Source organism: Tursiops truncatus, chromosome 11 (assembly GCF_011762595.2).
Source record: "Tursiops truncatus isolate mTurTru1 chromosome 11, mTurTru1.mat.Y, whole genome shotgun sequence".
Taxonomy (NCBI): Eukaryota; Metazoa; Chordata; class Mammalia; order Artiodactyla; family Delphinidae; genus Tursiops; species Tursiops truncatus.
In genome coordinates, this window is record NC_047044.1 from 100,773,144 (window position 1) to 100,844,466 (window position 71,323).

The following is a 71,323-nucleotide window of genomic DNA, read 5'->3' on the forward strand; positions in this document are numbered from 1 at the left end:
ATGCGGTGTTGCTGGGAATCTGGGCCATCTGTGGACCCCTAAACAACTCCCCCCCTGGAAACTGACGAGAAGGACCTTTAGAGATCATTTCCCTTCGAAGGCCCAATGGATGTTTACAAAGGAAAGGTTTACTTTGTCTGGAAGAGGCTGGCGAGGCGCGTCAGTGGTCACGGGCTGACAACGCCACCTGGCGGTCGGCACGTTCTCCGAGTTCCAGAAATAACCGGGGCTGCTAATAAGAAAGAAACCACGTTCCCAGAACACCCCTTCCCACAGAGAGAGAGCTCATCTAGAAACGGCCCAGTACATGTAAGAAAAAATCATTTAAGCTGGGTATTTACCGTGTGATATGAGCAAAGGACTTTTCCTACCCACGCAATTCTTGGTACCAGGTGCATTGAAGAATGTAATGAAAAAACTGCATGACTGAAAAAAGCCTGAAGCATTTTATTTCATATAAGACATACTTTAAAAAAAAGGCAGAAACATTTAGGGAAACAGCATGTGACCTGAAAGGACCTCGAGCCGAAGGCCCTGGAGATCAGTCTTGAAATGTTTTGCTTTCACAGAGTCTTTTTCACGGCCGCTTGTGTCATGCTGAAGAGATAAGCTTCGTAGATTATATTTAAGAAGTTGTCGTCATTCTGGAAAACACAAATCAAAAGCCCCAGGGGAGGTGACTTGGCCGGCAGAAACAGAGGCCTTCTGTCTTGGGGCTGAACGGGCACCTTGATCCTAAGATGCTCCTCCCCACCTGTGTGGCCCACGGAGGCTAGTTTTTAAGCTGAACAGTCAGTGGGGCTGCAGGCCAGGCCAGAAGGGTCAGCTGCCGGTCCTCGGTGGCCAGCCCGGGACACGGCAGGTGCTCGTGGCCTGCAGCTCAGGCGGGCACCAGCCTCGGGGCAGCGCGGAGCGGGCCGGCTCCCGAGAAGCCTGGCCTCCTGTGTGGAGAGACCTGGGGCCCCTGGGAGGCTGCACGGGGAGGACGTAACCCAGCTCAGTCCTCTGAGCCTGGCTGGGAGGTCCCTGATGGCTCTGAGAGGCCCCCGAGTCGCCCACAAGGGGTGCCTTCGTTGTTGGGTGGAAGTTAAGACTTCCCTGGCAACGTGCTTGGCTGGTACCCTGCCAGAGCCAGTGCATCTCCACCCCCCTGCACCACCCCCGTTAGCTACGGAGAGCTCTGGCCTTGGCAAGCCGGCAGCGGTGAGACTGCAGGCTCTGGGCCCCTCCTGCCACTCTCGGGCCGAGGGAACCACGGTTCCATCGGCGGTTTTCTCTGTCTCTGATGTTGGAGACGCGGCTCCCTCCCACCCCGTCCTTTATCGCCCTGGCGCGTTTCACACTCCCGCTTGGCCTGGAGCCAGGCTACCCCGGCTTTCCTGCAAAGTCTCCGAGCACGAGCCTGTGTCCTAACAGCAGGCAGAGAGCAAAGCCGCATGCCTAAGTGGTTCCCAGCAGCTCGTGGGGAAGATGCCGAAAGCACGGGGAACGTGAAGCGCAGGCCGCGTGGAGGGAACGGACGTCTGGTCTCTAACGGGCGAGGTCCAGGGGCTGCTCCGGACTTTAGGGGTCCCCACGACTGCACAGAGATCTTTGGAACAGTGTTATTAAGTGGAAGAAGCCAGAAAAATGTGGAACTTTTTACATTCAAGTTTTTTGTTTATTGCTCACAGAACAGGAGCTTACAGATGCCCTACCTAAGTCCTCAAGAACTTCTCATGAATGGCTTCTAGAAAAGGTGGAAAAGACCCTTCTTTATGAATTAGTCAGGTGTGGTCACTTCTCGTCTGTGTTTAGCAGATTGCTACCCTGCTTTCACACTCAGATGCTGATTTCTGTCCCCATTCCATTCCTTCTCTCTAAAATACGTTACCTTTAAAGAAACATTCTTACCAACGGCGACTACTGTCTTTTTGAGTAGGATGAGACAGAGCAAAAGTGCTGGCCGCTCTCAAGGTCGCCTGACACTCAAGCAAAAACCTTACGGACTGTCTGCGAAAAAGATACCTGAGTACGTGAGCTGGGGTGTCTGCGGTCCGTCTGGGTGGGCGCGCTGCACTGTGCAAGGCCTGTCTCGCGTTCGGGGTGGGCTCTGCCACCTCCCGGCCCCGTCGTGCAGTGGGAAGGGGCACGGCAGCCAGGCTGCAGCCCCAGCTCTGCTCTTTACTGGCTGGTGACCTCAGGCCAGTCCCTCAGCCTCGGCGTCCTGGTGTCTAACACCATGCCCGGCCCAGAGCTCTGTACAAGCGTCATCGCCCTTATTACTTCATAGGGGCACGAGGAAGCCATCCCAGCCTGTCCTCACTGGCAGGCTTCAAGGTCATCTATAAAACATGCTGTGGTCGTCACAGCCATTCCTGCCGCCCCAGCTGCATCCTCCCCGAGTAGCGGCCTGGGCGCTGCCGCGGGCTCAGGGCAGCCCTCCCCTCCACTCCCCTCTGGCTCCCGACGGCCCCACAGACCCGGGACCCTCCCAGGGGCGGCTTCACCTCCTCCTCTTCTGCCGGGTGGCACTTGAAGTCACAACGCCCAGAGTCACGCTGAGTGTCTGAAACGCACCCAGAAGCGCAGGTCTCGGGGTGAGCTGCTGACCTTGGGGAGCAGGAGGCGGGCACAGGCACCAGCAGGGCAGCAGGCCTCTGGGAAAGGCCTACGAGGAGGGAGGCGGCGCCCTCCTACCTGGATGAGGTGCAGCAGGGCCTCCTGGAGCTGCGGCTTGGTCAGGGCACTGCCCGGCGTCCTGGGGGGCTCCGGCGTCCACAGGGGCAGGAGGGGGCCGCTGGGGGTGGCCGCCGGGTCCTGGCTTCCCGGGGGCAAGAGCCCGCTGCCCCTCTCTGGCGGTGGGGCCCAGGGGGGCTGCGCGAACACCAGTGGCGACATGAGCGGAGATGGGCCTGAGGCGGGCGGGGCGCGCCGGGGCGAGAGGACCTGCAGGTGGGAAACGGGCCGACGGGCAGGTGGGTGAGGGCGGCTCGCGCACGGGGCGGGTGCAGAGAACGCAGAGGACACAGCGGGTTCAGTGTTAACCATCCAGGGCCGAGGGCGACGGGAGGCCAGCCTCCATCTGCACGCTCCTCCCTCCTGGGCACCGGCGGCCGGCGCCTGCTGTCCTGACTAAGCTCCCCACGGCAGGCAAAGCTCGCGCTCTGAGCAGCACCTCCTTTCTCCGGCTTCCTGTCATCGCCTGGGGATGCACGCCAGGACCCCAGCTTTTCCACCGGGGCTGTCCGTCTGCGTCCCTCCCGGCTGTGGCCCCGAGTTTCCGCCGTAAGGGACCCACCGGTGGCCGCCTGCCCCCTCGCCTGGTGCGGCGGGGCGTGCAGGCGGTGGGGTCACCGTCCACCCCACCTCCTGACTCTCCGTGCTCGGGTCTCGGGGGCAGCCCTGGGGCCACTCCTGCAGGCGTGCAGGTGGCCCGTCTGTCTGGGCGGGTCTGTCCGCCTCTCTTGGCCAGCAGGCCTAAAACCAGGGGTCCCAATAGTGTTTCCAGTTGTGCAGGTGACATCTGACCCACCTGACGCTTACAGCCACCTCCCACTTGTCCCCAGCTCAGGTGAGAGGGAAGAGCGCTACTGTTAGCCTCCCGAAGCCCAGGGGCTCATGAGAACCGGCACAGGGCCAGCCACGAGGAGCTGCTGTGGTTTCAGAAGCTCCCTGGGCGTCGTCTCGGGCACAGAGTAGCCTGGAGGAAGGCGGGCAGTCTGCTTAACTGTCCCTGTGCGCTGTCGCGAGGGGCAGTGGCTTCGTGGGCAGTCAGAGGAGCACCGCGGCCCTGCAGCCCGCGAGCACTGGAAGGGGACCTGCCTGCAGAGGCGGATGGCCAATGACTAGCCCCGATTTCCTAGGGTCCCATCTAAATCCTCAGGGGCAAAAGCAGAAGAAGGGGGGCACTGTGACAGTGAAGTGAGGATGAGGGCGGGGAACAGCCATGTCTCCAGAGCGGCAGGAACTCAGATCTGAGATTTTCATCAGTAACAGGCAAGAACACTCGGACGCACCGTCTTACATACATGAAGACTGTGCTCCACACCGATGGTCTCTGTTCCAGAAAGGGAGCGATTTCTGAGGCACTGTCGTAAGCTACTTGCCAAAACACGACAGAAGGACAACGTCATAAATAGGGAGAACTTCCTAATTTTTAAACCCAATGCATTTTCAGTGAATTTGTACCAATCCAAATGGAAAAAAAAAATCTGTCAGATCTCCGGATGTTACCCACAGGCAGTGAAAAAATGGAAAAGCTTTCGGTTTTCTCACGGTTCTAAGTTATTAGTGACTATAGAGAACCATCTTCCCTGGGGGGACAGAACATTTCTAAGAATTACAACACTTCCCCTCTCTGGCAACCGGTGTGTATGTCGCGGGCCGGGAGAGAGCCTTCTGCCTCTCCGGACCCTCATTAAGCTACACCTGCTCGGACAGACAAGGAGGCTGCACCTTCCGGGGTCGGTGGCCAGCTTTTCTGCGGGCCTCAAGCGCCCACGGGCTGCGGCGTCCGCAGGGGCGGGGCACGCAGTCAGCGCTTGTAAGCCCGGCCTGGATAATGAACGCACAACGACTTACTGTGGACCGAAATCACCAGACGAGGTCAGGTGTCTGGCATCCCCGGAATGATTTCCAATGATTTCAGACCCTAGGTTTCCGAGGTCAAACATGTGGGTTTTTCCCACGGCCACGTCAAACCTCGTCGCACGAAGGTTTAACTGTAGGAATGAAGCCTCTGAAGGGAGGAGCTCCCAGATTGCTGGGCCGAGGCCAGACTCCCTTCCAGGCAGGAGGCGAAGGCGGGACGCGATGCGCAGACCGGACGGGGCTGAGGCCCGCGTCCCCGCGCCCTGGCAGCACCTCCCGGCCGGCAGCCGCCTACCTGAAGGAGGGGAGCCTGCTGCTCCGCGCTGGGGGTCTGGTCCCTCCAGGACTCCAGGGGGTTCCGTGCTCCAGCGCTCGGGGTGGCCACGGGGAACTTGGCCGCCAGGGCTGGGCGGCCGGGCGCCGGCAGCTGCCGCTCCTGTTGCACCGCCTGGAGCTTCCACAGCAGCTCCCGCGGGGAGACCTCGCTGAGCCCCAGGGGCTGACGGCCGGGCCCAGGGCCGGGGGGCGCTGGCCTCGGGAGTGCCCGGGGCCCCGGCGTCTCGGCCGAGGCGTCTGATGCCGGCGCCCCAGGGATGCTCTGGAGCTGGTCCGGCGGGTTCTGAGTCCTGGGGGCACCGTGCACGCGGCGGGAGACCTCGGGGCCGCGGGGAGACCCCGGCCGGGCGGCGTCTCTACAGGGCCGGCTCTCGGGCAGCTCTGCCAGCGGCTGCAGGTCCGCGATCCCGACCAGGAGCTTCTGAATGGCGGGACAGAGCTGCTTCTCGACCGGGGACGAGCATCTTCGGGGTTCCTCGTAGGACAGGGAGCGGACGACCCCCTGCCGAAGCGGAAGCTTCTCTTGCTGCTGCTGGTGGAGGGTCTTTGGCGGCCCCGTGGCTTCGTGACACGTAGCTTTGTCCAGCTTCCTGAAGAGGGCCGTCAAGGACAGGTGTTGGGGTTCAGGGTCTAAGGTCTGGAACAAATAACCACGTGTGAAAGTGGGGCCACGTGTAATTTGGTTATATGGGGGCAGTGATGATGTCTTACCTACCCGATGATGTCTTCTATTTACAGAGTCAATTAGAAAGGATGAAGAAGCTTAGTGATGACAAACTCTACACACGTGGGACCTGCTTTTTAATGTCAAAAATTTTCACTGCCTTCTCCCTCCCACCCCCAGGACGGCTGTTATATGATCAGTATCTGCTGATTGATACACAGACACATGGTCCCTGCTGGGTCTGGGGTTCACAGGCTGGGGACCCCTGTGGCACAAGCTACAGACACTGAAAGGCAAACGGTCTCCTCCACAGGAAGTCCATCCATCCCTGCAAAGTACAGGCAGACACTGAGGATTCGCAGAAACGTGAGCATTTCGGAACTCCTGGTAGTATTCCACAGAATTGTAGAAATTGAGGGCTGGAAAGAAACCTACGTCATTTAGTCTAACTTGATCCTTCCAACTACGTAACGGTAGCGATAACAACCGTCAGATGCGTGACACCCCAATCCCTGCCCCCCCTGCGCCGCCCTGGCTGGTAACCAACCCGCTTCCTTCCCGCCCTGTGTCATCCAGCATTTCCCTGCCGCTTTCTGTCTTGCTGGGCTAAGCAAACATCAGATTCTCCTAAAGTCAACATATTCCGGTTTCTCTCTTAAAATAAAAAATGTCCATGAAAAGCAAACTTATAACAGAAGCTAAAAGATAATTAGAAAAGACTTATTTTTTACAAAATTCAATATGACTTGCATTAGCCAGTCTTTATGTTTTTGGTGTCCATGTTCATTTTTTTTTTTTTTTTTTTGCGGTACACGGGCCTCTCACTGTTGTGGCCTCTCCCGCTGCGGAACACAGGCTCCGGACGCGCAGGCTCAGCGGCCATGGCTCACGGGCCCAGCCGCTCCGCGGCATGTGGGATCTTCCCGGACCGGGGCACGAACCCGTGTCCCCTGCATCGGCAGGCGGACTCTCAACCACTGCGCCACCAGGGAAGCCCCATGTTCATTTTTTTTGCAATTGATTTAAACCAATTCCCTTTAAAAAAAAAACCTTTAGTGAGGAATAACTTTAAGAACTGGAAGCAGCCACACTCAGTGATGGGACTTGCAGCTCAGCAATTCTGCTGATGCTGGACTCTTCTGAAAAATATATACGCTCACACAGAAACTGCTGTCATGCTTAGATGCAAAAACAATGACAAGCCATGAGGTCTAAAAGGGGATTTGACACCAGTCCTTAGACCAGGAATCCCATATACACACAGCGCCTGGCCCTGGACCTGGCACCGTGGGGGCGCGTGGGCTGTGGCTCCCTCAGGGGCCGTGGGACACCAGCTTTCCACCCCGGAAGAATACAGCCCAATGTGTAATGGTCCCGTCAGCTCTGACATGATATTAGGTTGCTGTCTTTTTAGAATACATTATCCTCTAAGGAGTTCAAGTCCACAAGGGATTAGCACAGAGTCAGGGAAATGCCAAAAGGAAAACCTGCAACCCCTTTCTAGGAAGAGTAAGGTATTAACCATGACAAAATCTCTACTTTGGAATCTCTCTTTCCTGGATTGACCTTAGGGCACCTGCAGAGCATCGGCCCCGCCCTTACTGTACTCCGGGCCACGTCCCGCAGGAGCCCCACAGAGGCCCGGGCGGAGAGCAGAGGGCTGTGCACCTGGCCGGGCCGAGGGCCCTGCTGCTGCCGGCTCCCACTGGGCTTCACTGGAATCGGCTTGATGAGATTGGGGTTGTCGTAGATGGCGGACGAGCTGCTGATCTGTTTGGGCTCAGGACAGGCTTTACACTGAAATGGAAAAAAGAACGTCATTTTTGGTGTAGAAGAAGCTTTAATCTTTTAAAAAGAACGCATCTTCTTGCTCTTTATTTTATCTAGTTGGTACTTAAAAAAAAATAGATCTCCATGTACAAAGGAAAATCCCTTACTCTCCTCTGATATAAGCTACGTTGGAGTATAAGTCAAATTCAGGTCGAATTTTTCTTAGTTTGTGCAATTCCGTGCCTCGGCCTGCAGGACCTGGAGGCCCTGAGACGCGTGGATGCCTGAAAGGGGGCGCGTCGCCGGGAAGCAGCCGCAGTCTCCCGCTTGCCGTCCCGGGATAAACGGTGGAGGAAGCGCCCACTCGGTGCCTCGTCTGGGCCGCGGGAGGGGTCTGCGCGCGCCTGGCAGTTGACTGAAGGCTGCAGCACTGCGTCCTCACGGCAACCAGCCCTTTTTAGTCGACAAACCAGAACGTCAAGCCGACCCAAACCGCTGATTTAAAAATCACTAACATCATCTCTATTTAACAAATGGCTTTTTGCACAAACAGAGCAATTCAAATCCCAGTGTTCGGAGCCGCTTGCTACAAATTAGAATCTCTAGAGACGAGAGACAAGCCTCATCGTTCCAAACCCTGCGTCATTATCACACATTAATCTAACCAACATGCGATCGCTCACACAGTGGCATTCGTAACAGAGAGGGCACAGCAGTGATGTCTGGGTTTCCCTTGTTGAAACACCAAATAAAACTCACCGTAAAACACGGCCTTCTACACTGTGGACTCCGCGGCATTGTTAGTTTCAGCTGCACAGTTGCGCCCTCGGGCCAGGACACACCTCACCGTCCAGAGGTGGAGTGGCTGCGAATGCAACCTTGTCCCTGGGGTCCCACGGTTCCCGGTGTGCTTTATGGCTATTGGCTGTATTTTCTACTCAAGGATGTAGGCGCCTGGGGCCGTTTACCACCACGCTCACTTAGGCTTGTAAAGTTAACTGCACAAAGGACTAATTATTTTCTGCCAATAATTTGTATATTTGGCACGAGTATTGAATGGCACGTGAAATCACTTTACGAGTCATAAAATATCATTTCTAATTCTTAGGTGAGTGATGGCTGCAGGACCCACTGGCCTGGATTCTAAGATGTGGATCACCAGCGCAAGACAAGCGTGTAGCCTCGTACAGTCACTGATAAAATGTTGGCGTGAAAAGCCTTTACCGCCGGCTGGCCACGCAGAGAAGTGGCCGCTTGGCTCACTTCCGCGAGTGGCCCCGCCTGTGTGCAGGGACCCTGGGTTGCAGACTGCTTCACTGCGCACCCGCTCGTGTGGGCCGCAGACAGCTACCCCCGAGGAAGATGGCCGGAAGCTGCTTTCCGTGTCACTAGGACGGGCGGCCTACCAATGAGGCTTCACTGTCATGTAGAAGGTGCCCAGAACGAGACACCACTGCTCTCGACAGTCTGCAGCTCATTTTCCACTTGTCCAAGTTTCTATGCCTCTCTCGACCCAAACACTTTAAACTACTTGGAAAAACATGCAGGGTTGGAGAAAGTATAACGGGTTCTTGAGAGTACCCGGGCCTTAACAACAACGTCACATGAGCCCGTGTTATCACACAAACACGTGGCCATGAGGGGAGAAGAGTCGGGGGGAAAGTACACTAGAAGTGCTAAGAGCAGACATCTTTGAGTGGTAGGATTATGGGTAGTTCTGTTTTCTTTCTTATAGGCTTGAATTTTCTCAGTGAACATCAAAAGACACAGTCATTTCTTTAATTTCGTAAGTCAGAACCATAGCTAGAGGACAACTATTCATTCTTGCCTCAGGCCACAAAACACAAAATCATCTTAAATACAAAACAGTCCACTTGTTCTTTTCTTTTCTTTTTCTGCAGTATCGTTGACTTGCAATGTTGCGTTAGCTTTAGGTGTACAGCAGTGATTCAGTTACACACGTATAAACGTATTCTTCAAAACAGTCCACTTCTGAAGGCTCAGCACGTAGCCCCGCGGCCCAGGGCCGCTCTGGCCCGGCTGCTGCCCCTGCTCACCTGCACCCCAGCCCCGAGCCTAACCGGGAGGAGGAAGCCCCAAGTCACAGCACTGCTACTTCACAGCAGAGCCACAGGAAGTTGTTTCTTCGGGGAGAAAACATAAAATACCGGCCAAAACAAGGTTTTTAAATTACTTTATTAACTTTGCGTAAAAAGTTGTGTCACCAGGCTTCACTTTATCCGTATCATCTTCCTCCAGCTCCAAATGCTTCCTCCTCTTACTTTTTGGGATTTTCACACATTTATGCGGTTTAGAGTTGGAGAGGCCCTCAGAGGTCATTCAGGTTAACACGCATCCAGACCAGTGAGGTTCTTCTGTAACATGCCTGCTAGTCATCATTCTGTCTCTTCTTGAAAACCTCCGCTAGCAGGAAATCCACTTCCTCGCGGCAAGAATCCTAAGGAAAGACTGTGTTTCCATGTCCCCTTCCTGCACCTGGGGCCCGGCCCACTCCTGTTCCCCACACTGTCTGGCGTGTCCGTGTGTGTTGGGAGAGCAGATGACACTGCATAAGGCAAAGATAAAGCAGGGCTTCCTCGCACAAGGGGACTCCTCGGGGGCAAATACACCCGGTGGGCAGATCAGAAACCACACGAGGGACAAGGAACACGGGAAGTAGGCCTTCAGAGACGTCACCTGTCGCCAGGTACGTAAGGGAGGAGAGGGCCTGCCTGCGGAGAGGCGGGAAGGCACTTTCGGGAAGCAACACTGTCACTCTGTTTGGGAGGAGTTCCCAGCGTCTGCAGGGGCAGTGGGAGCCCAAGGCAGTGAGGCTGGAAGGGTCACCCGAGACCGCGTGGCAGGGCGCTCGGAGGGGCCCGGGGCTTACACTCTGGGCAGTGAGAAACCGAGAAGGATGTGGACCAGGGCTCACAGGACCGTGCAGCCACTTCTGGATGTGATGTGGCGTCACCTGGCCTGTGACGGCGGAAGGAAGAGCTTCTTCTGTTATCTATCGCACAGTTGGAGCAATGAACATTATGCATATGACATGTATTTGAACTTATAGAAAAGCAGAGTCTGCACACTGATTAGACCTCTGTCTTCCCTTCATGTCAACACTGTCACAACCGGATAGAACGTTCTTTCGACCTCAACAAGTTTATGCACAGCGGGAGAGGCTGCCGTGAGTGTAACAAATGAGGAAGAACAAAATACATTCTAAAGGGTGACACACTGGTGAGTGCAGTGGAAGGGACATCAATCTGAGTGAAGAGATCTGGGAAAACTCCCTGTAAGAAGCGGCATTCTTCCTGGGCCTCGAAGGAGATGTAGATTCTGAAGGGCAAACAGAATAGAGAAACACCGCGAGCTGTGGGTACAGTACAAAGTGATGGCCAGAGGTCAGTCCCCGGGACCGGGCACCGGTACTCCTGAGTGTGCGTGAGCTCTGCGTTCAGAGGCTCAGGGAGCAGTGCATCACCCGCTCCCATCCCCGGGCCTGGAGACAGGCTCAGCAGCCCCGCAGGGCCCCCTGTTGCAGAGGGTGCCTCGTGACGGGCGGGCGGGAAGCAGAAGCGAGGGCAGAGCTAAGGCTGCAGCCTTTGCCGGGGTCTCTGCACTTTAGGACGGGTGTGTTTGAATCATTTCAGGGGCTCCAGATGACAGGAGTGGCCCTGATACGACAGGGGCGGAGGACTCTCGCCCCGGGGTAGGCGGGCAGACAGGGCTGGGTCTCCCGGTCACAGGCACCCTCCTGGCTAGGCCTCTGGTATCTCGGAGAATTGGCTGGTTGGGGAGGGACAGTCTCTCCCCAGCTAGACTTTCAACAAGTCAAAACATCATAAAATAGAAACAATACAGTATGTGTGTTTGCGTCTGTGTCTTTGTGTTGGGAGGAGGGAGGGAGAAGAAAGAAAATAATTTTTCTTCAGCGTTTGCATTTCTTATCTATACTGGCCACTGTTATTGCCGTCGTCACAGAACCTAAGTTCCTCGAGGGCAAAAATGGCGCCTTTAAGATGAATCTTCACTGCGCCTGACATAGTACAGTTAGTAAAGTGTAATTAAGTCACTGGGACGTTTTTCCACGGCTGTTGAAGAATCAAACAAAATAAAAAGCGGATCCAGAGCTTGCTGTTACTGGCCGAAGCTGGGGAGAAAGCAACTGGGTCGGGGCCGTGACAGGGCGGGCAGGCGACACCGCGCTTTGTTCACATTCGTTCAACAAGCCCTCGGGCGGGCAGCGCTGACCACCTTCGGGACTCGCCCAGAGACGCCCGCGGGGGTGTCTGTGTCCAGTAGTGCGGCCTCTGGCCCCGCCTCCAAGGCATGCGCAGAAGCCTGGCGGCTGTCCCCGAGGAGCCCACGCCGCACGCGGCCTTTCTGACTGCTTCCTCGTGTCATTTAACTTGTTTTCTACCTGCCCTGTTCCCCTCCCCTGTCATTTTCTGTTAGCGCTCAAGACTTAGGTTCAGGATCATCTCTTCTGGCAGGAGCACTTCCAGGCGTGCCGCGTACTTGACGTTCGGCCACTGTGCGCGGCTGCCCGACCCGCCCGTGGTCAGGTTTCCGTCCGCCTTTCTCACAGCACGAACGTTACTGATGGTCCGCGCCTGACTCAGTTACTCCACCAGGGCTTTAGGCTCTGTCATTCCGTCCACATTTAACAGCTGGAGCTCCGTGGTGGAGAAGGCCTTTCCCGCATCAACCTGGATTATCCGGTGCCCCTGGCCAGGCAGGAAAAATGCTTAATTCTTTCCACCGACGGCCGATTTTCAGAGGAAGGGGGTTGGATGTCCTTCCTACTGCTAGTGCCCTAGTACCACCAAGGATAGCCATGATTATTCCACACAGGTTGTGCTCATTTCTTGTTAATTTTATCCCGAAGAATTTTATATTAATTTGTTGCTGCTGTCAATGGGGTCTTCTTATTGGAGGCTATTTGTATATACGAAGGTTACTGATTTCCTGGGCTGCCTTTGAATCCACTTAAAAGCAAACAGTGTTCAGCCTACTAAAAGCCGATACAGATTGTATTTCTCCTGCACTTTTGTTTGACGGGAGGAACGGCGCCAAGTCCGTCTCAGGGCGCAGGTCCCCACCGTGGAGTTTAAGCACACATCGCAGGGAGACGAGACTCACCTTTGCGTATTCGTCTCTGGCCTTGGTGAGCATCCGCAGGATGTCCACCTCCTTGCGATCTCCCGAGCCGAGGCCCACGGGGGACGCTCCCACTGCCGCCCCCGCTCCGTGGTGCGCTTTCAGCTGTTCGTACTGAGTGAGGCTAGAAAAAAGGAAGGGAAAGCCACACCAGAAAAGCCAACTCAACACAACCGGTGTTTGAAACAATCCAGTTCTCACCCAGTTGTTTTTATCTTGTCATAATCACATTAGAAATAAGACTGCTGGAACTGAAAGAAGAAACATGGGAGTTGAGGTCCCGAGTACACTGCCCACACGGACGCCTCCGGAGTGGGGAGGGCCACCCCCGCCCGGGCCTGCTTTGTACAGAAAGTTAATGACGCGTGGCCTGTGGCAGCTGTCACACAGCCAGGGCAGGGCTGAGCAGCTGGGATGGAGACCGGTCGGCCTTGCAAGGCCGAAAGTATTCACTACTGGTCTTTCTCAGAAGAAGTTTGCCAACTCCTCACTGAGAGCAGTAGAAAGGACTCGTGTGTTGCTGAGGAAACCCAATTTAGGGTTCTCAAGCCCTGGGCAAACCGCACGGCAAATCGGGCGTCTGCCCCTGGTTCCAAAGGGCCTTGAAGGCAAAGCGCGGCTGATTCCAGCCCCTCGAATCCTGTGGTTTAGAAACACAGCGAAGGTTCCACCCCGGGAGAAGGTACGAAAACATAGCAGTGAGCAGCGCCTTCTGCTTTCCTGAAAACAACACAGACGGAGGCCAGGTCGCTCCTCCGTGCTACAGCGCGGCTGAGGGGAACACTGCCTGCTGCGTGGACTCTGACCGCAGCCCACGCTCCTTCATAATCGCCGCGACGTTTACGGGGAAGGAGACCTGAGGGCTCGGTGGGAGGTTCAGTTCTAAGGGAGGACGGGCAGGGAATCCACACACGTCGGCGGCTTGTTGCTCACCCACGACCAGTTCCCAGCCCCGGCTGTGAAGGAATCACCGGGGAACCTGACAGTCTTTACGTGGCCTCTTGGCCGGGCAACGGGGTGTTTTTTAATCTGCGTGAGATCCTGCTATCGTCATCCATTGCACAGTTTACAATAACACGGGTGTTCTAGGAACTCGCTGTTATGGTGGTAAATGCCAGTTTGAGCACAGCCTAATCACCACCTGCGGTTACCTAAAACGGGCTCTCGCAAGCTAGGCTTTTCAGAAATCAATCCTATTTATAAACAGTCCCCCCCACATTCCATATTCTGGGGTCACTCTTTAGCCAGTTCCTCGACCCGGGATTTAAAGTTGAAAAATGGTTCTTCTGCAGACGGAGCTGCTCTGTCGAAGCCGCGCTGGCGGCAGGCAGACCCTGTGTCCGGCCGAGTCCGGTCCTGGGTCAGATCCAGCACGTGCAGGAAACTCATTTCCTTCTGGGGCTCTAAACCATCTGCATAAGTGCAGGGAAATAACTGCGTCCCAGTGAGCAGGCCTGGGGCTCAAGGACCCGTGAAAGGGGCTGATGGATCCCAGAGGAGACGGCGCGCTGACCCGGGCCTGCTCTCGGGGTCCTCAGGGCAGCGAGAGCGGGACAGGCACAGTCATTTCAGTTTCCCCCAGTGCAGACTGGGGTGAATCACAAGGCCTCGTGAGATTAACAAGAAAAGAGACTAGTAACAAGAGAGAGACAGACAGACAGAGGGTCTGTCTACTGATCACTAAATCAGTATTAGCTCAGATACTCCCAAAGGAACTGAAAATACAGACTCTCCGAAGCCCTCGCAGGGTCAGAAGGGAGGGAGGTCTGAGCCCCACGGGCAGCTTTCAGGGCAGGAAGGATGTGGGCACCCCAGAGAATCTGGGACAGCCTTTTAGAAGGGCTCTGAATGTTCTCTTCACTGAGATATACTGATACCTTTCCAAGGGAGAAAGCTGCTAATTTACAAAGGAGGATAATATTAAGGTGAACTACCATCTGGAAAAATTCATATTATAGATTCTGCACACGTGCAGGAAAAATGAGGGGAACCCTTCTACACAATAAATCTTACCTGGTGGAAATGTAAAACATTGTCATTTATGTTTATTTTTCATTTATTAAGTAATGGTGAATGTGTTCCTAACCACGGCGAAAAGGACTGCTGTCAGAGACGTGCTCTGTTTAGATTACAGCGTAGCTGCGTACACTTAGAAACACAAAGCACCAGGTCCCGACAAATACTCAGCCCGCAGCACTTACTTTTTCATAAGCTCTGCAATTCTTTGGCATTCTTCCTTGTTGTAAAACCAAATTCCATAAATGGACACTGAAAAAAACACATCAAACCAACCATGAGCATCTTCAAAACTACAAAATGGAAAGACATTCACTTTCCATCTTGAGGGAAATACATACTTCTTGAATAAATGAGACCAGTCACTGGAGTTCCAGCTTGAAAACCTCGCACTGGGGCTTTTTAGGCCCACAGAGAACACACGCATGTGCACACACACACACGCGCACACACACACCTGAACACAACAGGCACGCGGCGAGTGCTTCTTAAGTGGGTGAACAGACTGAAAACGAGCCTCGACTCTAAGCTCCAGCCCTGAAACGTCCCTGCCGCCGCAGGCCCGGCGCACACCCACGCACGCTCGTCTTCTTTGTTAAGTATGGGAAACCTGAAGCACAGATTAGGCCTGGAAGCCTCCGTCCCTCCCCCTTCTCCCAGGAAGGTGTTAGTAACTGAAAGATCGGCTTTGAAAGCCCTAAGTGAGGACACAGTGCAGGAAAAACAAAATTCAGTCATCGATCTCTGACTTCAAAGTGTCTGCACGTAATATTTACAACTGTTGAAAGATGAGGTGCAACTCTGACTGCATGATTTAGTAGTGAAAGAACACTGTGGCATAATGTAGCTGCCACTGATTCATTTAACAATTTTCAAACAAATTATATACCTTAATATGTGCCTGTCTAGGTCATTTTTATAGCAAAGGCTAAACAGGTCCAAAATACATTTATAAATATCTAGTGGAGGATCTGGTGGCATTAGTCATATAAATAATACACTAACTATATATACATGTTAAAAACACTTCACTGAAAGAGCTGCCACGTTATGGTAGGGCGATGAAAACCAACGTATTTTTAAAAGAAATTATTTTAAAAATTTAGACTTACAAAATATTTAATTATATGACTATAATTTGGTCATTAAAACAGCTGTGATCTTTTGACAACTTTTCCCCCCACTCACCTGACCAGTGACTCGGTGGGCGTTTCTGCTTTGTTAGTCAAGATTCAGAAATCAAAGGGTACCGGAGATGTCGCTTTAGTGCTGTGTTAAGCAGATGTCTTTAAAAGGACCCTACAAATTTGAACTATCAACTTGCCTAAAGGGGGCAACGGAGTCAACTTCTTGTGTGATTCGAGCACCAGGAATCTTTATCTTACCTGCGTGTGGGGGCGGGGGGGCGGCAGCTTTTTCTTGATGGAACCATTGTGTCCTCTTAGAAACACACACACACACTCCTCTTTGATACATGGATACTCTGGAAAAAAGAACGTCTGCGTTCTAAAGCCTATGCGCTGAGAGCCTTAATATCAGAAAGAAATTCTTTCATCTCAAGATCATTAAGCGAGTCTCTGAGAACTCGATTCCAGGCCGTTCCCGGTCCATCAACCCTAATCCCCAGCGCCAGCTGCCCCAACAGCTTCCCACACGCCGACCCACCTGCTCTGTGCTCCCCTGAGCGACAGTGGATCGGATCGCCGACATTCAGCGACTAAAATATCCGAAGACGTTGTATGTTTTGGAGGCTTTAAGCCTCGTTACAAAACCAGGATCCTGCTCTATTCTTTGGTTAGAGTGAAAGCTTCCTTTCCTTGGAGATGGGACTTTCCAAAACTATCAAAGCAGGAAAGAGGTAACAGGGGAGAGAAACACACAACTAAGAAATTCGAAGCCCAGTAGCAGGGGAAGAACAGCCATTTGTGTCTCTTCAGTAGAACATATAAGTAGAAATATTCTGGGTGCCATTTTGGGGGATGTTACACATTTGTGGCATTTGACATAAGGAACTAGGTTCTCATGAGGACTGGATGCCAAGGAAACTGTTGATAGAAATAGAAAAGCGGTTTGACGATGTTATTACTACGAGAAAACTGAAATGCAGATGGAGGGGGAAGATGCTGTGAACGCATCTCTCAGATGTTGAAGGGGAGGAAGGGAAGGCTGGTCTGAAGCCTCATGGAGACACTGTGGAGATTTCCTCAGGACCTGACCATTTATCTCTAAAGCAACGTGACTTTAAGATTAAAATGGGGTCATTTTGAAACGGTTCTTTTCACCCCAGTTAATATGCAGTTTGAATGTACAGTTTAAATAGTCAAGGAGGAGAAACAGATTTACCAACAGTCCTGGCTCCTGAGAGCAAAGCAAGATAACGGGTAGAACTGGGCCTAACTTTTTCTCCTTAAAATAGTTTCACAGAGAGAGCCACATTCCACCGCAGCTCCCGCCTCTCAGGCGCACGTTTCCAGCCGGGACAAGCCTATTTCTGTCCTGAGCGAGGGGCACTGGAGCAGCTGGTGGTGGCCCATGCAAACCAGAGCCTGTCACCGTCAGGGAGGTGAGGAGCCGACGGGCGGACACAGCCCTCACGTCTCACCCCCAGTTCTCCTGGGCGGCCACGGGGCAAGGCTGGCCTGGGTAGGCAGCAGGCGCCGCAGGGAAGAAAGAAGACGGCCAGGTTGAAAAGGACCGGGGAAGGTGGTGTGGTTCTGGCATTCTCAAACTTGGAGTGATCGCCGTCACCTGACACGAGGCACAGCCTCGCGGGGCGCCGAGACGGGACCAGCAGAGGTGCTCTGAGTGCTCTGGGACCCACCATGCTGCGAGCCTTCCTCCCACCCACCACGCCTGGGTACCGGCCGCTGCCCAGCCGCCCCGCCGAGGTCCAGGTGGGCTTTAAGGGCACTGTGGTGTGTGAGGCTCAGCTCAGCTGTTCCTACATCACTCTTGGAGGTAAGAAACCCCACAGTGGAGCAAAGAATAGGAAGACCCTGAACCACCTAATGATGCCCACATGAGACTCCCCGCGCTAAGAACACGTTTGGGGGCAATCTTCTTCCTGTTGATGAACACAGGACTTCAATAGCAGAGCTGTGAAATTCTGCCTAGAATTGCCCTGTCCTGGTTTACGTCACGCTTTGGAGATCTGGGGTTGAAAAAAGCAATGTTTGAGGCAACAGGCAATGTACCATCGCCTGATCATATCTGTTAAAACACCATCTATTAACATCTATTTTCCTCTTAATTCTGCAAGAAAGATAAGGAAAGCAAATTTCCATGTTAGATTTCATGTCTGAATATTGTAGGTACCACAGACACGAGGGAGAGCAAGCTGATGGTATTTGATACAAATAGTTTCTGCTTTTTTAATGTCTCTAGCAGCAAAATCCAAAGTTGATCAGATTTTCAGAGGCTAGTTGAGAGGGTCACAGAGGGAATGGCAAATGTCCTTGACGCACCTTCATCGGGAAACCTCTGACTCTCGTTGGCATGGTGCGTGAGTTCGTTCTGGAAGCTGTCTGGGGATTTACCTCTCTAGTTTATGTTTTAACAAATATTTCTATAAATCCCTTCTTTTAAGACATTTGTCATTTGTTCCATATTTGACTTCAAATAACTTTCAACTCCAAATCATGAAGGTGGCTTGCAATCTTTTTTTTTAATGACTATAATTTTTTTTAAAAAGTTATTTATTTTATTTATTTATTTTTGGCTGCGTTGGGTCTTCGTTGCTGTGCACAGGCTTTCTCTAGTTGTGGCGAGCGGGGGCTACTCTTCGTTGCGGTGCGCGGGCTTCTCATTGCGGTGGCTTCCCTTGTTGCGGAGCACGGGCTCTACGTGTGCAGGCTTCAGTAGTTGCAGCACACGGGTGCAGTAGTTGTGGCTCGTGGGTTCTAGAGCGCAGGCTCAGTACTTGTGGCACACGGGCTTAGTTGTTCCGCAGCATGTGGGATCTTCCCGGACCAGGGCTCGAACCCATGTCCTCTGCATTGGCAGGCGGATTCTTAACCACTGCGCCACCAGGGAAGCCCCGGCTTGCAATCTTTTAACGATACTCATGCTACTATTCGTGCAACTTTAAAATACAAGGCCTATCGCCATACAGTTAGCAAGCAGATAAGACATGACTGTGTGGCTGAAGTTACGTAGGCAGGATAAGGGTGTCTGACTCGGTAATGCTCTCCTCCCCGCTCCCCAACCCACCCCGCCCTCACTCTCTTTAAAAATAATCTCAGTAATTTCTCTCAGAAGGATAGGAAATATATTTTTTTTAGTCAGTAGGCAGCAAAGAAGGCATTTAAGTTCTCTCTTTTCACTAGGAAAGCCATGGCAACCTGGCAGTGTAAATTACACAAACCTCTTCTGGGCACTTAAGGATAAGCCAAAATTCTCCAAATTCCTTCAGACCCCGTTCTCTTCACGAAGCCTTTCTCGAATGAGTGGAATAATCAGCCCAGTGGAAGGGCCAAGAACACCTGATCACGTGTTTGGTCAGACACTTGTTTCTGAGACTTTGCTCGGATACAGGATTCCTTGTACCGTTGACCCCGTCCCGGTTTTTGTAGCTCAACCCCACGGGTGGTGCCAGGTGACCGGCATCTGGTTGTGAGCACACACACACACAGCTACTGTCCTTCCGAAAGATCGCAAGATCGTTAAGCCATTAGAAAGTGAAAGGCATGAAATGTCAGAGCTGGAGGTCAGGCGCAGGTGTGGGGTTCAAACACTTTCTTCACTAGTGAGGAGGGTGGTCTCTCTCTCTCATGGCCACAGTCATGTTTCCTGGTTCAATCTGTTTCCATAAAATACGCCCCTCCCCCAGCCTTACAAACGAAATACATAAAGTATGAAAACAATTTTCAGGTCTGAATGACTTGTAGGCTTGGTTATAAGAGATGCGAATCCATCTTGTTTAACCTAAGGTTCATGTGAACTCTCGAGAGGTCCCGAGGAAGGATGGAAGGGAGGGAGGGCGGAAGGAGGAAGGGCACGCGAGAAGCGCGGTATCTGAGGGCAGGGGATGCGAGGCCAGCTTTGGCATCCACAGCTGGGAGGGAAACAGGCTGCGCTTGGCTGCTCTGGGCTGACCCGGTACTTCTACCCCGTTCGGAACGCTTTGCACTAAAAATGCTTTCCTCCGGCGTGTTCTTTAATGCCTTTAAAGTAACGTTCTTTTATTCACCTTCTGCCTCAGCTTCACTGACCAAACACGGACACGATCTTGTAAAACAAAACCTTCGCTGGCCCCCGAGAGTCTACATAGCACTGTTATCTTTGGCCCCTGGTCTGGTTCTTTTCATGTGACATAGTTTAACTGCACCTCACAAATCAGTGGTCCCATGATCTCCAAATACTGGAAGGCTCACAGCAGATGGGAAGCAGCTTCTCTTTTATGCGTGGCTAATACTCATGAACATTTTGGGGGAAACAGCAGAAAACCTAAACAAATACTGTGAAGTAAGAACAGCCTCCCTCTTGCTAAATAAATTAACTTCCTTACAAAGTTAATGCCGTAAACAATGACAACAGAAGCAGCCTCTGTACTAGAGCATTGCACTAATTTGTATCAAATTAATATTAATCTCCAACTATAAATGAGAATTTATTATCTCCAAAGAAAAAGATGGATTTATCTTTCAAAAAAGATTTCATTTCTAACAAATGCATGTTCTGTCACTAGACCTTTCAAGTCTCCACAGAGGACTTTATCCTCCCAAAATGGAAATCTTAAAGTCTGCTACTGCCCTCAGGTTCATGAAAGGTCACGTGGGATCTTCTCCATTATACACTAACTCCCTAATTTTATTTATTTCAGGGGAAAGTTGTTTTAGTCTAGGAGATTTAACAGAGTGAATAAACATTAAAAAAAATTAGGAAGCAGAAAAAGTCACAGGTAATAATAAAAATAAATAGGAACAACGCCGTTGCAGGGGACACGGGTTCGTGCCAGGGTCTGGGAAGATCCCATGTGCGGCGGAGCGGCTGGGCCCGTGAGCCATGGCCGCTGAGCCTGTGCGTCCGGAGCCTGTGCTCCGCAATGGGAGAGGCCACAACAGTGAGAGGCCCGCTACCGCAAAAAAAAAAAAAAAAGGAACAACTGATTCTGTTTTGTTGGTCATTTAAACTTATATTTTCATTTGTCCATATCTTGCTGGTCAATCCCCAAATCTCCCAGGAGTCAAATAACAAGCGTGGGCTCCTAAGGTGTCTTCCCGCCCTGAGTCCTTGTCCTTCAAGACTCCTCTAGGGGGAAACAGTCTCAAGTGCTTCTTTGCTCCCATAGTTTTTCACACATCTTTGGACTTAAAAAAAAAAAAAAAAAGCATATGTCATAATTAAGTGTTTGCCGAACTGCTCCCCCACTAGACCTGAGCTCCTGGAGGGCGGGACTTGAACGCATAATGACCAGCATGTGACACATTCGACAGGTATTTGCTGAGTTGAGCTGGAATCCAAGACGTCAAGATCTTGCACCATCTTACACGATGGTTGCCACTATTCTGGCTTAACTAAGCGTCACAGTCTAGACGTGCTAGGTCCTCCCCAGGGACCGACCACAACTTACCCGCGGCTCACAGCACAGGGTTTCCTCACATCATCCCTTTTATTCTCCTGATCTCACTCAGAATTTATTTTGCTTCAAACATCTGATAATCTGAGGCATAAGTTCTGTTGATGGGATTCTGTCGTCAGCTCCCTAGGACTGTATATTCTATTGATCCAGCACTGCGCGGGCACTGATGTGCTCATTTTCTGTGTGTTTATTATTATAACAGTGCTACCATAGACCAGTCTTCCTGATGGACTACCTGTCAGGCACCAGCAGCTAAGAGCTCAAAGAATGCAATTAATCTGCAAAAATCACATGCGTTTCTCTTCAGAGTATGAGTAACAGTACTTTGATCACACATTCATATTCCAGTCCTGTCTGATGATAGTACTCTGAAACTTACATATACAAGGACCTAAATTATCTTAAAAACATAAGACTGATATGTAATGTCAATTATTCCAGCAACACACTGAAAATGTGTTACCTGGAGTGAATCTCAATATAGCAAAATAAGTCTTGGCTCAGAGAACTGTGGTTTCTGAGAAATATATGTTTAAGGTAAACATAAAACAGAGTGTTTCTATAGGTCAAAAACTTGTTCCAGTGAAAAACAGACTTCCTCATATTTGAATCAGATTATTTAATCAAGTGTTTACAATTACAGGAATAGCTTCGCTGAAGTACACTAACTATAAAAATACATGATCACTGAAAAATTTCTAAGATTTTACACGGCGGTGGTTTAGCAAAAGGGACCCTAATGCTACTTTGTGATTGGGAGAAAGGGAGCCAGAGTTTCTGTACTTTTTTCATTTCAACCTTAATCTATAATTGTGGAAGTAGCAGACCCCACTTTTCCCAAAGGCCTTTCTGTTATAAATAGTTGAGTCATGGTTTGGTTCTACTATTAAATTAGAGCTCTAAGGCTGAATAGAGGCTAATTCTAACACCAGTTCTTGCCTAAAATTGTTTTCTTTCTCCAAAACCCATAAGAACAAGAAAAAATTCTAATTTGTCTTTCTGTGGGTTAAGAAGTAATAACCCAATAGTTTTAAATCGATTATTTGAAACTACTAAGTGATTTCTGGACAAAAGTCAGTAACATAAAAAATAGACTCTAAGAGAACAGACACGAACACTCAATGTAGCCATACGCAGGGCACTGTGTTAGGGAAACTAAAAGATGCTTCACTCGTTAAGCATTTCAGAAAATGTTTGGAATCCAGTTTTTCTCTGCCAAGATTTAGACTTCCAGCACGTCAAGCTGGGCTCTCAAAAGCAAATGGTAGAATACAGTCGTCTCCAAGCCACAAATGAAGTGCGTTGAATCCAAATAGCATCACTATGCAGACGTTTCCTCGGTAAAGTCGAGCACGTTAAGTCTCTATGGTTCAGGGTAAAATAAAAGTGACCTCTCCTTAATTTCACTCTCACATCGTGTCTGCACGCCACCTTATGTGACGCTGTCACATGGTCCTCCTCATCTGTGCATGCCAGATCGCTATGTTAAGTAAGTTCCGAGATGACAGCTTTTCCCCGTTAAATGTGTGTGACGGTCCCATCTGCAGTGAATCCGCTAACCCTAAAGGATGACGTGTGAAGGCCGTGTGGTCTGGGCGGCCAGGGCGAGGGCAGCACTGTGGGCCCGGATGGCGTGTGTGCTCCAAGGAGCTGTCAGGTATCACAACGCAACACACAGAAAACCAAACACCCAGAGTGAGAGTCTGCTTTCCGCGAGGCTTTTCAGAGCCTTCTTGAATTGCCAGAATGCCAGTTCTTTAGAGAAACAGTCTCCTTTAGAGTTTAGATCTCTTCCTTTCAGCATGAGCTGAACACTGATGAGAGAACACAACAGCAATTCTGGGTTTAAAGTCAGAGTGACAGGTGTCATCACTCACGTCCCCGCAGATGTGCAGTCCTTTACCACATATGAAAAGACATCAACTCCCGAGCAATGGTTTGTAGAAAATAGGTCAATTTTTCAGTTAGAATGGCAACGGAGGCTTACAGACACAGATTCAGTGACCACAGTATAATTTGAAAATTCCTTCTTTCTAAGAAGCACAGACTGAGGTGGTAGGGCGCCCTTGAAGGCCGCCCCTAGCCGCTGCTCTCACACACAGGAGCCAGCCTGCTGACCAGGCGCAGGTCACCTATTCTGATTGGAGTGAAATGTGAACTTCCTTGTCTCCTACCCCACAGCCATGTGATCTAAAGGAGTTTAAGGATCTTGTCTCCCTGGGCAGGTCCTGAACTGAAGGACACTCCGTTATTATGCCTGCAAATACTAAGATTCTGTCTAGTAAGAGTGTCAAGTATTTTTAGCCATACAATTGCTTTTAAGATATTTTTGGACTCTAGGAGGGCTTCAGGAGTTCAATCTACAAACCCTAAAATTGTATGTGAAATGGCGTGCACATGTGCAGACAGACTTTTTGGAGGTGGGGCGGTACAAAGCATAGCCCCCCCCAAAACAATGCCTGGCACACAGTGGGGACACAAGACATATTTGAGGGAGTCGGGAAGGGGGGCAGGCAGGCAGGAGGCTTATCAGAGTCTCAAAGGGGTCTGTGACCCCAAAAGGTTAAGAATGACTGTTTGAGGCTATCAACATACCAGCAAATATCTCGAAATAGAAAAATAAACGCGCAATTATCTGTGGGCAGATAACTTGGCTTTCATTTCCTTAGTAATAAATTTACACAAGGGACACTTTTAACCTTTCAAATGGCTTTTGTAATAATTGCTTGAACGGATTCCAAGGTTAAGATAACAGAGGATAAAGTCTCAAGGTCTTAGAATTTGTTGGACTGGAAGAACTTTTACTCCTCCCGGCGGCCTGCAGCCAAGGGGAGGGTGACGGCACAGGGAACCCTGCACGCCCTCGGCCACGCGCTCAGCTTCGGCCACGGCGCCAGGAGCTTGGGGTGGCACTTTTGTTTCAGTCTCTGTCATGAACTCGGGGAGAGGGAGGAGTTTTGGGAAAGCTGGGCAACTTTGTGGCTCTTTCTCGATCACCCCAAGCAGGACGTCTTCAAAGCTGGACAAAAACATGAGACCTACGTACATATATAACAGCTCCAGAATTAATACATAAATGAGTTGGGAATTACTTTAAGTACACGGCATCTATCTGTTTCTTACGCAGATCTGTTCATTTTCTGTGTGTATCTGGTACCACAGAAGACAAATGAAATGTAAGATGTGGTCTCTGCCCACAAGGGGCCTGTAATCTATTACTCATGCCACTGCTTTCTGCATAGTCTAGGTACAATAACCAACTCATTAATGGTAGATAATGCAAGAGCAAATGTTTCACAAAATGCATTCTTAATGAGCAATGCTGCTTCCAAGTTATGACCTCTTTGTTTGCAAAGCTGACGTTCTCACTGCTATTATTTTTTATGGGCATCTATAGGTACATTTCGACTGGAGCTCTGGAAGGAATTAAAGCACACACCTCCTAATACGTTCTGTAAGAGCCGTCAAGAAGAGACCTATGATTATATTTTAAATCTTATTGTTTCCTAAACATATTGTTCCAGGGAAAGGACTGTAGACTAAGGAAAGGAAAATTGACTTAAAAAAAATTGACTCAAGAAAGAAGTGGAAAGTTAAATCCTTCTACTCAGGAAAAGATTAAGTTGTATAGGTTTTCATATTTGCAGCAAAAGGAAACCCTCCCTCTCAGAAACACGTGGAGAAAGCAGACGTCCCAGGCCAGAGGAAAGGGGGCAGGGTCTTTCTAACAATCTGAAAACTAGAAATGCAAAATAAACCATTCCCATCACCTCAGATCACTTAAAACTCTCAGCTGAAGTCAAGCTACAGGATAGGCTTTGGTGTCATGTTGGTTTAAAGTCCTGAAGATGTGTTTTATTAAGGTTGTTGTATTTTAATTTGAGGAAGCAAGATACAAATGTGAGAAAAGTTAGCATCACATGTCATCAACTTAGGAGATAAGGGTTAGATGAAAGAGTAGTTAAGAAACGCCAGGATAAAGAAGAGAGTAACAAATTATACTTGAGTACTGATTTCCTTAACGTCTTCTTTTATAAGGCTCAAGTATGCCTACGTTTCAAAACTGAGAAGTACTTTATGTATTATTGCTTAAATAATATATTTAAATATATTAATATTTAACAGAACTTAAAGCATTGTGTTCAATGCACTCTGACAATAAACTCTCACATAACCAACCACCCAAAACAAGATATAAAATATTTTCATCACCCTTTTTCAGTCAACACCTGCACCATTTCTACCACCAACTCCAGCAGAGACAACCATTTTCTGACTTCTATCAGGATAGATTAGTTTTGCATGTTCTTAGACTTCACAGAAATGGGATCAAACGGTATATACGTTTTTGGTGAACGGCTTCTTTTGCTTAGCATAATGTTTTTGAGATTCATGTTGTTGAATATATCAGGAGTTCATTCCTTTCTATTGCTAAGTAGTATTCCACTGTATGAATCTACCAAATTTGTTTATCCATTTACTTATTATGGACATTTGGGTTATTACCAGCTTTTTTTTTTTAACATCTTTATTGGAGTATAACAAAGTAAATCAGCTATACATATACATACATCCCCATGTCCCCTCCCTCTTGTGTCTCCCTCCCACCCTCCCTATCCCACCCCTCTAGGTGGTCACAAAGCACCGAGCTGATCTCCCTGTGCTATGCAGCTGCTTCCCGCTAGCTGTCTGTTTTACATTTTATTACCAGCTTTTTAAAATAAATGTTCATAGCAGCTCTACTTATAATAGCCCCAAGCTGGAAAAAACACAAAATGCCGTCAACAGGTGAATGAATAAACAACCATGAAATATTACTCATGAATAAAAAGGGAAGAACTATTGATATATAAACATGAATGAATCTCAAGGTTGTTACACTGAGAGACCAAAAGTGAGTACTTAACTCAGAGAAAGGCAAATATCGTATGATATCGCTTATATGTGGAATCTAAAAAAAGGGTACAAATGATCTTTTCTACAAAACAGAAACAGAGTAACAGGTGTAGAAAACAAACTTATGGCTACCAGGGGGTAAGGGGGGGAGAGATAAATTGGGAGATTGGGACTGACATATACACACTACTATATATAAAATAGATAACTAATAAGGACCTACTGTAGAGCACAGGGAACTCTACTCAATACTCTGTAATGGCCTACACGGGAAAAGAACCTAAAGGAGTGGATACATGTATATGTATAACTGATTCACTTTGCTGTACACCTAAAACTAACACAACATTGTAAATCAACTAGACTCCAATAAAATTTTTTTAGAAGTGAGTACTTACAGGATGGTTCCACTTTTTAAAATTGGGGTATAGTTGATTTATAATATTACATAAGTTGCAGGTGTACAAGATAGTGATTCACCATTTCTAAAGGTTATACTCCATTTATACTTATTATAAAATATTGGCATATTCCCTGTGCTGTATAATATATCCTCATGGCTTATTAATTTTATACATAGTAGTTTGTACCTCTTAATCCCCTACTCCTATCTTGCCCCTCCCCCTTTCCCTCTCCCGACTGGTAACCACTAGTTTGTTCTCTGTATCTGTGAGTCGGTTTCTGTTTTGTTATACTCACTAGTTTGTTTTATTTCTTAGATTCCACATATAAGTGATATCATACAGTATTTGTCTTTCTCTGTCTGACTTATTTCACTTAGCAAAATGCCCTCTAAATCCATCCATGTTGCTGCAAATGGCAAGATTTCATTTTTAAGGTAATATTCCATTGTGTGTGTGTCTGTGTGTGTGTGTGTGTGGTGTGTGTGTGTGTATCTATATCTATATCTATACATATATATTTATATGTATACACATAAATAAAACACCACATCTTCTTTATCCAGTCATCAGCTGATGAACACTTGGGTTGCCTCCGCATCTTGGCTACTGTAAGTAATGCTGCCATGAACATTGGGGGTGTGTGTATCTTTTTGAATTAGTGTTTTTGTTTCCTTTAGATATATACCCAGAGGTGGAATTGCTGGGTCATACCATAGTTTAATTTTTAGTTTTTTGAGAAACCTCCATAGTATTTTCCACATTTGGCTGCACCAATTTACATTCCCACCAACAGTGCACAAAGGGTTCCCTTTTCTCCACATCCTCACCAACACTTATCTCTTGTCTTTTTGATAATAGCCATTCAGACAGGTGTGACGTGACATCTCACCATTTTTAAAAATTAATTAATTAATTAATTTATGGCTGTGTTGGGTCTTTGTTTCTGTGCGAGGGCTTTCTCTAGTTGTGGCAAGCGCGGGCCACTCTTCATCGCGGTGCGCGGGCCTCTCACTATCGCGGCCTCTCTTGTTGCGGAGCACAGGCTCCAGACGCGCAGGCTCAGTAATTGTGGCTCACGGGCCCAGTTGCTCCGCGGCATGTGGGATCTGCCCAGACCAGGGCTCGAACCTGTTTCCCCTTCATTGGCAGGCAGATTCTCAACCACTGCGCCACCAGGGAAGCCCTCACCATGGTTTTGATTTGCATTTCTCTGACGAGTAACAATGTTGAGCATCTTTTCATGTACATCTTGGCCATTCATATGTCTTCTTTGGAAAAAAGTCTATTCAGGTCTTCTGCCCATTTTTAATCAAGTTGTTGGTTTTCTATCAAGAAAAGTTGTATGAACTGTTTATATATTTTAGATATTAACCCCTTATTAGCCATACCATTTGCAAATATTTTCTCCCATTCAGTAGTCTGCCTTTTTGTTTTGTTGATGGTTTCTTTTCCTGTGCAAAAGCTTTTAAGTTGAATTAGGTTCCTTTGTTTATTTTTGCTTTTGTTTCCTTTGCCTTAGGAAACAGATCCAAAAAAACGTTGCTATGATTTATGTCAAAGAGTGTTCTGTCCATTATTTTTCTCTAGGAGTTTTAAGGTTTCTAGTCTTACATTTAGGTCTTTAGTCCATTTTGAGTTTATTTTTGTATATGATGTTAGAGAATGTTCTAATTTCATTCTTTTAAATGCAGCTGTCCAGTTTTCCAAGGACCACTTATTAAAGAGACTGTCTTTTCTCCATTGTATATTCTCGCCTCCTTTGTCATAGATTAATTGACTATAAGTGCTGGGGTTTATTTCTGAGATTTCTATCCTGTTCCATTGATCTATGTGTCTGTCTTTGTGCCAGCACCATACTGTTTTGATTACTGTAGCATTGCAGTATAGTCTGAAGCCAGGGAGCATGATTCCTCCAGCTCTGTTCTTCTTTCTCAAGATTGTTTTGGCTACTTGGGGTCTTTTGTATTTCCATACAAATTTAAAAATTATTTCTTCTAGTTCTGTAAAAATGCCACTGGTATTTTGATTGGGATTGCACTGAATCTGTAGATTGCCTTGGGTAGTATGGGCATTTTAACAATATTATTTTTTCCAATCCACGAACACAGTATATCTTGCCACATGTTTCTGTTGTTTTCAATTTCTTTCATCAGTGTCTTACAGTTTTCCGAGTACAGTTGTTTTACCTCCTTAGGAGGTTTATTCCTAGGTATTTTATTCTTTTTGATGTGATTGTTTCCTTAATTTCTCTTTCTGACAGTTTGTTGTTAGTGTATAGTGCAACAGATTTCTGTATATTAATTTTATATCTTATCCTGCAACTTTACTGAATTCACTGATGGGCTCCAGTAGTTTTTTTTGGTGGTATCTTTAGGATTTTCTGTGTATAGTATCACGTCATCTGCAGTGACAGTTTTACTTCTTCCTTTCCAGTTTGGGTTCCCTTTATTTCTTTTTCTTGTCTGATTGCTACAGCTAGGACTTCCAATACTATGTTGAATAAAAGTGGTGAGAATGGGCATCCTTGTCGTGTTCCTGATCTTAGAGGAAATGCTTTCAGCTTTTCACTGCTGAGTATGATGTTGGCTGTGGGCTTATCATATATGGCCTTTATTCTGTTAAGTTCTCTCTATACCAACTTTCTGGAAAGTCTTTATCATAAATGGATGTTGAATTTTGTCAAAAGCCTTTTCTGCATCTATTGAGATGACTGTAATGTTTTTTTCTAAAAATAAATTTATTTATTTTTGGCTGTGTTGGGTCTTTGTTGCTGCATGTGGGCTTTCTCTAGTTGTGGTGAGTGGGGGCTACTCTTCGTTGCGGTGTGCAGGCTTCTCATTGCGGTGGCTTCTCTTGTTACAGAGCATGGGCTCTAGGCTTGCGGGCTTCAGTAGTTGTGGCAGGTGGGCTCAGTAGTTGTGGCTCATGGGCTTAGTTGCTCTGTGGCATGTGGGATCTTCCCAGACCAGGGATTGAACCCGTGTCCCCTGCATTGGCAGGCGGATTCTTAACCACTGTGCCACCAGGGAAGTCCCGACCATAATGTTTTTATTCTTCAATTTCTACAAGTCAAATCAATGTGATACACCTCATTAACAAATTGAAGAATTAATTGGGGATTTACTGTAAGAACATTGTACCTATCTATTTCTTATCCAGATCTGTTCATTTTCTGTTTATTTGGTACCACAGAATACAAATAAAATATAATATGTGGTCTCTGCCCACAAGAGGCCTGTAATCTATTACTCATGCCACTGCTTTCTTCATAGTCTAGGTAATCAATAACCAACTCATTAATGGTAGTATAATGCAAGAGCAAACGTTTCACAAAATGCATTCTTAGTGAGCAATGTTGCTTCCAAATTATGACCTATCTTTATTTGCAAATTTGATTTTCTCACTGCTATTATCCTCTTATGAATAAAATTACAATAAGAATCTGTGTAAAAGTACTTGTGTGAACATATGTTTTCACTTCTCTTAAGTAAATACCTGTAAGTGGAACTTGCTGGGTCATATGATAATTATATGTTTAAGTATATAAGAAATTGCCAAACAATTCTCCAAAGGGGCTGCACCATGTTTTCCTCCTACCAGCAATGCATGACAGCTTCGTGTGCTCCACGTCCTCATTAAAACTTGGTAATGCCAGTCTTTTATTTATTTATTTATTTGGTTGCACCAGATCTTAGTTGCAGCAGGCGGGCTCCTTTAGTTGTGGCTCACAAGCTCCTTAGTTGAGGCTTGCTGGTTCCTTAGTTGTGGCAGGTGGGCTCCTTAGTTGTGGCAGGCAGGCTCCTTAGTTGCAGCTCATGGGCTCCTTAGTGGCGGCATGCGAACTCTCAGTTGCGGCGTGCATGTGGGATCCAGTTACCCAGCCAGGGACCGAACCCGGGCCCCCTGCATTGGGAGCGCAAGTCCCAACCACTGCACCACCAGGGAAGTCCCCAGTAATCTCAGTCTTTTTAATTTAGCCATTCTAGTAAATTATGTGGTGTTCTCATGCTTGTTTTAATTTACATATCCCTCCACTGTCCAATAAGCATATGAGAAAGTGCTCAACACAGTTATGGCAAAATGCAAATTAAAACCACAGTGAGCTATCACTTCAGAACTCCCAGAACAGCTCAAATTAAAAGGAGTAACAATATCCAGTGTTGACAAGGATATGGGACAATGGATTTTCATACATCACTGCAGGGAGTATAGATGGGTGCAACTTCAGAAAACTGTCCAGCAGTATCCACAGAGCTATACAAACCCCTACACTGTACACGAGGTGTTGGTATAAACCCCAAACAAATAGGTGCATATATCCACCAAAAAACATGAGCCAGAATGTTCATGGCAACTTGACTCACAATAGTTCAAGACCAGAAATGACTCAGATACCCATCAATGGAGAATGGATTAGTAGACTGTAATGTACTGATCCCATGGTGTACTGCACGATACACACGGATAACTTCTGTTGGACACAACAACGTGGAAGTCCCTGATGATTACATTGAGCATCTCTTTATTGGCTATCTGTGTATCTTCTTTTGTAAAGCATCTGTTAAATATTTTGCCAATTTTTAAACTGGATTGTTTATCTTCCTATTATTGAGTTCTAAGAGTTATTTATATATTCTGGATATAAGCACTATGTCAGATGTGTGTGTGTACGTGTGTGCGCACGCGTGTGTGTGCGCACGTGTGTGTGTACGTGTGTTTTTTCCCAGTCTCTGGCTTGCATTTTCATTTTCCTAAAGGTAATACACCCTTAGGTATAGAACAGACGTTTTTATTTTTTTTTTACATAAATAAATAAATAAATTTATTTATTTTTGGCTGTGTTGGGTCTTCGTTTCTGTGCGAGGGCTTTCTCTAGTTGCGGCAAGCGGGGGCTACTCTTTGTCGTGGTGCACGGGCTTCTCATTGCGGTGGCTTCTCTTGTTGCGGAGCATGGGCTCTAGGCACTCGGGTTTCAGTAGTTGGGGTGTGCGGGCTCAGTAGCTGTGGCTTGCAGGCTCTAGCAGCCTCAGTAGTTGTGGCACACAGGCTTAGTTGCTCCATGGCAAGGCAGGTGGATTCTTAACCACTGAGCCACCAGGGAAGTCCGGAAGTTTACTTTTTTTTTTTTTTTAAAGAAGATGTTGGGGGTAGGAGTTTATTAATTAATTAATTAATTTATGCTATGTTGGGTCTTCGTTTCTGTGCGAGGGTTTTCTCTATGCTATGTGGCAAGCGGGGGCCACTCTTCATCGCGGTGCGCGGGCCTCTCACTATCGCGGCCTCTCGTTGAGGAGCACAGGCTCCAGATGTGCAGGCTAAGTAGTTGTGGCTCACGGGCCTAGTTGCTCCGCGACATGTGGGATCCTCCTAGACCAGGGCTCGAACCCGTGTCCCCTGCATTAGCAGGCAGATTCTCAACCACTGCGCCACCAGGGAAGCCCCTGGAAGTTTACTTTTGATGAGGTACAGTTTATCTTTTTTTTTTCTTTTATGGTAAATGTTCATAAGATTCTATTCAAATCTAGTGTTCGGTGATACTACCTGTTTTTAAACATTTTTAATAAGGAGTTATATTTTAGTTGCTTCTACAAAAAATGAAAAAAAAAGGATTTATTATTTAATTCTCAGATAAAATAACTATAGCATAAGCCTTACTGTTTAAACCACACGGCCATGGCTTAGCAGGGCCACCGCAAAACAGGGACATGATCTCTGTTCCTGTAACATAATTAAAATACCAACTTGGCAGTAGTAAACAAACTTCTTAAATATCAAATCAGAATAGCTTGATAAAAGTAAATCGATTTGAAAGAAATACTCTATAAAATGTTTTGTAGAACTTAAAGTTTTATAAAGTTTTCACACAGATGAAATTGATGTTTTCCCACATTACATATCTTTTCCTAGAACTATTAAATTTCTCAAGATGAGGATATATGGTATTCTCACAACTTGCAATTATTATATTTCTAGGAACTTTTAGGTAAATGCAACTAATATCTGTATAAAATCAGCCTTGAGGAGCAGAGTAATTCCTCTGTAAACTGCTAAAATTATTTAGTATTTTCTACCCAGGAACCACAAGGTGTTTAAGGTTTTGCTTATTGTTGGTTCGCTTATGCCCCCAAAGAAAAACGACTGAAGATATAGTAGTGAAAATTTTGGTTAAGCTTTATTGGTTGGCTTGAATAAAGAAACCTAACAAAAAACAACTCGTTGCAAATATTTAACTGTACACACTTAATGCAAGTGCTGAAGGGAAGTAGAGAGATACCTTGCCTTGAAGGGGCTTGTGCTCTGATAGAGAAACTAGGACAAATATTACATATAAGGTAACGTGTTAAGTACTAGTAAGTGCCTGTTGTTCTAGCTCAGCATTTAGCATATTATTGTGAACATATATATTTGTAAATCTGTCTTTTGTGCCAGGATAGCAAACTATCAGAGGGAAGGGACGCATCTTATTCATTACTGAACTCCCCCAACCCAGCACAGAAACAGTATCAATAAATAGGCAAGTAGTCAATAAACACTAGGAAAGTCAACACGGGAGAGGTATATGCTGCAGTGAGAAATCAGAACTAGAGAGAGAGGATGACGACCGTAGGGAGATGTCAAGCTTTGGTTGCTTTTGAAATATGAGTAGAACGTATCTGGTAGAGATTGGTTAGGGTGAGGAAAAGAATTCAAGGGAAAAGAAGAACCATGTTTAAAAGCACAGAGATAAACAATTTAAAAGTATTCTAGGAAAGCACACATTTGTGTTTGGTTAGAACAGAAGGTAAGTACACAGCAGTCACGCTGAGCTGTCCAGACAGGTAAACTGGGACCCGACTACAGCAAGCTTAGCTGTCAGGTGAGAAAGTCTACCTGGTGGGCATTTAAGATTCTGAGCAGAAAAATGACAATTAGACTTGTGCTTTAGGAAGATAAATCTAACGGTGGGTTTGTACGGAAGGGATAAGCTGGATGCAAATTATATGGCAAGTGGTTGAATTTGTGAATATTTCTTTTATTGTGGTGAAATTTTAAACAGCACGAAATTTACTATTTTAACTATTTCTAAGTGTACAGTTCCGTGGCTTTAAGTATATTCACAATGTTGCACAGCCATCACCACCATCTCCAGAACGTTTTCCATCATCCCAGACTTAAAACTCTGTACCCATTAAACAAGAACTGCCCATTCCCCCCTCCCCCAGTCCCTGGTAATCACTATTCTACATTCTGTCTTTATGAATTTGACTATTCTAGGTACCTCATGTAAGTGGACCATACAGTATCTGTCCTTCTGTGACTGACTTATTTCACTTAGCATAATACCTTAAAGGTTCATCTCTGCTGTAGCACGTATCAGAATTCCCTTCTTTCTTAAGGTTGAATAATACTCCAATGTATGCAGATACCGCGTTTTGTTTATCCAATCATCTATCCATGAATTTGAGCTGTTTCCACCTTTTGGCTCTTGTGAATAATGCTGCTATGAACATTATTTTGCTAGTATTTTGTTGAGGATTTTTTATATTTATATTCACCAGGAATATTGGTCTTTAATTTTCTTGTAATAATGTCTTTGCCTTGTTTTGGTATCAGGATAATGTTGCTCTCATAAAATGACTTGGGTTCTTCCCGCTCCTATTTTCCGGAAGAGACTGCAGAATTGGTATTATTTCTTCCTTGAATGCCTGGTAGAATTCACCAGTGAAACTGTCTGGGCCTGGAGTTCTCTTTGTTAGAAAGCTTTTATCTACAAATTTGACTTCTTTGATAGATATGGGGCTATTCAGGTTATTTATTCCTGAGTATGGTTTGGTGATGTGTTTTGCAAGGAATTAGTCCATTTCCTCTAAGTTGTCAAACTCATGGGCATGGGGCGGTTCACAGCATTTCCCTCGTCCTTTCAGTGTCCAGAGAGCCCGCTCTCACTCCTGACACTGCTCATTTGCATCCGTCTCTCTCTTTTTTTCCCTTCATCAGTCTGGCCAGGGGTTTAGGTTTATCAGTTTTACTCTTTTCAAAGAGCCAGCTTTGGGTTTCACCAATTTTCTCTACTCTCTTTTTTTTTTTTTTTTTTGGGCGGTACGCGGGCCTCTCACTGTTGTGGCCTCTCCCGTCGCGGAGCACAGGCTCCGGACGCGCAGGCTCAGCGGCCATGGCTCACGGGCACAGCCGCTCCGCGGCATGTGGGATCTTCCCAGACCGGGGCACGAACCCGTGTCCCCTGCATCGGCAGGCGGACTCCCAACCACTGCGCCACCAGGGAAGCCCTCTACTCTCTCTTTTATTTCACTGATTTCTGCTCTTATTTTTGATTTCCTTCCTTTTGCTTGCTCTGGGTTTACTTTGCTCTTCTTTCTAGTTTCTTATGGTGGAACCTGAATTACTCGTTTGAGACCTTTCCTCTTTCCTAAGTATTTGACGCTATAAATTTCCCCCTAAGCCCAACTTCAGTTGCATCTGACATGTATTTTCATCTTTATTCAGCTCATTTTCTAATTTTCCTCCCTCTCTGACACATGGGTTATTTTAGAAGTGTGTTGTTTAATTTCAAAATATTTGGGGATGTTCCAGATATCTTTCTGTTACTGATTTCTAGTTCAATTCCTTTGTGGTCAGAGAGCATACTTTGTTTGATTTCCATTTCTTTAAAAAATTTTAAGGTTTTTTTTATGACCCATGATAAAGCTGACCTTGGGTACTGTCCCATGAGCACTTACAAAGAGGCTGTATTCTGCTGTGGCTGGATGGAATGTTCGATAAATGTCAATTACATCAAGTGAGTTGACAGTGTTGTTCAAGTCTTCCATAGCCTTGCTGTTTTGTTTATTCTACCAATTATAGAAAGTGGAATATACACACACACACACACACACCTATGTATATTCTTTTTCAGATTCTTTTCCATTATCGGTTATTACAGAACACTGAATATAGTCCCCTGTGCTATACAGAGGTCCTTGTTGCTTATCTATTTTATATACAGTAGTGTGTGTATGTTACTCCCAAATGGCTTTCTTTTAATTAGCATTTCCATGGTTTGTCTCCCGTTTTTTGCTCTGTTGGTACATCCTTCCTTGCCTTCTTTTGGACTATTTAAAATTTTTTTAGTATTCAGTTTTCATTTATCTATTGGTTCTGTTTTCTTTAAGCGGCTGCTCTAGGAATCACACTATACATACCTAACTTTTCACAGTTTACTACAGTTTTTTTTTACCACTTCAAGCAAAATGCAAAGGCTTTACAACTATATAGGTCCCTATCCCCTTCCCCTTAACCTTTCAGTTGTCACATGTCCCATCTACCTACAATGAAGCCCTCCTGTAACTTTTGCCTTCGATCATCATTTGCGTTTTAAAGAATCTGAGGGTAGAAAAAATAACTCCTCTACTGACCCATGTTTTGACTACTTCTGTTGCTCCTCCTTCATCCTGAGGCCCTGACCTTCCTTCGGTATCACCTCCCTTCAGTCTGAAGAACCTCTTTCAGCATGTACTTTAGAGCAGGTCTGCTGACAAAAACGGACTTTCAATTTCCTTTATCCGAGAGTACCTTTATTTTACCTGCCTCCCTAAGGAACATCTTCCCTGGAGACGGAATTCTAGGTTGGTGGTTCTTTTATGTTGGCACTGTCTTCCAGACTCCAAGAGAAATCTGTAGTCGTTCAAGGCACTGTTCTCCTATACGTATCGTTTCTGGTCGCTTTCAAGGTTTTTTGTTTGTTTTTTAAAGTCTGTTTTTCAGCCGTTTGATTATGATATTTATGGGCATGGTTTTCTTTGGGTTTATCCTCTTTGGGGTTTACTGAGTTTCTTGAATCCATACATGTGTGTCTCACCAAATTTGGAAAGTTTTCAGCTATTATTTCTTCAAATATTTTTTTTACACCAGTCTTTTTCTCCTTTTATGGGACTCCAGTGACACAAATTCAGACCTCTTGGTACAGCCCCACAGGTTTGTGAGGCCTTTGTTGTTGTTTTTTAACCTTTTTCCTGCATATTCTGCAGGTTGGATAATATCTACTGACGGGTCTTCAAGTTCACTGACTCTTCAGGTTGGATAATATCTTCAAGTTCACTGATCTTCTTTCCCCTGCCATCTCTACTCTGCTATCAGAGCCACTCACTGGGTACTCTATTATTCAGCTCCGAATGTTCCCTTTGGTTTCTTTACACCATTTCTCTGCTGAGAATTTCCATCTTTCCATTCATTTCTGAGGACTCCATTCTATCTCACAGAGCCAGTAATAGTAACAGCCTTAAAGCCACTGTCCTATGACTCCAGCATGTGGGTCATCTCTGGGTGGCCATCTGCTGACTTTCCCTGTGAGAGTTGTCAGATTTTCCCAGTTCTTCGTATGAGTAGCCATTCTGGGTTGTATCTTGGACATCTTGATGATGTTGTGAGACTCTGAGTCTTCTGAAAACCCACCAAAGAGTGTTGATTTTGTTTAGAAGGCGATTGATTTGTTTAGAATTGGACAGGACACTCCATCCTGCCTCTTGTGGGCAACGGTTCCCACGTCAGCTCCATTTTCAGAGCTGTGTCTGCCCCGTGCATACCCCACTCAGGTGCTGGTCTGGAGCTAGGTGGCTGTCCACACCGTGGGTTACTTCTCAAAGCCTCGGCCATGCTTCTTTGGCTCTGTTACATGTATGCGATACTCCTGGGTGGGACCAGCACCCATGTCAGTTCCCACACAGAATCAGGGGATCTCCTCAGCCAGCTCTCTCTCCACCTCACGGGGGTCCTTCTCCCCAGTCTTCAGGCCACAGAGTCAGGGTTTCTCTCAGAGTCTTAGCTTCTCACGCTGTCGGGCGGTCTGCGTAGCTTGGGCTACCCCTGGGTGAAGCAAAGGCATATCAGCTCCACTCCTGAGACCACAGGAGCCCTTGTTTGCAGCTCCTCTGGCAGACACAGGCTCTCCTTGGGATCCTCACGGGCCTGTCACTGCCACAGGAGCAGCTCAGGTTAGTGTCACAGCTGGCGTCAAGTAGGGCTGGGAGGGAAAGAGGGAGTCCACTTCTCCAGTCCTCAGTCCATGGAGATGTTGCCCTTGGTTTCTGCTGTTTTTGTCCATAGTTCTGTGACGTGGCTCACTCTCGAGTCAGTCAGGAGACAAAGAAGAGGGAAGAATAAGTCAGGAGACTGGCCACCATTCTGGTTACTCTTCAAGTTCTGACTTCCCTCAACAATATGCCTGTTATTGTTTACTTTCAGAATCCTCAGGCTTTTTGGTTTTTTGTTTTGTACTCTGTCCAGAACTTTTCGTTGTAACCAGTGGGAGAGGTGTGTTGTTGTGAACTTAACGCTACTTTGGCTGGTGCCGGAAGCTTATGCTCTCGTTCTCAGGAGCTATGAGCCACCCCAGGTAACAGGTAATGGAAGCCTGGGCTGGAATGGATGTGGGACTGGAAGGAGAAAAGGGCTGTGCAAACAGCATGGAGCTGAGACTTGGCAACAGGCTGGGAAGGCCTCAAGCTTCAGTTTACCGTTACCACACGCTAAAATGCATTTCATACAAGACCTAGCATTTTTTCTTTTGAATAATAACGCCTTTATTATTATTATTTTTGGCTGTGCCACCCGGCGTGTGAGATATTAGTTCCCCAAACAGGGATGGAACCTGTGCCCCCTGCAGTGGAAGTGTGGAGTCTTAACCACTGGACTGCCAGGGAAGTCCCAGGAAGACCTAGCATTACAAACGATCTGTGAATATACATGGGCACTAGAAGTCCTCTGCCTCACGGCTAAGGAGGTTTTACTCCTGAATTGATTTTCCTACAGAAATAATGCTATCCAAACTGGTGCTGTATTTCATATGCACATCATTCTAATGTTAGTGTGCTATTATTCTTAGTTGACTTAGAAACTTAACCACCAACTAAAATATTGTTTTTATGAATGTATTCTGATACCCAATTATATTTTTATCAAAATAAAACATATCTATAATTTTAAGTATCAAATACTGTAAGGTTTCATGACAAATAGCAGATCACTTCTCTAGCCATTATAATCCTGATTACCACTCCCTAAGAGCAACCTTTTCCATGACAGTTATTTCTGCTCTCCATTTATTTCTCATCCAATTTTTTTTCTGGTATGTAAACCTCTTTTCCTATATATCATGTATACACTACCTCTTGATTCTTAAGAAAAATCCATTGAAGAGGATTTAGTTCTCTGACAATACACACACTCACACACAAACACACACACACACACACTTTTCCCCATCCTTCCAATGTAAGTATAACATCATTTCACATTTAGTGTTTATCATTTAATTACGATCAGCAGAGCCAAATGGTGTACTATGATTATATTTCCTTTCTTGTACAATATTTTGCTTTCCCAGGAATTAAGAATTGTCTCCTTTTGTTTTTGATTTTTTTTTCCCCTCTCAGTTTTTAATGTTCTTATGTCATTACCAAAATCACTGAAAAAGGAACTGTAAATGTCCCAAGAGATTCAAACTCTCAGGTGTAAATTTCTTCTTGGACATGCTTCCTGAAGCCTTCCATCTTCCTACTTTTAGACTGACTCATCTTCAGTTCAGTTGCATAGGGGTCATGATGGGACTCCTCTTTACCACTCTTCTCAGAACTCCTTTACCTCCAACCTGTGCTCGGATCCCCCTTTTCCTGGGTGGCCTGTGTGTCTGTCACAACAGCCCAAGTTATGCTGGAGTAACAAATGACCCCCAAATCTCACTGCTTACAATGACAAAGGTTTACTTCTCATACACATTACAAGCCCATCATGGGTCACCTCTGTGCCTTCATCCCAGGACCAGGCTGACAGAGCAGCCTCTGCCTGAACACTGCGAGTCATCATGGCAGAAGGGAAAGAGACGTGGTTGAACATGCATCTGCTCAGAAGTCACACGTACCACTTCTACCCCTATCTCACTGGCCAGATCAATCCACACAATCATACTTGAGCCCAAAGGGCAACTGCACAATATCACCCCGGAAGGGTCAGTGGGGGAAGAACCAAATAGCACTGTCAAGTCCGACATCAACAGGGCAGAGAGAGTCTTCTGCAGGGCAGTAAGGTTAACAATTGTGAACCACGAAGCTGTCGTGGCATGTCTTCCTCTCTCTCGTTTGTGCCATTTTTTTCATGAAATCCTCCCTGCACCCTTGTGGGTCTGTATCTTTTTTTACTCCGTTACTGTCATTTCAACGGTTTCAGGAGTGTGTTCGATCTGCCATGTTGAGCCCAAAGTCTACCAACCAATCACTTTAAAAGGGAACTTCTAGGTCATGGTCTATTTGAAAGATGAGGACTGTCTGTAATTATAACTTTCATTCAGTGTACCACTTATCATTATTTATAGCAGTTTTTCTCAGACCCTACAAATGTCAATAAAGAATTTAAATTGTATTTCCTTATGAATATAAAACTACCCAATATGGTAAATTCACTTTAAAACTGAGGAGTTTTCTAAAACAGCTTTGATCTCGGTGTCTTGATTTTTGCCTTTTCTGATTTGCTCTAAGCTCCAAGCTTATGTCTGCAATGAAATCAAGCAGCCCCAAAGAATTTCATTCTAATTCTGTAATCACAGACAATAATATATTCAACATGTTGGCCTAGCTCTGAAATCTACCTGTCACTGCTGTCTGTAACTTATCTTAAATATTATGATCTACTCGGGAAAATACAGTTCTAAACTGTATCTCCCTATACCAAAATCTTATTTAGTTCTGAAATGGCAAATACAGCAAACAGCTGCTGGAGGGTAATAATACACAAGAAACAGTCAGATTCAGCTTTTTGTTACATTAGTTTTTATTTGATATTCTCCTTTCTAATAACGGAGATACAGTAGGTTCTCAACTTAAAAAAAAAAAGAAACTCGCCTTTTAACTCTGGAGTGTGCACTACAAGACTAAGCGTCTCCTGAAAGGTAAAGCTTGCTCAGGCCCACCACTCATGTGCTGCCACCTCCACTGCTTGGGCCTGACCTCTGGAGATATGCTTTCTCAGTCCAAATGCTCTTTCCATCTCAAAACAGTCACAGACCTCAGTAAATTACGTAATCCCTTTAACCTCAGTTTCCTCATTTACAAAATAGGAATAATAGGATTTCTAAGGAAAAGTGATGAGAATTAAATAACCCATACAGAGCCTTGACATGGTGCCTGGGAGACAGAAAGCACTCAGTAGATGTTTGTTGGGTAAATATTTTCTAATTCAACAGGCACCTTATTTACCTATAAAGCTTACAGAGGTCAAATTCTATGACAACCAGGTTTAAACACTATAAATCCTTTACCGTAATAAAACCATACATTTTGTGTTTGGCCGAAATTCAGTTACTTATTATACATCTTTTTTTTTTTTAATTAAATGAAGAAAGTTTGAGTTTTCACTTCTTTATTTTGCTCTTCTAAATCCACACAATTTTAGAAAGGGATAGTTATCTCCTCACATACCAGTTTTTTTAACCTAGTGAATTTAAAAAACTCACCACAAACCTGTATCAGCTCTGCCTCTTGACATGTCCCAACCTGGCCTATGACATATATTGGCCAAAGTGAAATGTCAGGACTAAAACAGGGAGATCCTTGACTCGACAGATCTCGAGAGGTAGAGAGTCTTAAAGACCAGACCTGAGTGAAGCTGGGTTCATTGTTCAAAGGATGATGAATGAATCTATACATCATCAGAGAATATGCAAACCAGATGCAATTATTCCATAGAGTATCAGAATTATTTAAAAACATTTGAGAGTATCTGACATGCTGAAAGCACCTGGAGCAAAACCCCCTGGGAACCTCTGATGTCAGAGACTCTGAAGAGGCTTTTATAAATAAACGAAATCCAAATAACTATGGCTGCAAAGTCGAGATGTGCCAAATATTAAGGAGAAAAGCAGCAAAATAAACTCAGGAAGGTAAAAAGATCCATTCCCTTCCACTCTTTGTTGTTCAACTGATTTCATTTGTCTTATGGAAGCTCATTAGAAACATTTTAATACACAGCCCAAAGGCTGCCTTCAATGTGCACTCATGGTGAACGGTGGAGAGAGCAGTACAGGCTGGTGTACAAAAAGCAACGGACCTGAAATCAGAATGTGTGGGTCTGTCAGGGCTGCCACCTCCCTGAGACTCAGTTTTCTCATCTGCAAAACAGCAGGGAGAGTGTCTGTCCCTCAAAGCTGTGATGAGGAAGTGTGGGAAGATGAATGAAAACGCCTGGAACAGTGCCGTCTAGTAGAAACATACGGTGAACCACAAATGTGAGCCACAAATGGAATTTTTAACTAAAAAAATAAAAAGAAGCAGGTGAAATGAATTTTAATAATACTTTTTATTTAACTCAATATATTCAAAATATTACCATTTCAACAGGTAAATCAATAGAGGACTACTGAGATTTTTTCACATTCCTTCTTTTTGTACCGAGTCTGTGAAAATCAGTGTGTCTTTTACATTCATAGCTCAGAGTGTAAAATTCAGACCAGCCACCCTAGCCCGTGGGGCGGTACTGGACAGCACAGCCTGGAACCCAGGTGGGGCTGAGCACGTTTCCTAGATCCTAGCAGCTAAACCCTGTGGGACTGAGGAAGGTTATTTTTAAAATCGACCACATTAAAGAGAGTTTGTATTTTCATATCTTTGGTACAGTACATAATATATAATATGTAATATTGTAATAAGAATTTAAAATATTATCTATACCAACTAGACTCAGGATTTATCCAAACTAAGGGCAACCAAAAGTTATTATAAGCCACTAATATTCATTCATTTTATATTTAATTTTGCGGTTATTTTGTTTATTAGGATTTGAGTTACATATTAATCTGACATAGAATCTAATAATCTCAAAAAAAGAAAATATAACCCGACATAACAAGCACACAAAAAAACTCAAACAACTACAAGCTACACGTGATTAAACCATGCCTTCCAGCAAAGAAATAGGAACAGTAAACAAAATATTTCTCTGTATTACTAAATTTTTCATTTCATAGGACCTGCCATTAGAAAGTCAAGTTATATAGTTTTAATAGCTTTCTTATAATTTTTTTCTCGTAGAAATTTAACTGTATTTTCTAAATAGGATGACCACCTATGACAACAACTTAGTTACATGTGAATATAAGTAAATATAGCATTAAAATGATGCTATATTTACTTCAGAACAATTCAATGGGGTTGAAACATTATGTATTACTTGTATTACATTGTTAAGATAACACTGAGTAGTACACAGAAGGCAAATTCTTGTATCTTGAGCTCAAAGAATGGGGTGGAAAATGCATGGTAACCATTTCTTAACTGCAAGGTCTTTTTGAAAGCCAGCACGGAGCACGTGCACACACGTTTAAGCAGCTATAGTGTGCTCTTGTGTTCTGTGTGGAGATGCTCCTGCAGTTCCTAACGTTCTCATCCACTTTTCTGTGGGCTGCCCAATAGTTCAGCACGAGTGGTCAGATGAGGTGCAAGAGTGAAATGGGGACCGAATTCTGGGCAGGCGACTGCTCCTCATTTCAAACCTGACAAGGACCATTTAGTTACCTAATAGAACTTAAACTTTACCAAGTGTTATGAAATTCTTAAGGACCAAAACTCTTTGGACTTTGGTTTTCATTTACTATGTATTCAAGATGGTACTTCTGGAAGACAGGCCCTCTCCCTCAAGCATCTCATCGGATGCTCAGCTGAAGTGACACACAAGCTGAATGGCTAGTCTAGGTCCTGCAGCACCACCGAGGTGCCTTCTGCGGTCTCCTGGCCAAGGACTCGCCTCCCCCAAGCCCCACTCAGGCTCACAGCACAAAGTGGTCCAGCTGCAGAGGACGAGGTTTAAATGCTCACGTCATCACATTCACACTGTTTCCGTGTAAACTCTCCCGAGGAAGAAGCTATCCCGCACCAAGGCATGTGCTTCCCAGGCCACCCGTGCTGACCCCTAGAGTCACTGACACTAAACACAACAGTCACACACAGTCTCAAACACGCATTCAGACTCACATCTGGCATTTCTGTAGAGAAGGAAGGGGTCCTGGAGCTGGAAATCCAGGTCTTTCGTGATGGGCTCTGTCCTATTCTCCATGCTCAGCCTGTTCATGATGGTGAAGCCGTGTTTCGGAGAAGCAGACCTAAAGGTTGCCGGGGGTGGGGGGACACAGAGACACGCCGTTCAGAGCAGAGCACTTCCAGGACAGGGGCATCTGGACACGCCTTCAACCTTTCCGCCCCTTCACCGTGGGCTGCACCAATGTGCGGGACGCATACGGCACGCCGGCCACGCTGGTGCTTTGGTAAAGTCCAGCCCTGCTTACTTAACTGTGTACGTATGTACATATACACAGCTTGCTTCCCTACCTACGCTGCAAGTTCCTTTAAGGCAGAGATGGTAACTACTGATAAAACAATTACCGACAGACACCTTGAAACAATCTTGACCGTTAATACAGAGCGTACAGCACAATTATAGAAAATGTTGGTGTTGGTCTGAAATGGAAAGCTGTGTAATTTCTTAGGGAAATGATGTAACTCTGGTCAACGAACTCATGAGGAGATACAGTATAATTACAAGTTTATACAATTTAAAGCAAAGAGCAGGTATTTTGTCTTCTTCAGCGTAAGGCAAACAGCCTCACAGCTAAGCTGCTACCAAAGTTCTTATCCATAAAACTGTGCAGTTAGTGACTTTTTATTTTTAATTTCATTCAATAAACCTTCAGTGCCTAGTCTCTGTCAGGCAGGAAGAACCCAAATCATTGAGAAACTAACAACTACAAGTGCATCTGTCTACCCTTGGGGGACAGGCCGGATAGCAACCCAACTGTGCAACTTCTGCTGACGAACTGGAACACACGTGCTCACACGCTGAAACAAACAGGCAGGGCCACTGCTTTAATCTGGGGCACAAGGTAACAAGCCCACAGAAATGCCGTGAGCAACAGGAAGAAAAGGGGTTCATAGCTCAGTTTTATTTCACCTCTAACCACTTGATTTACTACCTACAGCTTTCTTATGAGACTTCTAATTTTAAAACTGATGGAAGGCAATCCTTGCCTACTTATTTTACTAAGTGGTAGCGTGATGCTGGGCATGTAATGAATACCGGAGATAATCATGACGATCATTTCAACTTCAATTCTGGGGAAGAATGAAGAGTGACTTCCGAAGACCCCTGTCAGAGGGTCCTCTGGAAATCACCAGTGGGTGTAACTCTATTACAGGAAGACACCGGAGGAAACAAAGACATAATTTTAAAAATGGGGTTAGGTGTTTTTATACAGAATCAGAATTTGATTCTTCAGTGTTTCATTATCACAACAGGCTTTCACCCCTCTAATGGTACGGTTACTACACCATCTCACAATTTATAAATTACACTCAGAGGATACCAACTGCTCTAAAGCAACATCTGTTAAGTCAAAATACATCATTGGCAGTTCCATTACCTGTACCCAAAACTCCCTTGTGATTTCCATGAGCTGTCTGTCATTCTCGAAAGACCTCAACATTCTAGAATCTGGGATCAGATGGTGGGGCTGGGCGGGGGGGGAGAGGGATGGGAGAGAGGGTCCTGCTCTTAAGGAGTTAGATGTGGGGAAGAGATTAAGGACTAGGGAAGGATCTGCTTCTCAGTTTAAAGGTTTGTTTAACTGACAGCTCCATGAGGAACTCAAGAGTATATTAAGAAGTACTTGAAAATACCAACCTACGTTTGGCTTTGGTACAAAACAGAAAATACTTGCATAATCTGTTACTCCTCTGCATCAACAAAAGAAGCCCCTACTAAAAATGCTCTCCCTTCCACTCCCACCGCTGCCTCCTGCCCACCCTCCACGCCGAACCTGCCCGGGCCGCAGGGGCCTCTGTGCGCTGCTCTAGTTCTGTCTGTCTCCGTGGTGACCCTTCTCTGCATCCTGCTGACCCTGAAACCCAGCCATTAGCCCCTCAGCTTCTCTCCTGATTCCAACAACCAAACTAACGATGCCGACGCCTCCACACCCTGTGCCTCCGTCCCTGCCCCGTCCCGAGTGCCTGGTGCCACCACTGGAACGCCCTGCCATCACCCCAAAACCACTATTTCAAAATGAAACTAAAACTATCCTCAAGCCAGGTTCTCAACCTCCCATCTTTCCATTCCGCCAATGAGTCTATCATCCTCTCTGTTTTCCATTTCAGAATCTCACCAGTACTGTAAAATGCCACCGCCCCCCGCGTGCAGTCCCCCAATGAGCCCTGCCCACTTCACCTCACACCCGCTCCGCACCGCCGTCTTCTCCGTGCCTGCACGATGCCAGCACACCGACTTTCCCGCACGTCCTGCCATCACTCCTTTACTCCCCCACTTGCAAGCCTTCAGCGGCTCCCTACTGCTCAGAAAACAGCTTTCAGCACCTTCAGTCTGATACTCCAAGCCAGCAAAATCTCTTTACTCTCACTGCCAGCTTCTAACTCATGCCAACCGATACACTCTCCGCCCCAGATCACTGCCCTCACTGTGCTGTGCCCCGGGGCCCCTGCCTCCGCCTCCGCGAGGCTCAGCTCCTCCCCTGCACTCGGCAGCTCTGCAGAGCCTCCCAGGGCCACACTCCCCCCACTCACTGCTTATCACGGGCCAACTGGCACGGGGTAGTCCATCCACACCGTGGTTTACCTTCCAAGGTGGAAGTGTGGATAGAACAGATGAGCGTGTGTGGGGTGGGAAGGGTTATTATACCTCTGTAACCCACCGGTGGGGATGGGCCTCAGCTACGAGATCTTACGTGGATGTTTCTGTGAATAAACAGCTTAGCTGTGAAGACGATGTACATACTACACATCTCTGTGTGCATGTGTGATATTAGAAACAGCTGATAAAAATTACCAAAAAACATGAATTTACTAAATCTATCCTGAAACATATCCACTAGCTGTACGGTGGAGGGCTGAGAGACCTCTTTAATTTTGATCACGCTTCTTCAAGGAGTGAAAAGGTGGCGTGAGCAGTAACGCTCTCCTCCAAATGCTGGTTAGATAATCTAACGTTCTGACCAGTGTACTTCCAGCTCCTTGCCAATCCATTATACTCAAGCACTTTGTACCATTCATTCCAATTAAAGAATAGTTAACACTGCTTTTATAAGAACACAGAGACTTAAGTTCATCCATACTGAAGTTTACATTATATTCTGAAATCAGTATTCATGACACCACACAGATGCCATCATTCAGTATTCCCTTCCTTATGTCAACTAATAACTTCAAACTAATAGCTTCAAACTAAGTTCTTTCACTTCTCTGAAATAAAACTACACTTGAAGGGTGACACGACAGAGCTAAGCCATGAGTGAAAGACCATCAGTTTCTTTATGAAAGTGAAATACTCTTACCTTGTGTAAACAAATAAGGTTCCTTCCACATCAGTCTTTTCCTAAAAAATAAAAACAAAACAAACAGCAAAACATGTATATTCTGTTCACTAACAGGAAACACTCACAGAGGTCAGAGAACACAAGCATCTTAGAGAGCAGGAACTCGATCAGTTCCAAGCGGGGTCAAACCTACGTAACAGAGGGGTAACTCTTAGCGAAAGGAAAAAGCAGATTTTTTGCCCATTGTGACTCTGCTGCTTAAGCAGTGGGAAGCATCCTCCTACTGTCATTTACAAACTAAACCAGAGTGCTGTCTTCCCCTCTGACCTGGGGACACGGCCAGACGCAGAAACCACCGCTCTCTGTACTTCCTTCTCCTCCTCTGTTTTCTGGTTTCCTTTTCTCTCGTAGTATCCTGTCACCTAGGAGAGCAGCAGACCTGTCGATAACTCTACTCTGACTACTACACAGAAGACAGCAATGCTGCTGTAGTTTTCAGACAAACTAATCGCCTATTTGATGTGGAATACTTAGAGTCAAGTCTGATCTTTGAAATACAATTAGACAGAAACATTACCAAGCTAGGACTCAAGAACTCTGCCTGAGAGGGATTGGGAAAGTTGTAAACTTAAAATGATAATCTATCATTGCAGTTCACTGGGAAAGGCTCTTTTCCGTCTCCCCAGGCCCTGATGAAAATGTTCAGCTTACTAAAAAAAAATTTAAGTACCCATTTGTCGATTAACTAGTAATCAGACCATTATATCTCAGAATTTAGAATTTATCTTTGCTATTTATGTGGTTTAATTTCAGCATTCTATTTAACCTCTCAATATTTTGTTATTTATATATCCATTAGCAAAGTCATTCAAAATTTAAGTACTCTGTAGTTTTGGTGAAAAATACTCTCTTTAAGAAACAAAAGTATATTAAAATGATGATTCTGAAAAGGCACACAAAAAATTGCAAGCATGATCCTTTCCATGCTTGAGTAATTTCATCATCCTTAAACTGGATTTACTATTAAGTGACCGCTTGCTACGAGGACAAAACACTTTTCTGTCTTCCAGTATTTGACCCTGGACTGTTTCATCTCAGAGATCCTAGTCAGGATGTTTCTGCAGATCAGCACACAGAAACCTAACAGCCTTCGACCTGTTTCCTTCCTTCCTTAATGAAGTAGTGATAGAAATTACCTGTTCCCTAAGGAAAACCCAGAATCAGAAATGTAAACGGTATGCTTCTCCTGAAATTATTCTCTAACTCCAATTTTGCGATTCTTAATTAGTTTGTTCCGTGTCTCAGTTTCTCCACTGAAAAGGGATAACAAACCTACACCACGCAGATCTTTGGATTAAAAACATATTTTCCATCTAAGGCTCTATGACACCTAGATAAAAAGGTCTTTGGAAACGTAAATTCTGGTCTATTCTGGCTGAAACAGCTCAAATTCACGTATTTTCTCCGTCCCTCCACGGTTACACAGGGGTAACCAGATGTTTTTTTTCTTTCTGGGCAAAGCCCAGGTTTGGGGTTTTGGGCAACAGTTAAAGCAAGATTCGATTAGCTCCTCCTTTTTTTTTTTTCTTTCTGGGCAAAGCCCAGGTTTAGGGCAACAGTTAAAGCAAGATTCTATTAGCTCTTCCTTAGGTCCTGCAAGTAAAGAAGACTTTTTTTTTTTTTAATATTTATTAATTTACGTGGCTGCTCCAGGTCTTAGATGCAGCACATGGGATCTTTTAGTTGTGGCATGGGAACTCTTCATTGCGTCATGTGGGATCTAGTTCCCTGACCAGGATTGAACCCGGGCCCCCTGCATTGGGCGTGCAGAGTCTTAGCACTTAGACCACCAGGGAAGTTCCTAAAGAAGACTTGTATGTTAAAGTATTAGTTCACAGCTCTGGGGGATTTTAGCTTAAATTTTAAAAGTACAATTTAATGATTTAATATTACACTCATAAAAACTAACAAGTGCTAAAAAATTAAGCAGTTCAAAATTTAAAATAACGAAGTAGAATGTAAAATAATGCTAGTTTGCAAACTATTGGGACTTGGCAGACTACGTGACACTTTCAAATCAACGCAATGTACATCTGACTATTCTGTTAAAATAATCAAAAAGTAAATCTTCATTTACCCTCTAAATCTGCCTTTCTCAATCATATATGTAGCATCTGAGTCACCTAAGAAGCTTTCGACAAATATCAAACGCTTGGGTCCCATATCCTGAGATTTCTGATTTGGTGGGATGCACTTTTTAAAACTCCAAATGATCTTGACACACAGAACTTAGAAAATCACTCGCTAGAAACAAGGGGTACACTACCACTATCAGGCAGCTTCTCAAGCTCAGCACGTTTGACATCTGGGGCCAGGTTAACCTTTGTCGTGGGGGCCTGTCCCAGGAGCCACAGGATGTTTAGCAGAATCCCTGGCATCTACCCTCGGGATGCCAGTAACGTGGTCCCTCTCCAAGCGACAACTAAAAATTTTCTCAAGACCCTGCCAGTGTTGCCTGGAAGCAAAATCGACTCCAGTTAAGAACTACTGCTCTAAGGGTTGAGAGGTGAAAACACCACCAGGGTTAAGACACACCGGTGTTTTGGGGGACTGGGATTTCCTGGCAATGGGAAGTAGGTCTAGTTCCAAAATTCCTACTCCAGTCCTGACATAATCGTTCTTAAGCTTCCTTAAAGCAGCTCATTTTCTGTCCCCGCTTCATTCCTTATTCCTCCTGCCGAATGCCTTAAGTTAGCCTTCATCCATATTCAGTGTAATAAGAATTCCCCTTCTTTACGTCGCACCTGCGTATACTTTCTCTTCTGTTCTTAAGCATGTCCTGTACACTTCTATTAGGCTTATGTTCAGAAGCTCCCGTTGTGGTGGCATATGGAGACGCGGCATCAATCGGCTTGCCCCCAGCAACTGCCCTGCAGCTAAACTAGGTCTCTGTCTTTTTTTTCCTCGGCTACCACAGCCTTGAAGATGAGTACTTTTAAAGAATGACCTTCTAAGGGACGAACTATGCGTTGTCTGAAAGCAACAAGTCCAGGAAGCAGAAAAACATAACTCCTGTAAATAATGCATTGCGCCACTTGCGACTTCTGATGAGGCTGTAGAAGGGCGGCCTCTGTAACTATGGTAACACGTGTCTCAGAGACCCTGTCCAACGCCCGTAGGAAACAACCGCTACTCAAAGGGAACCTCTCCTGTACCCGTTAACTTGCGAGAATTCCCCAGACTCTCGGTCGGGTGTCAAGTCAGTCCAGAGAACGACACACCCCGATCCTCTTCTCTACTACCGAATTTCCTCAGCGGAATTAGGACATCACGCCTTTGGCGCTTTTCTACAGAGCAGTATACAGCCGCAGGTAGAATATCTGCATTTTAAAAGTTGCCGCTGAAACTTGTCCACCTCGTCGCTCAACGTCCTTGATACGAGGACCCAGGCGACACGTGCCCCCGAAAACTAGGGAAACATATAGCTAGGAAGCGGCGCGCTTCCTCCCCCGGGACCTCGCGAGCAGGTGTCCCCACGTCCCTCCATTCCTGCCTCTTTTCGGTGAATTTCCTATTACGAACTTAGGGCAAAGCTGTTCTCTTCTCTCCCACGTTAGGACCTACTTCTTAGTGTCTTCGCTTCTGTGAGTGGTTTTCGGGTAAACTTTAATGACCGGCTGCGGAAGCTGGGGAGGCCACGTGAACTACTGGGGCTGTGTCCCGTCGGAGGGCTCTCCCAGCTGACCGCCAGGACATGCCGGAGCAGGGCGTCTGACCCGCTCCGCGGGGCTGAGTCCTGCCCGCGCTCCGTGACTCAGTTCAACGCGGCGGGAGGTGCCCGCGGACGCCGGACCCGAGTGACCGCGGGGGGGACCTCCCCGCCCACTCGCAGCCCCTCCCCGGCCCCGCCTGCCCGCACGCACCCACTCGTTGGCCCGGTGGCCGAAGGTGTACAGGGCCACCTGGCTGGCCACGTCCACGATGCGGCTGATGTAGGGATCGTGGCGCCGCAGGGCCGCCAGGCTCATGTCGCGCCCCTTCCCGGCGGGGTAGCCCGCCGCCGCCGCCATCTTCCCGCCGGCCCGCGGGGCGTCGCAGCCCTCTCGGCAGAGCGCAGAGCGCGCAGGCGTCACTGGTCGATGGCCGCGCCGCGCCCGCCTGCGATCGTTGCCACGGCAACCGTAAGGCGGCCCCCGCGCGGTCCTGCGAGCGTCCCGAGTACAGGACCATCGCTGGACGCCGGGAACGTCTGCTGCTCGGCGCTCCGCGGTCAGACCTGTAGTGATAAACACGCCTCGAGCGTGCGTAACTGAACAGGGAGGGAACTGCGATTTCTCGTGCGCGGACGCCGGGTGGTTCTTCAAGTGCAGTCCTCGACGCCCCGGCGGCTCCGAGACCCTTTCAGGGGGGTCTAAGGGTCAGAACCGTTTTCATGACAATCCTAAAACTCACCTGACTCGTGCCCTGTGCTGACTTTTGCACGAATGCTGCAAAAACAACGGTGGGAGAAAGTGCAGGAGCCACGCTGTACAGGCCAGTGTCACTTGACGGTGTACGTAAGGAAGAAAAATTATTAATTTTATTACATTTCAACCTTTTGGTACACTTTTAAAAATTCTGTGTGAAAAAAAGAGGAAGCAATCACAGAGCACGTGCCCTGAACACGGAGCTGCCATATTTGCCTCCAGGAAAACCCTTGAGGGCTTAAGTCGCAAGCTGAGCTAGTGTTTTTGTTTTTATTTTCACGGAACACTATTTTTACTTGAAAGAAAGATGGACAAACTATGGGTATTCAGACAGGCATTTGACAGACATTTTTTAGAAAGTAAATAACGTGCACCTGTCACTTCCAGGAAAACAAAGGGTAGTTATTGTCACCAATGATAATTTTTGAGCTTTCAAGCGAGAATGAGAAATTTGCAAAATGTGTAACCACTGTCGTGAGCTTGGCAGCTTCTCTATACTTAAAGTCTTCAACGACGAGATTGCTGGGTATTTGGGAAGCCTGCGATGAGAGAACTCCTCTTTAAAACTTGGGAGAAAGGTGAACGTTGATCACTCTGGTACATGCATAACTGGAGGTACATTTTTGTTAACATATTTCAATAAAGCTTTACAGTTTCTTTTATATCTTTGAGCCTTGGAGTCTATAGGCAAAGTCTACCTTTTGATAATTTCAGGGAGCATAGACACACCCTAGTTGTCTCTCTAGTACTTGGTCCAATGCCTTGTGCTGAATAGAAATTTGTAAATGCCGCTTCTATTGAACTCAGCCGTGAGTCGAATTTACTCATTAAACATCAGCTTTTTAAAAGATCTCGTGACTTGCAGAATACTGAGATCCAAGTTGGCATGAAAGAGCGTACAATAACAAGTCCTGATCTTTCAGGGTTTACATTCTAAAAAAGATAGAAAAAATTGGAAAGGTTTGTTTAGTTTTCCAGGTTATAAAGAAAACAAGAAAGAAAAGGGAAAAGACCTTGAAGATTAGAGATTACACTCAGAAAAAGATGATGTATAATGCTGCAATGGCTTCAGCATTGCAATGTTGTTTATCTCCTGGCCCCAGAGCTTTGTTCTCTTAAAATTCTTTTTTCCCCCCAAATTCTTAAAGATCTAACCTTCTAGGATGAAGACAGAGTTCTGCCTAATTTCTACTTGAATAATCTGTGTTTGTAAAATCAGGTCATCATCACTTATCCAAATATACTAAGTTACAGGCTCCTTATTAGTAAAAGGCCATTTTTTAAAAATTGGGGTATAGTTGTTTTACAATGTTGTGTTAGTTTCTACTGTACAGCGAAGTGGAGTTCCCTGTGCCATGCAGCAGGTTCTCATTAATTATCTATTTTATACATATTAGTGTGTATATGTCAATCCCAATCTCCCAATTCATCCCACCCACCCCCTTTCCCCCCTTGGTGTCCATACGTTTGTTCTCTACGTCTGTGTCTCTATTTCTGCCTTGCAAACTGGTTCATCCTTACCATTTTTCTAGATTCCACGTATATGCGTTAATATGTGATATTGGTTTTTCTCTTTCTGACTTACTTCACTCTGTATGACAGTCTCTAGGTCCATCCACGTCTCTAAAATGACCCAATTTCGTTCCTTTTCATGGCTGAGTAATATTCCATTGTATACATGTACCACATCTTCTAAAAGGCCATTTAAAATGAGCAAATTCTTTTAAAATCCATATAACTTCAATTTTCACTGGCTTCCACAGTGTGGTCATTCTTACCCTGTGTTTCCAGAAGACTCATCATGATACCTTGAACAAATATTGGGGTCTTTGGGTTTCATGATTATTTTATAATTGCCATAATGAGATAAAATATGTGCTAAGAGTTGGTGTTACCAAGTTGTATACCACAATTTAAAATAAGTTATAGTATGATTTAAAAAATAGTGTCTGGGTCCAGGATGTTTATGCCATTGCGATGACTAAGATAAAATTCACCACTTGTAAGAACACAGTATGTTTAAATTGTTTGGAAATAGATACAGAACTGGAAAATGTTTGGTTCTGTAGCCATGTATGGATGTTTGTATAGAAATATAAACTGACTTTTTATGGCATGATTGTCTAGAGATGTAAATACACAGTCCACTTTATTAGTACTCTTTCCTTTACAGTGTAAAGGACCTCTAAGTTTTGCATTTGTCTGGTAGTAGAATGTATTGGAATGGAGGGGAAAGAGGCGCTTCCAGGATGCACCTAAGAGTTTGTGATTCTAAAATGGCTAAAGCGGCCCCTGATGCCCTGCTGATGCTGCCTGTATGAATTCCCTTCATGCTGGGAATTTTATACCAAGTGGTGACAGAAGTGGGCGGTTAATGCCCTCTCTCTTCCAGTGGAGGAAAACGGTTTGAAGCTGTGTGTTATCAGTTGTTTGCAGTGCGTGGTTTGTTTCTTTTTGAAGCAGCAGAGCACGGCAGAAAGGGCACCCCCTTGGAAAGGGAAACTAGTTAAACTTATTTTTACCTCACTTGGAACTTGGGGATCATAATATCACAACTTCACAGGGTAAATGAGATCAAATGAGGAGAAAATGTACCCAGAAAATATTTGCAATGTGTAAAATGTTCTGCAGATGAAAAAGTTATTACTGTTATAATTATCATCATCATCATTATTATTATTTCTAATAGAAGCCCGGAAGGGATTCTTCTTGTCTAATTACCCAGCCAGAGCTCAAATCATCTCAACAAAGTTCTGCGTAAGCGACAAGGAGCACATTAAACCCCAAGGCGGTTCATTCCCGATATTTTATGTGGTGGAGGATGTGAGCATATTTATTTATGCTTATTTATGCATATTTAAGACATATTTATCAGGAACTCCACAATTAGAGGAAGAAATGATGGAGGAAATATATAGGTCGATGTTCCACGAGCTTGCAAAGGGGTTAAGATGTGAAACAATCATCAGGGGGACTTGGAACAGAATGAGAAGGGGCTAGATGTGGGGAGGGAAGAGGCCTGATGGGTGGGGAAGGAGGTAGCCTGGAGAAAGGCTTAGAATGTCTCCAGTCTGGGCCCGGCAGCTACCTGGACTGAACCTCTGCTCACCTGACCCAGAAAGGGCCCAGAGCTCTTCAGAGTGGGGACCATTCTTGCATGTTCTCTTCTGATCCCTGTTTGCCTCTCTCTGCCAGTCTCATAAAATCTAGTCCTTCCAGGCTCATTGTCAGGGGTCAGGTGAAGGCTTCGTGGGCCTGCAGGGCGTCTACAGTAACATCTTTTCACTTGCTGCCCAGAGCGCGCTACGAAGAGGAAGGGCCTTTGATTCCCCACGAAGAGATATAGGCTTAAAAGGCAAAGACCGGACTGTGGTAATTGATGCACGTGGGCCCAGCCTGGGTCACTCAAGACAGCAGGATGTGGAAGGGAGGGTCGGAGGCAGAAGACCCTCCGACAGGGACTTCACGACTGTGCCACGAGGGGGACAGTGGGAGCCGTGCAGAGACCAGCTGCCAGCTCTCTGGAAACACAGGCAGCTCTGTGTCCCATAGTGGGGTAGCTGCCACTTAACGGGGCCGACTTCTCGTGAAGGAGCCTTGTCCTGGGGCAGAGCGGCTTGTGCGGTTGTCAGTGGGTCGTCCGCTGGACTCTGAGCTGCTGTCAGGTGAAGTGGGCGTGTGTGGTCCTGGCGGGTTCATCACAGTGGCGCTAGGTCATCTAGGGATGGCCTGAAGGCCATCTGATTCGAGCAGAGTCCACAGTTCTGGGCAAGTCACCTCACTTCTGTGGAATATGGGGACTGAGTTGGAAGGATGCTTCCCAGCTCCAGATTCGGCGCTGCTTTATCAGACCGCTCGGTCCATGTCAGATGCAGCCATCTTAACAAACACGGAGCGAAGCCTGGAAACAGTGATGAATAATCTATTTAATATGTCTTGAAATTAGGTCAAGGGAGCAGCCTGTTAAGGACTTTGCAATGTTATATCAAAGCTGAGGGCTGAATGCTCTAGCCAAGAAAGAGAAAGAGTTTTCTTCTTTCCTTGGTTGGTTCTTGTTCTCAGAGGAAAGCAGTCGTGTCGGGAGAATGGAATGTTTATCCTCGCCCTCCTTCACATGGCCTCCTGCCAGAGTGATTGGCCCTCGCTGCAGATTTTTTTGGCTGCGTTGGGTCTTCGTTGCTGCGCATGGGCTTTCTCTAGTTGCGGCGAGCGGGGGCTACTCTTCGTTGCGGTGCGCGGGCTTCTCATTGCGGTGGCTTCTCTTATCGCGGAGCACGGGCTCTAGGCACGTGGGCTTCAGTAGTTGCAGCACACGGACTCAGTAGTTGTGGCTCGCAGGCTTAGTTGCTCCGCGGCATGTGGAGTCTTCTTGGACCAGGGCTCGAACCCGTGTCCCCTGCACTGACAGGCGGATCCCTAACCACTGTGCCACCAGGGAAGCCCCTCGCTGCAGATTTTTAATCTAGGTGAAATGCAGATTTCAACCTATCTGTGATGACTCCCATGGAGGTCTATAAGAAGCGGGCGGGAAAAAGTGTCAGGGACCCCCGGGTGGAATAAAGAATTTTCTAATTACTTGCTATTGTTACAACCGACCATGTCAGCTCTTCACTTTGTAATTGACTTTTCTCTTTCTAAACTGATGTATGAAGCCCCAGAGGAAAATGAACTGCACGATATTGTGCTGAGCTACACTTAAGTCCAAGGTGAGAGGCTTTGGAAAGACACTTGGCTTGGTCAGGAGCTGGGACCCTGGGAGGGGCTGGAGGCCGGAGTGGGGGACAGAACCTGTCGCTGTGGTGTCTTGTCCTGCAGGTCTGGCATAAATAGTCTCTGCTGAGCCCACAGACTGCAGCCCACAGGCCAAGTCTGGCCCTCTGCCTGGTTTGTAAATAAAGTTTTATTGGGGCACAGCCACGCCCACCTCGTTGTCCGTGGCACTTTCACCTGGCAACAGCGGAGGTGATGAAACCAGACAGCCTCGGCTTCGATATGTGAAATGGTTGCTCTCTGCTCCTTGACAAGGTTTGCTGATCCCTGATCTACGTTATTTAACAAATCAGTGAGTAACTTGCGTCAGGGACCCTCTACACGCCAGTGGGCACCTGTTTGTGTCCGTCATAAGCACATGATGGATTGGAAAGGGGACGAAGATGAAACCTCATTACTGTGCTCAAGGAGTTGTAATCTGGTCGAGGAGACGAAGATTGGCATATGTGAAAAGATGGGGACAATAAAAGGTGACATATAATCAAGGGTTAAGTTGTGACGTATAGACAAGCACTGGGGTTTGCAGAAAGGGAGGGAGGGTCGGTGAGAGCCCCAGTAGCTGGAGACAGCGACGTTGAATGGAATAAAGTCCCAGGACACACGAGAGCTGGGATGCCCCTTGGGATACACAGTGATTGTCTGACCTCTATTCCTACTCATGTCATTTAAGTCACTGATAGTTTTGGCCTGCTGTTTAGGGGATGCCTTAATGACCAGAAATATTTCTGAGTAACTTTAGCTGACTGATTTTCCTAGGACTTGGGATTCCTTCCATCTCCCTAAACTGCAGAGAATTTAATCTAGTCACGGTGGCGTGGTGTCGTTCATTTTGGAGACGATATAGCGTAATGAGCTTGGGGTCCGAGGCCTGGATCTGAATCCCCTCTGCACTGTGGAGCCTTGGGGGCTCTGGAGCGCTCTGGGTCTCAGGTTCTTCATCTGAAAAGCAGGGACAAGGATAACGTCTGCCTGTCTGCGTGGACAACAAAGTCATGTGAAGGGCTCAGACGCTGCAAGCCAGGGCTATGCGGCTGGCAGCCACTGACCGGTGCCCGGCATAACAGCGGGGTGTGTGTCCTGTTCCAGGGAGCCATCCTCACCTCCAGAACAAAGATTAGTTCTTTACTGTTTGTGAAGACAATTTGTGTAGAGCACGAATACTCTACCGCCAAGTGCAGCATGACTGCTGCCTGCTGCTTACTCATGGCCCCGAGCCTTCATTTTCACCTAACGGGCACTGCCAGGCCACCAGCTCTTTCTGTGGTGTCCTGGGGATCTTGGAGCGGGGCCTCGGGTCTACAGCTGCAGGAATTGCGGGTGCTCCTGGGACTGTACCCACTCCCTCTGGAGGTCAGGCAGGTTGGCGGTGGGATGGCCTAGGCTCTCCTATGCTCTCACCCATTTCAGCGGTTGTGGGTGAATCGAAACCAGACCAGTTTTCCCGGTTTGCAATAGGAGATAGTGGCGCATTTCTGTGACTGTCGTGAGTATTGCTGAACGAGCTCTTTGGAACACTCTGTGTGGTGATGCCATTGTAGAACACGAGGCTTTAAACCGGGTCTGAGTGTCCAGGGCGGGCTCTGCTTTTCCTGTGGACAAAGCCTGACCACAGCCTTGCTTATTTCGCTGGAGGTCATTCGAAGATGAAAGCTCAGGGTGTTTTCTACGCTTCCTGTTGGTGATAAGTGGCTTCTCCAGGGCTCGACCTTCTCCGCTGACATGCAGACTCGGGGAGCCCGCTCACGGCGTGACGACGCAGGGGCTGCCTCTGAGGCCTGTGGTATTAATATATTAAAAAAATTTTTTTTAAATTGGAATATAGTTGATTTACCATGCTGTGTTAGTTTCAGCTGTACAGCAAAGTGATTCAGTTATACGTATGTATCTATTCTTTTTCAGATTCTCTTCCGTTATACGTTATTACAAGGTATTGAATATAGTTCCCTGTGCTATATAGTAGGTCCTTGCTGTTTATCTATTCTAAGTACATTTTTTAAGAACTGCAAACACTGAAGTGGCTTCTCTTATCGCGGAGCACGGGCTCTAGGCGCACGGGCTTCAGTAATTGTGGCATGTGGGCTCAGTAGTTGTGGCTTGAGGGCTCTAGAGCGCAGGCTCAGTAGCTGTGGTGCACGGGCTTAGTTGCTCCGCGGCATGTGGGATCTTCCTGGACCAGGGCTCAAACCCGTGTCCCCTGCATTGGCAGGTAGATTCTTAACCACTGCGCCACCAGGGAAGTCCCCTCCTTATTCTTTCTAAGGAGCTTTTACGTCCTTCCCTGTGTCTCACAAAGAAAGCCATGGTGGTCGCCCATCCCAGCCCCAATTTCCCTTTAGTGGGGGCTGAAAAGTCCAGGAGTAGCACATACGGAGATTCCAGAAGACCCCTTTTTGCTTGGGCTTGATGTTGGGGGTGGAGGAGAGGCAGGGGTAATTCCTAGGTATTACAGTTAGAATCATCACCCAGAAAAGTGGTTTCAGCCACCTCTTTGTATGAAGAAGCAGAGCTGGAGGGTTGAGGTCACCCCGGTCAGAGGAGGGAGAGCCTAGGCAGATCCTCCAGCCCGGCCGCCTCAGGATCGCTGGAGGATCGCTGGAGGGCATTTAAACAGGACTAGCCGCGGCCAGGGCCCAGCCAGACTCCTGCACGCAGCCGTGAGCTCGGGCCTGGGAGTGTCCTCAAAGTGGTTCTCACTGCAGCCTCTGCGCCAAGGCCGAGCCCCCCTGGGTTCGAATCTGGTTCAGCTGGGGTGGGAACTTGGGCAATTTACGTATCCCGTGTAGACCTCAGCTTCTTTCCCTGTGAAATGAGGTTATTAATGATACCGACTTTGTAGGATTGTTGTTGAGAATCAGACAAAAAATACAAGCATCTGAAACGTATCAAGTACTTAATAAAAATAAATGACTGAGGTGTTATTTGTTAATAGCAGAACAGGATAAGACATCAGGCCTCCTGATTTCCGGGCAGTGCCCCTTCCAGCACGGTCACTTATCAAGGCCTATGGTGATGAATTCGGTGTAAAATGGGTGCTTTGTCCTTTAAAATGACATCAGCGGCCTTGTTCCTGATTCCTTATTTTCAAGGCCTCTTAAGCTTCACTCTATTTCAGTGTTTCCTGCTTGATGTAATTCCTTTGCTTATCTGCTCATTCATTTGTTCTTTGAGTTGACAAAGAACATCTGTTGGGTGTCTATTAGGTGCCAAGTACTACCTAAATATCATCAATATAACAAAAAAATTAAATATAGACCCTGCCTTCCAGGACCTTAAAGTTTAATGGAGGAGAGCCACTAAAACAAATGATTGCACCATGTACTTATTATGACAATAGGTTTGTAAAAAAAAAAAAAAGTTCTAAGAACAGTGTCTAGTTCTCCAGGCAATCTGGGAGACCAAAAAGTTGTTTCAGTTTTGGTGTTAACTAAGGTGTCCTAGTCTGGCTTTACCCTATGACGTTCTGATTTCATGGAGATGGGACGTGACCTGAGCGTGGAGATGTTTCCAGCTCCCGGGTGATTATAATGTGCATCAAAGTGTGGGACCCACTGATGTATTATAGAAGCTTCCTGCTCATTAAGGTTAGAACTTGGGAAAGACAGACTGGAGCCGGCATCTGGCTTCGCCTTTGGGATTCGACAATGGGGTGCACTTGAAGGATTTTAAAGGAGAAGAGACGTGGAAGTTTCAGAAAGTTTCTGTCTGCAATGTGGGAATGGGTGGGGCCAGAGACAGAGTCATCTGTCAGGAGAAGGGATGGTCCCGAGTCCTGAACAGGATGGGTGGTGCGACCCTGATGCTCAGTACCGGCGGAAACCCGGGCACAGGTGGTGGGTGGCTCGGAGAAGAGGAGGCTCGGCGACTGAGACGTTGGCTTCTGCTGGTTTTCGGCCTTGAGATTTAATGACTGCCGTCTCCGTAAATATCTAAGGAACTCTGCTGATACGCACGAGGTCGGTCTTTAAATGAGGGCGGCTCGTTCAAGAGCTCTCCAGCATGTCTGGGTTTCAGAATGATACAGAGATGAATTACCACCCTTACAAAAATAAGAGGACACGGTCAGATTTTGTAATTACTTGGTTAATTTTGGCAAAGCGGATCATTACGGTCCCAAATAGACTTTCAGAGGGAGGGCAGAGGAGGGGTGGCGCGGCTGCTTACATGATCCAATTACCTGGATAATGGCCAGGTATCCGCTTAACGTTGTGATGTGGAGATGGCTGTTTCTGGGTTTTTTTCCCCTTACCTAATGCTTCTAGTCATCAAACATAATTTTACTGTTGTTAGGTCTGTGGAGCTGACATGAGTCTGGTGGCGAGACGGTAGGATTCATTCACCTTGAGCTCCATCAAATTCAGTTGTCAGTCGAGTCCTGATGCCGACCCATTCCGGGGGAGAAAGAGGCTCCCGTCTCGGCCGGAAGGCTCAGCACAGCTTAGACAAACCGTCGGTCACCTTCCAAACGGACACAACACAGCATTCACGTCCCACCAAGAGCGAGGTTCCGAGTACTTTCCACAGCCCTTTAACGTGTAAAGACCATTCTGGGCTCGAGGGTCTGCAAAACCAAGCCACCGGCCAGTCTGCAGACGCCTGGCCTAAACAATTAACAAAACAACACATCAAGGGCAGTTGGGTAGCATTTGCTGACTTCCCTGCTGTAGATACTCTCGCTGTCACTTGATTTCAAATAGCGACAGGAGCCTGGCCAACACGTGCCTGGCCATACGTGGGGTGCGGGGAGACCAGGGGTCCAGCGTGGGGAGGTGTTTCCACCACACAGACGCAACGGACTAAACAGAGAACAGAGATGACGGTAAAACGCGGTAAATCGGTTTGGAAGTGATGAGCTTCTCAGTATTTCTTCCCTGGTTTTTAATGTAATCTATTTCATCGCAAGCTTACAGAATTCCATTTTTATGCTCTTGTTTTCTTAATTAAATAATTTGGCTGCGTCAGGTCTTAGCTGTGGCACGTAGGATCCTCCTTGCGGCGTGTGGGCTCCAGAGCACACGGGCTTCGTTGCCCCGTGGCGTGTGGGATCTTAGTTCCCTGACCAGGGATCGAACCCGCGCCCCCTGCATTGGCAGGCAGATTCTTAACCACTGAGCCACCAGGGAAGCTCCCAGAATTCGATGTTAATGCTGGCTCTACTTGGCAATCGGTTCACACAGTTTCTGAAAATTTAACAATCTCCTCTCAGAGCCGGTTCAAGTCGACCCCCGCACGCCTTTTCTAGGAAAAGGGAAGTCGTGGTGTGGAGAGGCATTTGGGGATTAAAGCGAAGGGACCACGAACCATGACATTCGAGGCCGTGGACAAACAGCCACGCCGTCGGTTGGGATGGAGCCAGGCCTGGCGTTGCACAGACAGTGGTGCTGTTGCAGAGGGAATTCGGGCCGTCTGTCTTAACAAGCGTGACTCGGCTAATTTGGGAAGAAAACTCAGTTCAGTTTGACCCATACCTGGCAGGGACAGAGAACTTGACTTAAGATGTGGCAAATCTGATTTTAAACACACTGTGCTGGAATGTCCATGTGAGTAGAAGTACCAGGTAAGACAGAGGCAGAGCCTTTCCCTAACCATCACGCTGGGGTCTCTGTCCTAACCTAGCTCTCTTACCAACACGCAAGCAGTGGTCCCAAGTCCCTCATTTTAAGAAACGCTTAACCCTCCCTTGAACGTTGCCTAAGGGGGAGTAAAATCTATCCCGCTCCACTGAGGGATGTGATTCCTGATTACTGAAGGGACAAAAGGAGAGGCTAGACTGTGGGTCCCTGGGTCATTATTTGGGCTTCAAACTGTGTGAGTCTAAATGGAGTGGGTGGAGGGTTGGCTAGGAAGGAAGGAGGAAGGGGAGATGCCGAGGCTGGGATGCTTGAGGATGGTGGTGGAGCGGGGTGACCTCGAGGTGACGCGTTCTTTGTGCGACGGGACCCGTTAACCAGAGCGCTGATTGATTTGCTCACAGATTTTTTCCTTTTTAGTGCGAGTGGTTGAATGGGAGAGAAGGGAAGGAGGAAAGGCTGATTTGGTGGAAGGCTGTGGAGGGAATAAAATTAGACATTGTGACTGCGGAATAGAAAGACTGAAACCCCGTGAATCCACGGCACCCCGGGAATGGAAGGGAACTTGAACGCCGTCTACCTAAGACATACATTTGCTCTGCATCTCGACAAGGTGCTTGTTCAGCCTCCTTGGATGCCCTTGGAGACGGAGGACTCATTACACCGTCTCAGCAGAGGGTGTATTAGAAAGTTTTCCTCGTATAAAATCCAAATTTGCCTACTGGAATCTGACTTCTCGGGCCCACACCCAAGTCTTTCACAGAGTAGTTCCAAGGCTAAGTACAGAGATAGCCACACTTTGACTGCTTTTCCCCAGTAGTGAAGTTATTCCTGGACACGAGCTCACAAATGCTCCCTGATCGCTGATTGTCACCCAGTCATCCTGAATCAGCTGGCTTCCGCCAGGTAGCAACAATAGTAGCTGGTAGTAGTTGGCTGGGTGCTTACCACGGGCCAAGAGCTTTGCATGTGTCGTTTCCTGTGTTGTCACTTCCGTCCTACAGCCGGGGAAGCTGAGGCTCAGGGTTCACATAACGTGCTCAGGGTCACCCAGGTTATAGACAGAGGAGTTGGGCTTTGCGTGCAGGTGGCTTGGGTCCCGAGCTAGAGAACCTAACAAATAACCCACTCTACCTGGTAAGGAAGAGACCGTTACAGAAGGAAGGTAGGGTCCACCTGGGGCTGGCTTCGAGGACGTGTAACTTGTACAGTCCCCCACCTAGAAGGGCTCCGAGCTTGGTTTAATGCTCTGCCGTCCCCGTCTTGAAATTCTTTATACATTTTGAACAGGGAGCCCTGCATTTTCGTTTTGCACGGAGCCCTGGTTAATTGGTTCTGGGTCTAGTGTGGAAAACAAACGATCCAGCCGACGAACGAGCCGTGTATTTTGGGGGTGGGTGCATGCAGTGCTCTGTGCGTCTGACAGTCAGTGTGTTCTGGGGTAACCTGTAGAAGCCGCTCCCGTCGGGGGCTCCCAATCTCACCACCCGGAAGGCCCAGTGGGCAGCCGGCGGCCAGGGTGGGGCTTCGGGGCCAGCTCCTTCCTTGTTTCTTCGCTGTCATGCTTGGGGCATGTGCTGTGTTCCGGCAGGGATGTGTTTCCATTTCGGGGTTTTGTTACTTTCTACTCCTTTGACACTGTGTGTTCAGTCACATGAAATTTATGGGCACATTACAGCAGTTGACAGGGACGGCAAGCCTCCAGGGCTTCCCCAGAGGTGCCTGTACCTGCCGAGCGAGAGCTTCCTCGGGAGCCGACAGCGCCTTCCTGGCTGGGCCTGTGGCGGGCGCCGGGGGTGCGGGCCAGGGCACGAGGCTCTCCGAGACCCTCCCGGGAAAAGCAGCCGGGAGAGGTCACGGCCGTGCTCGCCTGTGTCTGCTTCCAGTTGTCTTAGGAAATCCAGTTGCACACACGTGTGCCTTTCTGAGTACATGTGGCTCAGCCCAGGGCTACCAGGTGAGAGAAGGGCCAGATGACGTGTGATGACACGCCTCCGCCAACACCTCCTCTGGGACATCAGTGCCTGAACGACATTTCCCTGCCTGTGAGATGGTGGATTCCTTCCGAGTGGCGGGAGCTGTCTTGGAAAGAACACTGGGCTGAGAATCAGCAAAGCTGGGCTCCTGGCAGCTTAATCTTCCCCAGCTCAGAGAGGGATTGAAGCAGGCGACTTCGTATCCAGCTTTTTACGAGGCTTCATATCTGGGGAGGGGACAGACTTTGAGCCTGAGCGGCCTTCTCTTGGCCCAAACCGCACAGGTTTCCATGCACGGAGAGGTGTTTTCGTGGGTCCTTACTGCACCTTGAGGGCCGAATCCCAGTGCTGAGAAGCCTGCCCAGGCAAGCGGGGGCGAGTTAGGAGAAGGTTCCAGGAGGGCTTGCTTTCCTGACTTCCCACTTAGGGCCTGGGGCTGGGCTCCAACTGTCAGCTGGGACCCACCTGGGGGTCTCCTGGGGTCAGGCCCCCAGCCCTCTTCTCCCCTGCTGCTCCTCCGCCCCTGGACTGTTGTGTTCGCCGTGTGACCCCAGACGACTCTCGACCGTGTTCACGGTCCAGGCGACAGGACAGAGGAGGGGAGCTGGAAGCAGGCTGAACTGCCCCCCTCCCTTTCAGCCCCACGACCAGCACGTGGTCCTCAGGAAGAGGGGAAACTCATCCTCACTCTGGGCAGTGCTGCAGGGTGTGAGCCAATGCACGTTGGGGGACGAGCCGCAGCTGCTGACATGGGTTCTCATGTCAGGATGTGATTAAGATGAACAAAAGGTCTGCTGGGAGCGTGTGCGCTCCTAACCGGTCAGGAGACCTCTGTGTACTTGAGCGTGTGAACTTCCACGCAATGAAGTGGGAAGACCGAGGCGGGTCACGGCCCCGACTGCCTGTCCCTCCTCTGAGCCCGTGTGGCTGTGGCGTGACTCTGAGCTGGCCGGTGTGGGCCTCTCCGGACACCGTGCAGGGTCTCATTTGGACGGTGCTGGGACGTCAGCGTCTTTCTTTACAACGTGTCTGACCAGGCCTTAAAGTGTGGTCCCTTGCCACAGGTTTCAGACTATTTTCTTATGAAGGATTATTTATTGTTTTATTTTTTACCTGTGGCTGGAATTGAATTTCGGATGGTCTCTTGGTGTGCCACCTGGAGGGGCCCTAGTCCATATTCCCTCTTGATTCGGTCATGAATGATCTCGATATGTAACTCTCCCATACCACAAAGGATAGTCTGGTTAAAAGAGGAAGAGGGCTTCCCTGGTGGTGCAGTGGTTGAGAGTCCGCCTGCCGATGCAGGGGACGTGGGTTCGTGCCCTGGTCCGGGAAGATCCCACATGCCGCGGAGCGACTGGGCCCGTGGGCCATGGCCACCGAGCCTGCGTGTCCGGAGCCTGTGCTCTGCAATGGGAGAGGCCACAACAGTGAGAGGCCTGCGTACCGCAAAAAAAAAAAAAAAAGGAAGAAAACAAAACAAAGATCAAGGAAAAAAGTATGTGTATCAGAAAATACTAATACAGATATGATATCAATATATTTTATTTTTCGTTACTTACAAACTGAGGTTCTTCTGTAACTTTTTTGGCTCCTACATCAAAACACTGTTTTTAACTTTTCTGACTGGAATCAATTAAAAGTGAAAAAAAGGACTACTTGTGACATTTGGGGGCGGGCACAGGATACATTCTGGGAGAACACCATCAAAATGTGTTCCCTGCTACGTTTTAAAAGAAAAACTAAAACTGCAAAGTGATTCTTTTCCTTCAGGTTTTATGGGTTTAAAAAAAAAAGTGGAGGAATAGCTTTCTAGTGCCTTCTTGCCATTCCCCAGAGAGAGGTACTGTGATGTTTGACTAAATTCAAACTGCGGTTTTTTGTTTGTTTACTGCCATCAGGCCAGCAGTCTGGAGAATGATGCTGGGGGCTGGCGGTGAAGGAAAGGACAGTGTTTCCCGTATAATCTCTCTTCCGGCTCGAGACCAGCCCGAGAGAAATGCTCTGCCTGCTGGGCGGTACACGCCACCCAAATGGCAGAGCGAGGGGCTGGGGAGACATGCGTCTTTTCCCTTTTGCCTGGTGTTGCCCAAACCACATAATTGTTTTCAAGTTAATTGGTTCAGATGCTCCATCGCCTCTGAAGGAGATCTGTTTGTCTCCTCTCCATCTTTCTCCTGTGTTTCCCGTATTTGTTAAGCGCCTTGGCTTTAATGCCTAAATTCTTCACAGCCTATCTGCGGATCCCCTCAGCTCCCAGATACTCAAAATAAATGATCTTTATGTTACGGCCACTATTAATGTATTCCTGTTTGTCTTGGCCTCTGAGTTACGGGTTGCCGTCTGCCTTGAACACTGCATCATAATAGTTGTATAACCTCTTCCAAGCACTGCAGCAAACTTGAACTTCTAAAATGCCTGAGGAGCGAGCTGGGAGGATGGTTCTGACCTGAGCACAGATGTTTGAGACAGAGGTTTCCTTCCCTGGGGGCCTGTGTCGGTCGATCTTTCCAGAGTGAGCAGAGAGACTCATATTCTCCCTGACGTTTCTTGCCCAGTTATTCACTGACCATTTTTTTTTTTTTTTTTTTTTTTTTTTTTTTTGCGGTACGCGGGCCTCTCACTGTTGTGGCCTCTCCCGTTGCGGGGCACAGGCTCCGGATGCGCAGGCTCAGCAGCCATGGCTCACGGGCCCAGCCGCTCTGCGGCATGTGGGATCCCGGGGCACAAACCTGCGTCCCCTGCATCGGCAGGCGGACTCCCAACCACTGCGCCACCAGGGAAGTCCCTCGGCTCGGATTTTGAAGTAGAGACAGGGAACGTGACTTTTCAAATCAGGAGTATTTACAGAACTAGGTTCTGATTTAACAATTGCTGAAGCCCTGGCACTGGAAATAATAACACACATCAGGAAAGAGAGAATCATCCTCCCCAGAAACACCTCCACAGTGCTGGCTTCTGGGGGGCCTAGCTTTGTGAAAAACTAAGGGTTGGCCCGTCTGATCCAAAGGGTTTTAAACTAAAGATGGGTGGGCTGTAGGGAAATGCAGCAACAGGCTCAGCTGAACCGTCCCTGGTGTCCCGCTGGCCTGGAAGGGGTGTGGGCTCCCCGCTCCCGGACTCACAGGGAACCCCAGGGGAAGTGTGGGCAGAAGTGCCCCACCATGTGAGCACCATCGCTGTGTCCAGCTGACCCCCTCCTTCTGGCTCCTGAGCAGCTGGCATGCGATGCCTGTGCCCAGCGGTCCTTGGCCCCCGCACACGTGCAGCTCTGTCTGGGCCACAGACCTCCCTGGGGGGGTGCACGGGGCTCAGGAACCCGGAACACGGGTCCTCTTTCTCCTCCAAACCCAGGTGCTTTTATTTTTGTTGTTTTTATTTTTTTAATTAATTTTTTTTGGAGTATAGTTGATTTACAAAGTTGTGTTAGTTTCTGCTGTACAGTAAAGTGAATCAGTTATACGTATGCAAATTACACTCTTTTAAAGATTCTCTTCCCATGTAGGTCATCACAGAGTACGGAATAGAGTTCCCTGTGCTGTGCAGTAGGTTCTTACCAGTTATCTATTTCATCTATAGTAGCATGTCTGTGTCAATCCCAATCTCCCAATTTACCCCTCCCGCCCAGGCTGCTTTGACACCTTCAAAACACAAAAGTCTAACCCTACCTTCTTTCCCGGAAAGTCGGCCTCACCCCCATTCTTCCGTGCCAGGTGTCTCCCAGGGCCTTTCACTGTCCTCGTGGGGTGGAGGACGTTGTCTTCAGGGCCTTGGATATGACTCCTACTATAATCCCGAGGGCAAAGGTTCTCTGGCAATCTCACACTAAAACAGACGAGAAAAACCCAGCAACAATCCCCAGCTCGTCCTCACCCCACCGCCCCCAAAGGCAGACCTTCAGCAACTATCTCACTATGGAGACCAGAGGAACAGGAACCACAGCGGATGCAGCTGCCAACAATGGTGCTAACGGCACCTTAGGCTCCATTACCAGAAGCGCGGCGTCCAAAGCGAAGGTGGTGTTGGCTGTACCGAGCTCGTCACACCCCCTGGGAGGCAGCTCAATCCTTTTGCGGGGAACACTGATGGGCAAGGAGACGAGGATGCCAGAGGAGGCGACGGTAGCTCATAGCTCATGCTTCTGCCTGGAGAAGAAAAGATTCATGGAGCAGAGATGAGGGATTGAAATGTACTATCTCCATTAGAACATTTATTTAATAATAAGCATCACACCGTGAATATCTGCTGTGTCTTAGACATGTTAAGTCACTCTAGTCCCCACAACACCCCCGTGGGGTGGGATCATTATTCCCATTATACAGATGCGGAAACTGAGGCCTGGAGAGGTTCAGTGACTCGCCCAAACTCACACTTAGCAAGTGGCAAAGAAAGGCTCACCTCCAAGTCCTTCGAGGTCCAAAGGCCACATTCCGCCTCCCGTGTCCCACTGGAGCGTGGAAGAGAGTGCATGGCCTCCGTGTGAAGCTAGGAGCTGAGTCAGAACAACAGGGAAGACATCAAAGGAAGAGACTGAACTCAGCGTAACGGAGAACTCGCTCCCTGCCGGAGTCGTCCAGAGATGGAAGGAAAAACCCAGCTGGGCCTGAGTGTCCTGTCCCCCGAGGTCTCCAGGCAGGGGCGGAGGCACTAAGGGTGAGGGTGCAGTGGGGTCGTCTACCGTCACCGGGGCCACCAGACGACCCCAGTGAGCCTTCCTGCTTCACTGTTCTATGCACAGTAACCCCAGCACACAGCTCAGGGAGAAGGGCAAAGGAACTCGTGGGGCCGGTACCCGATCACTTAGGAATCCTTCGAGGGCGAATGGTGCCGTCCAGTGCGTTAGAGGTCGTGGTTTCTCATTCATTCATTCACTTATTCGACAAGGATGTTTCTGAGGTGTTCGCTATGTGCCAGGCCTTGGAGACACAGTGGTGAGGGCCACAGTCCCTGTCTTCCAGGAGTCTGTAGACCAGCAGGGCCCAGAGATGTGTGAACAGGTGGGAATAATTAGGAAGGTGCAGGGCACTAAGAGATGCCCAACGCAGCTTTGCGGAAAGGGAGAAAGACTCAGGAGCTGGCGAGGAGAAGGGGCAGAGGAGACGGCCCGTGGGGGAGCCCTGGGGGCCCAGACCTGAGGCTCCAGCAGCCCCGTTGTGCAGCACAGGTGCCAGGCCGCCCGCTGGCACAGGAGGACCGGGCGCCCCTACAGGGCGGAGTCCGCCCTCGGCCCTGGCCCCGCCAGCAGGGTGAGCCCCCACCGCCGGGAGGCTCCCGCTGCTGCAAAGCTTCCCGGTGGAAGTCCTGAACGGGAGCCGTTTCCACTGGAACTTTCATGAGTCCAGGGTAATTCTGGGCGTTTAAAAAGAAATGGGGAGACTGCTCTTTTGTCCCCGGGGTATTACGCTTTGCCACTTGGAAACAAAGCAAGGCTGCTGTAGCCCTGCGTTTCTCGGGGGTCCCCTGGTTCCGCTGGCGTGGGCTGCAGAACCCTGGACTCGCGTGGCAGGGAGTGCCCGGGGGTTAGGAGGGGTCGGAGGCCAGGGAGGGTCCCGGGAAATAGACATCTCTGGTTCTTGCAGCACCTTCTTCCCCCAGAAGCTCCAGCACAAGCCTCCGCTGTGTAGCCCCAGTCCCCCCTCATCCACCCAGAGCACTGCGTCTCCCACCCTCTCGGCAGCTCCGGCATCTGACTCCCCGTGGGGGCAACTCAGACCCACCTGGGTCCCCGTGGTGCACCTTCGTTCAGGTGTGATCACAGAGCCCAAAATGTGACGGTGACGAGGGTCATCCGTTATTTTCCTGCCTCCGAGGCAGGGCTGTACTTAAACCATTTCAGACAGATGGTTAACTGTCCTATTTTAAAAGATCTCCCAGGAGGACGATTTCACAATCCCTGTGGCTGTCTGTTCTGGTATTTAATCATCTCCGTCGCCAGCAAGGTCTCCTTTAGGCCGCATCTAAATCTCTTTGGTTGTGACCTGAGTCTCGTTCCTGACAGTAGGTGCTGTGGTCTTCTGCTTCGGGTGAGGGGAGGGCTCTGGTCCTAATTTTGCTGCCTTTGGGAATCATCTGCTCTATTTTGACACCCTTCTTCTTGGAGTTTATTTCCTTTATTGGTAAACATGGGGGTTGAGCTAGGCATGATTCCCAAGGACTCCTCCAGCTCTGAAAGCTGTGACTTCTCAAATTTAAAAAGTGCTGCCTAGGTATCCCAGGCAGTTCAGTACCCCGTGGAAATAATCACGCTTTGTCACGTGGCAAGCTTGCAGCTGAAATTTGAAATGATGCCACATAGACCCAGCCTGGAAAACCATCTTTCCCTTCTTCTGTGGAGGAAGAGCGGCCACTCAAAGCTGGACTTTTCAGAGTCACTGCAGAGAAGTGACAGGCCCAGGTTCCAGCTGCTGACAGCCGAGAAGGCGACCCAGAGGAGGGCCCTGGCGCGGGGGGCTCCCCACCCTTCGCTACCTCTCCGGCCGTTGCCCCAGGGCGGGGAATACCTCGAGGCATTTTCACAGAAGTCGGTAGTGACCCGAGAAGGGAGCCGTCCCAGTAGCCCCTTGCTCTGAAGGATGCGGGACCCTGAGGACGGCAGTTTGCCAGGAACAGAGACAAAGTCTCCACACAAGAAGCGAGAGGACGCTGAAGACAAAGTATGCTTATTTCCCAGTTTTTTAAACACGTTCTTGTCTGCTGCCTTTGGCCTGCGTGTCCCCAGGAGCCAGCTCGCTCCAGGCCAGCATCAGTCACCTCGCTGTCGAGGACGGTTGCCCACGCAGCTCCTCCGAGGCCGGGTTCCACCAGCCGAGCCTGCCCAGCGTCCGGCCTCACCTGTGGACACAGCTTCAGCCAGCGGCTGGATCCCATCCTGGGACAGACTGACCTGCCCTTCTCTGGGATACCCTTCCCCCCTCAAGCTCTTAAAAGGAGACACAGATAAAGAATCCGTTGTTGGGCAGGCACGCGAGGCATTTTAATCTTCTGTTCACGTAAACGTGGGATTGTAGAATTTCTCCTGCTCTTATGACTTGGATCATCAGACACTGCACTGGGCTCCCTGTCTGCTGACAGCTGTCTGAGGTAGCTGGGAGGTAAAGTGTATTCGGGACCCAGCTCACTCTTGAAATTGTTTGTTAAAAGTTTGGAAATTCTTGGCCGCTTAAGACACAGAGTCCAGATTTAAAAATAAGTAATGGGTTTTGAAAGGTTTTTCATAAGCCAAAGAAATGTAAAAGAAGAGGATTGGTTTTTTAACAATTAATTAATTAATGTTTGGCTGTGTTGGGTCTCCGTTCGCTAGTTGCAGCGAGCGGGGGCTACTCTTCGTTGCGGTGCGCGGGCTTCTCATTGCAGTGGCTTCTCTTGTTGCGGAGCACGGGCTCTAGGCACGTGGGCTTCGGTAGTTGTGGCTCACGGGCTCAGTAGTTGTGGCTCGCGGGCTCTAGAGCGCAGGCTCAGTAGTTGTGGTGCACGGGCTTAGTTGCTCCGCGGTATGTGGGATCTTCCCGGACCAGGGCTTGAACCCGTGTCCCCTGCATCGGCAGGTGGATTGTCAACCACTGCGCCCCCAGGGAAGCCCTGAGAAGAGGACTGCTGAGATGTGATTCCGGAACTATTCCTGGAGATAGCTGGACCCATGCTCAAAGGGGCTGGCGTTCTGACACATGAAGACCACTCACAGGTCTTCAAGTGTCCTTTTCCTTTCCAGTCATCGTGGGAACAGACCTGGCCTGGGTGGAGTTTCTCCTTTTTCTTGCTGGATGTGATTTTTCTCTCGTTCAGGTCACCTCCCAGAGATCCAATCCCTG

General features: G+C 47.6%; 1 protein-coding gene across 3 annotated transcripts; it reads right to left on the bottom strand.

Annotated features, from left to right (window-relative positions):
- Positions 1 to 423: 423 nt before the first annotated feature.
- DCP1B (decapping mRNA 1B) lies at positions 424 to 50,880 on the bottom strand. Of its 3 annotated transcripts, XR_002174523.3 has the most exons (10): positions 50,660 to 50,880; positions 46,755 to 46,795; positions 43,393 to 43,520; positions 14,707 to 14,773; positions 12,488 to 12,629; positions 7,241 to 7,369; positions 4,868 to 5,545; positions 2,680 to 2,928; positions 2,008 to 2,548; positions 424 to 644 (listed from the first exon to the last, which is right to left on the bottom strand). XR_002174523.3 is itself a non-coding variant. In XM_019925880.3 (9 exons), the coding sequence occupies exons 1-9, from the start codon at positions 50,804 to 50,806 to the stop codon at positions 564 to 566; spliced, it is 1,662 nt and encodes a 553-aa protein (XP_019781439.2). In that variant the 5' UTR covers positions 50,807 to 50,876; the 3' UTR covers positions 424 to 563. The 3 variants fall into 3 exon arrangements, 2 of the variants coding, with proteins under 2 accessions (XP_019781439.2, XP_073645278.1); XM_019925880.3 differs by lacking the exon at positions 2,008 to 2,548 and having other exon boundaries at positions 50,660 to 50,876; XM_073789177.1 differs by lacking the exons at positions 2,008 to 2,548; positions 2,680 to 2,928 and having other exon boundaries at positions 50,660 to 50,879.
- Between the last annotated feature and the right edge of the window lie 20,443 nt (positions 50,881 to 71,323).

Coding starts and splice junctions, on each gene's coding strand:
- DCP1B (XM_019925880.3), bottom strand. CDS start 50,806: ATGGCGGCGGCGGCGGGCTACCCCGCCGGGAAGGGGCGCGACATGAGC. Junction 46,796..50,659: donor GCCACCGGGCCAACGAGTGG/GTGCGTGCGGGC, acceptor TTTATTTTTTAG/GAAAAGACTGATGTGGAAGG. Junction 2,929..4,867: donor AGCAGGCTCCCCTCCTTCAG/GTAGGCGGCTGC, acceptor TCCCACCTGCAG/GTCCTCTCGCCCCGGCGCGC.